We start from the raw sequence: 72,089 nt of genomic DNA, 5'->3' as shown, positions 1-72,089 counted from the left end.
GCCACTTTGCACTGTGTTTATGCAACTGATACTGCTGATATTGGGGTGGTGTCTTTGAAGAGTTACGCCCAGCCTCTGGTTCCTCCCCGGTCAACACCATTATCTCAGTCAGCACTGTTGCCGTTTGACACTGTTTATGGAGTTAGTACTGTTAGCTGCTTGTTGTTGGCTCAGCCACCTCCATGTTGAGACACGTGTCCAGACAACCCATACACTTTGAATTTCCCATAGAGCCTCTTTAAGTAAATGATTATGTCATTTTAACTGGTTCTACAAAGGCACTACTAATGTAGTATTTCTAGGTAATAGCCGACTAGATCTCTCATTGTTATTGGTTGTTAAAAAACAGATTTCCGTAGCTCTGTTTACAAAACCACACAATGTAGTAAACCTGTCAAAAAGTAAGCGATATCACACACACATACAAGCACTCGCACCACATGTGTGAGGTTTTTGCTGCACTGCCTGACACTGACTGCACAGACTTCCAAAACAGAGTTTATAGACAGAAAAAAAATTATGTTCAGACTTAAAATGCGAAGCATGCTAATACACAAACTCTCAGAACAGACAGGTACAAATGTGCAAAATAAAATAAAAAAATGCAAGTACAAAGCCAAATTTTCAAGCTAACCTTTTGAAATTATAAAATACTCCAGTTACTCTGTAATGTGATTCTCTACACTGGACAGAATGTGACACCCATATTGTCAGTAAGGATGAAAGGTTTTTTTTTCTTTTTCTTTTTTTTTTGCAGCTGTACATTATGTTACAACATGCCTCCTACATTTGTAGAAGTTTACTCCTGAATATAAATCCTTAATGCATATTGTGGCATATGAACATCATTTTTAGAAACAAGATTGCTGGATAAAGACCTTCCCTCTCCCAGTTTTCTGCTTTATTCTCATTTGCAAATACATTAGGGCTACCTACTTTATTTCCCCTCCATTATCTCCATCTCTTACCAGCTCTCAGCAGTACAGATGCTTACTGTATATACCTCTCACTGCATTTCAGCCAGCTCTCTTCCCCTCTCAACATCCTGTCATTCTGATCCCTCTTAAACATGTCAGACTGTGGATCTGCTCCCCAGGGAAAGCCACCGCTACCAATCTGAATACTGAGCAAAATGCCTGAAAAACAGGTGATGTGGATGTAGGGAGGAGGTAGCAACACGGTTGGGGAAAGGGGGGTTCGAGAAAAACCAGAGTGAGGCTGGGGCTCAGAGAAACAGACGGGGGGGGACATATAATAACTTTGGAAATAAAGACACAAAAACAGTGAGGGGATGATTGCTGGCAGATGATTGTTTTAAAGGGAATGCCTCTTAACAAGCTCCCAGGTTGCCGTATAAGGGGAACCCAGCTCTGTGCTGATGGGAATGCACCAAGGAGCTCATTAAGAGCCACAGCCCATCCCTGCTAACCTGCCGTCTCCTGCCCTACCCTGCTCCATCCACATCTCAAAATGAAGGACAGGACCTGAGCATTTTGGACAATGCATGCTAATGAACTGTGCGCACGCTGCTGGGGAGTGTTTGGGTTTTTAGTAGGTTGGTGGTGTCTGTCTGTGTGTAATTGCTCACTGTGTAGAAATGCCACACTGTTTGGTTGTTAGCACCAAATGCTTTGAAACTGTGGATGAGCCTCCACCTCAGGTCAGTGATTGTGTTCAGTGTTTATGGTCCTTGTAGTGTGAAGCCGTGCAAGTGACATGGTTACTGTATGGACACTGCTAGAGGAGGGCAAGAGGTCGGTTCAGTTAAGTATTTGCAGTATTACAGTTTTTCTTTTCTACAGTTTTTTAATTATTTTTATGCCTGAATTTATATAATTCAAGTGCAAAGGTGGAAGTATGTTTCTTCTTTTATTGTAGTACCTTACGTCTTATCCCTTTCAAGTAGAACAAAGCTGGAGTGAGAAAGCAGACAATGGTGGATGGTACAGGGAGAGGGACTTTCATTTGCTGGATAGCTATTTGAAAGCCTATTGCAAACTCCTCTGCTGATCAGTAAGATTTTTGTTACTGCCATTACACAGGTTGGACCCCGCTTGCTGTGACCCTGGCGACTGGGTTTGCAGAAATTTGAGCTGCTACAGTTGAGTCTGTCTCCAGAGCATCTGTCCACTCTCCCTCCCCAACTAGTCTCCTAGCAGCAAGGAGAAGCGGACAAAATTTTAATTAATAACTGCAGCTAAATACAAAGAACAGCCGAGTTTTCTTCCTTTTTTTTGCCTGTGCATCGGTGACAACCATAGCCGGAGGCACTATGTTTTCAACCTCACTTGGACTCAAGGATGAATTATTTAAATTATGGGGTTCAAAGGGCTGTTTTTAGCCATATTTCAAGAATTCATACACTAACCATGAAAAAAATATAACTCATGTCTAATAGGATAAAATGATCCAAAAGGTAAATTTCGACCTTTTGGATCATTTTATTCACTATGACATCATCATGATCTCCAAAAACACTTTTCTAGATATTATATAAAGCTATAACTCAGTGACAGAGGGGGAGATGGTAACCATGTTTCACATTTGGTCAGCTATCTGTTCTTCATTTGGATTTCAATCAGGAGAGACTCATTCTGTCTAAAAAGAATATTTATGTTACTTACTAACTTATTTATTTATATTACTTTTGTGCACATAAGTATGAAAAAAGTGCAGTCTTTTGCTGATAAACTCCATTGTGAAGTCATATATTTAAGGAGGGTGGTGAAGCCATAGTTGAACAGAGGAGCCCCCTCATGGAGTGTAGATGCTGGTAGTGATGATCAGATGAAGAGGATCTGGAGGAGTGGGTTTTTGATGAGCTCGTCCTGGGATCTGGATACAGTGACCGGAGGAGAAGGGGATGTGGGGGGACTCGATGAATCTGTCTAAAATGAAAGCTGACAGCAGCAGAGAACAGGAGACCAGATTTGAAGTTTGAGAGTAGATTACATGATTGGCTGAAAGAGATCATGGCAAAATCTGAATGGTTAAATAGAAGAGCGAACGCCCATGATAAGCCGATTGGAGTAAGGAGGGGCAGAGAGATAGAGAATTGTGAATGAATGAAGGATAAAGAAATTCTTCCTGGTTGAACTTTCACTGAGTTGTATTTTCAATATCTGTAATTTTGTCATCTTTATTGTACACCATCATGTTGGTTTATTCTGTACAAATATGTTGCATTTCTACCTGTCCTGGAAAAGGGATCCCTCCTCTGTTGCTCTTCCTGAGGTTTCTCCAATTTTGCCAAAAAATGGAAGATGTTCCTCATCATCTGAGTCGAGAGTCTCAGGATAGAGGATGTTTTTTGTTTCACAGATTTTGAAGCCCCTTAAGGAATTTTCTGATTTGTGATACAGGGATGTATGAATAAAATTGATTTACCTTGACTTTGTTAAAGGAGAAATTCGTCATGTTGCCAAGTGCATAAACAAACAGTGTTGATGGTAAATGCAGTCAGTTGACGCAATGAAATCCTGTATGCTATGTTGATAGATAATTTCAGTTTTTCCTGAGTTTTCTTTCTTGCACAGCCCCTGTTTCAGTGCGTACATGTACAAAGATGAATTGCACCTGATATCCTGATGATCCACCCCCAAATTCTCCCCAAACCTGCCCAGCACATGGGCGTCTCAAACATGATTTTGTTAAAAAAAAAAAAATAAAAGCATCTGAAAGACCTACCAAAAGCTCATACTTTGTTAGCCAAAACAAAGCATTAGGTGATCATCTGCCCTCTTGGACTGCTGGTTGTTTTTTTTTTCCAGTTTATCTTTGCAATCCTGAAGGTCTCCAGTAAGTTTCTAACTGGCCACAGTTAGCTTAACAATGGCAATTATATACTGTACATCAGGACTGGTGTGGATTGCTCCACATGCTGTGTCTCCTTGCTGTCTCTCAGCTGACCCCGAGCTGTGGCTTTCAGTTATATTGAAAGCAGAGCTAAAATAAAATGACAAAAAACAGCCAGCCATGTACTCAGCTAGTCATCAAATATTTGTTCCATAGTCCGACTGTAGTTTCCAGCACATCTCTGTCCAAGTGAGGAACAAAACTTTCATGCATAGTAACACACTTGGGCTCTGAGTCGGCCAGTACACTGTAAAAAATATCATGGTAACATCCTCTGTTTGTATGGAAAATAAATGATGCCATTTTCACTAGTAGACATGCAGCTGGTTTGCAATGCAAGACAACCAAGAGGTTTTATTCTTGGGTGCATGTAGAGCACACCAGCGAGGTACCCAGAGGTGGAGACTAGAAATACTAGACAAAATAGCTTGTGGTTCTTCCAAGCACCACTGACGTCAACGGTTTGCGGAAGTACAGCAAATTTTGAGGGAACACCCAGAAACACAGAGAACACGATGAAAATTATGTTGTTTTATGACACATTATTCCCATTAAAGGGTTTTTTTCCCTGTTAAAGGGTGTCTTTTGTGGAGTTTTTACTTAAAGACTGCAAGAGTCCAAGGACAGAGGGATACTGTATGCTGTATCTGAGGCAAATTGTGATTTGTGATAATAGGCTATATTAATTTTTTTTTTACTTGACTTGAATTGAACCTAAACTTGGATAGATGGAGATAATGATGAAAATGATGAAATTCTCTTTTGAGCTTTGTTGTTCTTATTTTGCTATATGTCTTTTATTGTATAAGTCCATTGAGATGTATGAGTCTTGATAGACTGAATGTAAACTATAACTTGACTGGTTGGCAGAGGCAAGTGTGTGGCAATAATTCTAGTTTCTGCTTTCCTTACTTTTCTACTACTCTTCCCATTGTTCTTTCTGTGATCTTTTTGTTTGCTGTACAGTTCATGGTGTAAAAAAATGTCTTTTCCAGTAAAAGGTCTGTTTCCACTCATTGCTTGCAAACGCATTTAATTGCTTGTGCCATATGATGTTAAAGGCTCAAAGCCTTTGTTGTAATGAGCGAAGCGAAAAATACTGGATCATCTTTAGCTGCATCCTCTTCTATAACTGTGATGTGGGAGTTCTTTTTTCTTTTTCAAGCACAATACATCAGGCACCGAAGGGCTCTTTGAGACAGAAGTTGTTATCACGTGGACCTTTCAGCCAGTACGCTGTCATGCAGAGGTCAGAGCTGCTGGTCTGAAGCTGTTGATTAGTGCTAGCAGCGGATAGTGAAACCAAGTGTTGATTCAAGAACTCAGCCTCCTATTGTTCTCTTATTATTGATGATGGTGTGGTCAGTTATCAGTATAAATGTTGGCTGTGACTATCATGTTGGCTAGTTCACCAAAAGTTAACCTATGACTTTGTTTAAAATTCGATTGAAACAAGTCTTAAAAATTACTTTTTTGTCACTTAAATGCTGGAAACTTTGGAGGTTGATTCTGCTGCTCAAGATGTCTTAATATAATGAACCCTCAGTAGAAAAAAGGTATAATAACTGCAGAAATAGCATGCACATTAGAGGCAAAGTACAACAATATCTTATTTTACAGCTTCCAGGGAAACTGGATGTATAAAATCATGCATATGAAGTAAATAAACTACTAAAATGAAATCATTACAATAATCCATACAAAATAGTCACAGCGCCTTATTCTTCAATCACTTGGGTTGCAACAGTATGCACATGCAAAAAAGGCCACACATATACTCAATGTCTTTATTGTCATTAAATAAAAATAAAGCAATACACTATATATTATACATTATACACTAAATAAAACATACATGTCGTATTACACTCAGTTTCAGCCACTATATCCTCTTAAATCCTACACACTAGACCTTTAACTAGCAGCCAAAAACATGAGAACAGTTTCAAATAAGCAATTTTTAGCTCAGTATTCAGTCCAGCGATCATGTTGGTTTTGAGAACTGCGCTTTTAAAGGGGCAGAGATAAATTTGCTGATAAACCACCTCTATTTTCTAACGTTAAAGTACAGTATGTATTTCTTAATCTCAGCAAAAATGTGGCATCAGTTCAACCCCATTAAAGTGAACTTAAATGCCCTAAGCCATCAGAATTTAAGTTCTACATTTAGATTTTGGGGAAAAGGTTACAAAAAAAAAAACAAAGTTTCTTTCTTCCCTGCCTGAAGAGTAATAATGAGGCACCTAGACCTGCTTCTAGCTGGCAGCCTAGGGGAGGTTCACACTGATCAGCCTGGTGTGAAGGTATTAGCCTTGCTGGTCTGCTTGGACCGCCTCATTAAACACCTCACCTGCTGGTTGTCACCAACCAGAACCCTGGTCTCTCGTCTCGGCCTTCTCTATCTCTGACTGTCTCTGATGACATCGGCTCCCAGGGCACCGTTCACAAGCTCTCAATACCTGAGGAATTGGTGCGTACAGAGGAAGGATATGTTCTACCAAACTACCCTTGTCTTAATGAAAGTTAAGATTTATGCTTCACTCAATTAAAATTAGTTTCTATCATACAGTACAAAGAGTTTTTGCCGTTACTGAATATCGACACCTAGATGTGCAAGGAAACTAATCGTGCCTCTCTCATAGGTGCTGAATTCATTCCTTGCATGCTTCCGGTGAACAAAGATTTTTTTTTAAAAGCCATGCAAGAAAAACGGTTTTCTTCATGAATTCAACATAATATGGGGTGAGTAATGATAACAATAAACACATGGTCAGCTGGAGGGTTAAGTATTCCTTAAAGGGATTTTTTTGTTTCATATAACCTGGTTCTTATTTTTAACTAGCCTGATTTTATCTGTTTTTATTAAGTGAAACGATTATTTTATAATTTTACACATTTATGGAATTATTGAATTTAGACATGTCAGTGCAAGTGTTCACATGTACTATTGTTTGTGTGTGTCTGCGTTGTATGATGCTGCGACTTCTAGTCCAAAACAAATCTCCCTGTGGGACAATAAGTATACCTTACCTTACTCAGCAGGGTAAATGTGGCAGCAGCATTACAGACAGGGCTAGTAGACAAAGTCAGATGTTTTAATCACTTTAAAAAAGAATCTCTTGGTTTGTCAAACTTTGGAAGATAAAAACTAGATAATAAGATAACAACTAACTATAATGTCCTAACTATAATGTCCATCATAATCCCTCATTGCACAAACATTTGTGCAATGAGGGATTATGATGGACATTTATGCGCACTCACTTTCAATTTTTTCTAGAAATGAAATGGTTTAGATAATCTGGCTAAACTGTTGGCTCATCTACACCCCCTGTCAATGTGTTTCCAGAGTATGGTACTATCATAAACAACCGAAGTACAACATCATGATAAACATTATTGCCTTTTCTGCAGAAGTTACCAAAAGGTACATGGGAGGCAACAATTTCTGGAAATTAAAAAATGTGTTATTTTGTGTGATTAAAGGCTTTGCAGTAAATAAGGTGTAGAACGGAGCAAACAATGGCAGCCATGCTCCTGTGCAAGACAAACAAAGTGGGGACTTTCCACCTTTTGCAAAATGGTACAATCTAAGGGGAACAAGAATGAGTGCAATCCTTGGCCCCTCCATATGGCTGCTGTGGGGAGCTGAGTATTTGCTTTAACAGCACGGTGGATCAGGAGTCAAGTGGCTGGATTCATTTGTTGGAGTGCAGAGGGAGTGCTCAGAGTTAGGAGTGCCACAGAGAGAGGAGGGGGAACGAGTGTTAGAGGATAAAGAGAATGGCAAACCGTAGGAGGTGAGAGGTAGATAAGCCTGGAGAGAGAAGAGACAGAAAGAGAGAAGCAGCAACACGGGTAGAGAGAGGACGAGAGAGAGGCTTCAGTTCCCAGCGCTCTCAGACAGGTACTCTTCCCCAGAGACTTCTTATCTACGGGGGGCATCTTTGACTTGATAATCCTGCTCCTCGTCACTTTTACCACCCTGAACTCCCAACACACACGCACAAACACACACCTCCACCTCTGCACTCCTGCCCAGGGCCCAGGGGAGTGAAGCGCTACCTGTCACTGTGCCTATACCTCCAGGCAGCTTGTGGGGCAGGGTGGCGAGGGGTGGGGGGTTGTCACCGTGCCCGACTAAGAAGTCACCTTTCGGGGATATGAATCTTAATAAGATGGGGATGAAGGGAGGGCTAGAGGAGGTGGGAGCAGATGCATGCTGCTGCTGTTACAGTTTGTGTGTGTTTCTCTCTGTATGTGTGTGTGTGTGTGAGAGAGAGAGAGAGAGAGACAGATGGGGAGTTGCGGAGTGCTGACAGGCCGTCTATGCTTCCTGGGTGCCAGATTATTTTTGGTAATTTATAACCATTGTTGCTTAAAGGGGCTTTTATCTTCAGCGGTTACTGATATAACAACACTCCAACAACGGCACTGCAACTGGCTCCACTATAGACGGTTATTTGTGTGTTTTTGCTTTCTCTGCCTTGTGTGGCGGTGTGTTTGTATTTGTTTGGTGTAGGGCACTGAGAGTAGGGGCGCTCTCACTCATAGAAACGTGTCTTTGTGAGAAGGTGTGCAGATAAACAAAGGAGCTGAAAATGTGCTGTTCTGTATGTGAATATAGAGCGTCAAGGCCAAACAACAGAACTGTTTGAGTTTATGAAAAATGACTTGTTTGTGATCACTTTTGCCTGTTTTGAGCAAAGTGCTGGTTAGATGAAGTCGCTCTTGATTGATATTAGGTGCTGTATTCATGCATCAGTTTCACTGACTCCTTCTTCAGCTGCTTGGCTACCAGCTGACTTGTAACTAGTGCAGCAACTAAAGATTATTTCTTATTTGTTTTCTCAATGAATCGATTAGTTGTTTGATCTAAAAAATGTCCAAAATTCCTAAAAAATGTCGACCGGTATTTCCCAGAGTCCAAAACGACGTCCTGAAAAGTCTCTAAAGCTACTCAGTGTACTGATAAACAGAAGTAAACTCTTTGCTATAAATGGTCAATTTCTTAATAGACATGTCTCGGACTGAATTGTAACGTTTGTTTTATGGCACCTCATGATCTGTCCACATTAAGGCTGCTTAATAGTTATATGTAGGCTCTGACTTATTATTGTGTGCAAAATACATTTCAGTCAAAATTTATATATAATAACTAGCTATTAGCAATCATATGATGTATATGCATACATTTCACCTTTTCGGGGACTGTCATGACTCTTGTTGGTTGGTAAAGGCTCGTTTCAGATGGAAACCTCACATCAATACAATTGTTGCTCAGAAATTCTAGATAAATGATCTCATGTTGCAAATTGCAGCTTGAATGTTGTAAAATCTGCTGAATTTGCCCCCAGTGTTTATAATACTTTGCCAAATATATGTCTATATTTGTGTGTTAAGTTGGTCGAAAGAAAAGACATCCTGAAGCACCAGACACTGTTGCGGTCACTGTGCCACTGAGTCACTGTTTTATTTTTGACCAAAGTGCAACATGCATCTAAAACAGTACAAATCAAATAGAGGATGTGCAGACACTGGAGCGTATGGCAGAGTCAGACAGGGAAATATGATTATGTTTGATCAAAGTGGCTTTTAAATTGATCTATTTAAGATGTTTTGTCTACAGCCTCAGCCTGTTAGATGGATTACGTGTATGTTGTCAGGTGAGTTTGAGGTTGTACATCATCTGAGGCATTTGGACACATCAGCGCTGTAAGGTCAAAGAGTGTTTAGGGTCTTTCAACATTAGACACACTCAGCCGTGCCTCCAGGCTAGAATCGATCCGTTCTCAGCTTGTATCCAAGTCTTATCTGTAGTCCACATATCAGTCTTCATTATTCATGGCCACCCTGAGGCTTTTTATATAACCGCTGATGGTATCAGTGGTAAATAAGGTAGATTCAAAAACTTAATCCTGCGACTGACCTTTCTGTCTCCATGTCAGAAGAAAGTGGTTGTGGATCACAGCAGCATTCACAAAACTGACATAAGATGCAAAGATTTTCAAAAGTTGTGCTCATAGCTGGGAGCACAACAGACAACCTTTAGGTTGTTGTGAAAATATTCAGCCCTCCTCTTTATTTTCAAAGGGTGCCAATGCATGGGGCTTCGTCAAAGAGATGCAGGGTTTTCTGGCAAAAAAGTTGAACCAGGCTGAACCTTTGTTGGACCCCAACACAGTCATCTGGCAGGAGGCTGTGGTGGCAAATTAATTACATCAAAGCTTGCATCTCTGGTTATTTTGTATCATAATTGTTGTATTTCCACTATTCACCCAAAGTTTGTTGCAAAAAATAGATTATTGCCTTTGTGGTGATTTTCAGAGTTGTAGAGCCCTGTCTCACAGCATTACAGTCAACAGTGTCAGTGTTTTGTGTTTTCTAAGCGTTCAACCTCATTGTTCCGTTACTTAGACTGGACTTAAGTGAGGATTTCATGTTTCACCTGTACAGGAAACAACACACACTGACCATTGCAGCCCTTTGCATTGTTTTAACACAGAGCTGGGTTTAAAAGCCCCCATAAGAGTCTAACAAAAAAAACAAAAAAATCTGCATCCATATGATAACATTGTGAGAGTAATCCTCAGCCATTAGTTGTTGGTGTTACCATAGAAGAACATCACATGCATGTGTCAAATGCAGGCGTGACGTCACCGGATTCACAGGATCCGCACATAGCCAGTCTGCATGGCAAAAGGGTGGTTGCATTTTCAGAAGATTACACTCTGAGCCCGGTTTCAAAAGTTTGTGTTTTCAGGCCCCTAAAATGCTGTTGTTGTGTGAATGAAAGGCCAAACAGCAACAAAAGCTTAGCATTTAATGCAAGAACTGTTGCCGTGTCAACAGCCCCTAAACCTAACCACACTGTCATTAAAACATTGTTGAGACATGTTAAGTTTCAACATGTCTGCCAGAAATGTAATGTGTTCATGGTTTGCAATAGATAGTTTGCAATGGATCTAGTGGTAAACATGGATGTTTGCACCAGAACTCATCACAATCTTCACCATAGTTGATAGTCAAAAGCACCAATGACACCCTGATGGTGGCACAAGAGGAGAAGTCAGGGGCACACCAAGGCTGTCTATACCAATTTCTCAGTGAAAAAAAAGTTGTTGACATATTTCTATCTGGACCAAAGTGTGGACTGACTTACTAACAGACAGACAGACTTAACCATCCCTACAGCCACCCTGAGCTGAGCAACAAATCTGAATGAGACAATTCTCATTCTTCACATTGGACCAACTTCACAAAGAGTCTTCCACATTGTGACACTGTCAAAATAATTCCAGCCTCATATTATGTCCCGTCCTGTTCTGACAGACAGACATAATCAAATCCAATTATACCACTTCTCCCTTTGCTCCCCATTAGCGCCCGTCTCCCATTCTCCTCTCAAATTCCCTTCCTGCAACAAAACATTTGAATGACAATGGCATCGTCCTAACACCCGCAACAGGCAAACCGTGTGCGCTCTTCTCCTGTGCCTCTCTCACCCTCTCTCCTTTCTACACGTTCTCCTTTCTGAAATCGATGGAAAGGAAAACAGAATGACAGGGATTCATATCACTGCTGTGATACTCCGAGACTACACAGGGAAATGACTATTTCCACACACAAAAGGCTCCATTACTGCCAGGTGACCTCTCGTCATTGTGTTCCTTAACCCACGAGTTAGACAGCCCAGGATTGGCGCTTCAATGTATGTATTAGCGTCTGTGTGTGTGTGTGTGTGTGTGTGTGTGTGTGTGTGTGTGTGTATGACTGAGCAGTGTGATTGTGCATGTTCCAGAGCTCCTCATGCAATGGCAAGGAATCTGTCATTCATTCTGACTTTTTTTCCTCACACTCTTGTAGTTGTCATGTTTGCAATGACTGCTGGGCCTTCTATTTTTAGCATTAAAAATTCCACCATTTGAAAAAATGTCGAAGGCATAACTAATTATATTCTTTCTTTGTCCATCTAGGCATGCTTGCAATTTCTCATAATTATCCTTAATACATGTTTTACCTTATTGAGAAGATAAAAGACTTTATTCTATAGACTTAGGATGGCCAATTGAGTGTTTTCCAGCTCTGCAATTGTGTCCAATTCGACATCATCATTGAAGTGTGTTACCTCCTTCCATTTGATGAGTTGGGAGTGAGAACGTGTTGGATCATACAGAAAGCCAGGTTGTTTTTGTGATCCATAATCAGTTCAGGCATGCGGGGCATTTATCTGTATGGGTGAATTAGAAATGTAACAGTGAGCTTTTGTCTCGCTCACAGTCCATAAATGTGATGCATTCATGTGTTTGTTTATGGGTAGTTATTAGATAGCTAGCTTTATTGTAAACAGCAATTCTAACTGTTACAGTGCTGTTCTTCTTCTGGGGTTTTTTGGTCACCAAAGTGCACTACCACCACTCTCTGGACTGGAGCAGGTCCAGCCATGGTTAGTCATGTGTTTAAAAAAAATCTCGATTTTATCTGGATATGAGACACAAAAAGAAAATTTTAAAAAAGGCCAAAGTATGTAATTAAAGTAGGATGCGGCCTGATCATGTACTGTACCTGAACATCTGTCTCGTGTTGCTGTGGTGCTATAGGAGAGATATGACGCAAAATTATAAATAAAAAGCTAAGCTGTAGATATGTACAGCTTTACTTTAATCCCCAGGACCATTTCCTTCTTTTTCACTTCTGCTACTTCCTCCCCCTTTAGTCCTTCCTCCTTGTTGTTCACACTTTACCATCTTCTTTCCATTCTTACCCCCCACCCCCCTTCTACTTTTCCTCATTTGCTGATTCTCCTGTTTCCACTTGCTGCCTCATCCTCGTCCATCATACTCACACTGTTGTCCTCCTTACTTATCCTCTTTTACCTCCTCCACCTCCACCTACATCTGCTTTTCTCAAAATCCATGCTATAAGGCTGGTTAAAGCTTAAACATGTGTGGACTTCTGCATGCACTTAGTCTCGACTGTAATTTGTTGTCTTCAGTGATACATGTATCTCATTTGTTTGCAAACATGAAGATGATAAACAGGAGCAGCCTTTAAGTGCGCGGTTTTGGAAATGATAAAAAACTTTCTCCTGACATTTGGGGAGGGGAAAAAAGTGGAATAATGATGTGAGGATGATATTTGTGAAAGTAGATGCACTCGGCTCTCGATCAGAGCATGTTCATTCATTTACTATAACGACGCGGCGACCGAGTGACTCTGAGCAGGAGCGTTGCTGCTAAGTGGAACAGAGAAGGGGAGCAGCTGGGCGAAATTCACCTGCCACTTCCAATGTGGATCAGAAATTGCACTCACACCAGCAACCCTGCTCCGACAGTGGTGGGGAAAAAAAATTAGGGGAAACAGGAGGACAGAGTGTGCAGTGGCCATACAAATCACAGACAGTAGATTGAATGGAGGGCAGTGATGGAAATGGGAAATGGTCACATTCTTTGAGACCTGCTGTGTTTGATAGACAAGGTTTCATGGTCCGCTGAAGATGAAGCAATGGGTGTAACACACTGATTTACAGCAGCTGGAAGACGGACAGAAAACAAAAGAGTACTTGGATGGTCTTTGATGGCAAGTTAAGTATTTTATTCTTTATAACTGAGAAACATTAAGTAGTATTTGTTTTTATCATCTGAGGGAGATTATCTGTGTCTCAAATGTTTGACTAAACATTGCATTAATACAAATATAACACTGAAATTCTGTTTATGTACTCAGCGTATCTCGGTGAATATGATACCTAGTGAATTATTGCCCCACAAATAAACATCACATTGCATCACGTCACATCATGTCACTGCACATCACGTTATGTCACCTTACGGTGGTTATGGTTTGGATAAAGAAACATGCTGATGATGTACCTTAAAATAACAGAGAGCTCACTTGGTTTCACACAAAGCAAGAACACCTGTCTCATGGTAAACAGAGAGAGAGAGGGACAATGGCGCAAGGAGGCGCTGAGAAAAGTAATAAACTGCACGCAGCTTTACAGTGAATTAAGATTTTAATCATTTTAAATAATCAAAAAATGCAAAAGTCATGTTCACATATGGGAGGGACAGTGGCAAGTCACACATGACCACAAAATACTGACGTCTAAACGAGCACTCGAGTACTCATACCTGTTCCTAGTACAGAAAGGATCAAATGACTGGAGAAATTTCAAAACTACATGGTACCAGGTTATTTCAATTGATGCCTCAATGGTATGGAGTACCAATACCCAGCCCTAGCCATAACAAATGCCTTTTCTGCCAAAATTATGTTCAGAGACAATGCCTGTGTATAAGTGGTCAGGGATGGTGGGGATTTAAGTGGAGGGCTTTGACATCAGATATAGTTTGTATTCTGAGACCCGTACATGATTAGGTTTTAAATTAATTAAGGTTAAGGTTCTGGAAGGTGGCTTTGATTAGATGATAATACAGTAAACATGTCATGCTTCAAGTCACTGTTGACTTTTTCAAAATTTTCAACCAAGATTGATGAGTGATCTTTCCCTAACCTGAAGGAAGTGCTGCGAGATTTCTAACACAATGAAGAAACTTAAATCCTGCTGTAGTGGCAAGGAGCTGATACTGTGAAATTGAATATGTTGTCAGTGAATGTTTGAAAATTTTACAACTTGGCAGACATGTTAATTAAAATGTATGGTAATATTAAAAAAAAAAACATAGTTCCAGTTACATTAGTTTGTTTCTGTCAAAACCCATTGATTATTAAAAATAAGTAGTATATACTGTATAAATGTAATTTCAGTGGGGTAGGATTGGTTTATTCCCTGATGCACACTAATCTGACTACTTAGTCTTCTACTTTAAAAATGGGAAAGTGATATTCCACAGAAGCACACAAGTGTCACTTTTTGTAGAGTTGATATCTGATGTTAGCTGTTCCTGGTAGTTTTGACAAATGATTCCCAACCTGGGGGTCCTAACCCCTGGGGTTATAGCTTGACAGGGGATCGCGAGGCCTTTTGATTTTAAGGGGTGTAAGAAAACATTTTTACAAAAAATATAAAGAATATATATCTCAGCATTTAATTATTGTCTGTGAAGAAAACTATTTTTTTTTCAAGTTTAGATTATTATTCAAAAACATAACTTAAAAAAAGGACACAGTGAAGACCTGAACACAAGTTATATTCACCGAGCCTTCACACTCTGCTAAGCAGCCTCATCCTGCATTAGAAAAGGGCCCAGATAAAACAACTTAAGAGCTAGAACAATGGCCAGGCATCAGGGAGAAGAAAACACAGAACATGTCAAAAAAAAGAAGCCCGTTGTATGTATAATTGTTAAAAATAAAAATAAAATTTAAAAAATAAATACAGGAAAACTCATCTTTGAGACTCATATTCACAGGAAATAATCTGCTTGAAATTATCCAAATTGCTCATTTTACACAAACGTCCTGCAGTTGCTGCATCAGTTTATTCTGTGATAGAAAAAGGGATCCCTGCGAAAGAGGTTGAGAGCTGCTGGTTTAGTGTACGTTCTCATTACAGGGCTACGATTATTCACCCAGAGCAAATTTTTCTGCCTAGACTGTATACATTCACGTTTGAAGTGAATAGCATATAATGTCAGTGTGAATGGATCTCTGCCCTGAAACGCCTCATATGTGACTAATAACATTACATGAGGGTGTTGGAACAGCAACAAAAACCAACACATTTGCAAGATAGGCGTTTAGGGATAAATAAATGACACATCTTCCCAATGATCACCATAGTATAAAGGTTCATTCTGTGTAATAATTAGCCATGCGCTTCTGTTTTGGACTGCATGTCGTGCAGAATTGGCCTTTTGAGTCATGGGCTATTTGTTTTTGGGATAACGGGCTGTTGTACAAATGGACTCGTAGTCCATGAGCTTTGTTAGCAGCTATTGGTAGCTCTGTGGAGAGAGAAGTGTGGGTGTGGCCGGGACACGAGTCAGGAGCGGTTTCACGCAGGAACACTTAACCTTAGGATGTCCAGGGCCACATTCCAATATCTCTGTTGGTGCCTCACGACAAGGCTGTCACGACATGTAGGAAAGCTGTCCCCTTCGGAAAACATCTGGCAGTTGGGCTCTATTGGCTGGCGAGTGGGGCAACTCACCACAGCAGCCTCATGTAGTTTCCACAGACCGCTTTGACACTGTATGGTGAGTGATCTGCACCTGCTCTGTGAAGTATGGCATGGATAGAAACTGTGTATGTATGGAAAAAACCCACAAGAAGTCCAATATGACTGTTCTCACAATGGTCACATGGCCCCACTGATCAGATTAAGGGCCAAATTAGAAAGTGGCCCGGATCTGACTAGAAAAAAAACCCATGAGGTTAAAAGAAATCTGGATCAGGGCCACATTTGCTTGTAATGTAAACATAGCCGTAGCCTCAATCAGTCCGTCATTTCATTGTCACATGGAAGATATACAAGGTACAAGTCCAGTAAAATGTGGTTCTATAAGCTCCTTTAACTTATTTTTTACATTTCTTTTTGTACGTTAGTTTAAAAACAGACAGACAACAGACAACAAAAAACAGATCTACTAATTCTCAATGTAAGCCACATAAATGTAAAATAATGCTTCCCTTACCTTATTAAAGACGTTCCTCCAAAAGTAAATAGTACAAGAGTACAAGTAAAAGTGCTGACAAAATTTAAGTGCCAAAAATTAAAATAAATAAGTCTGTGAGATAAAAGTTTTTAACAGTTGTATCAACGTATTTGTATGTAAAATGAGTCAGGCTAGACACTACTCTGGCACTTTACTGCCTCTCAGGTTTAAGACTGAATTGCTGAAATAAACAAAAATTCAGTTTACACATCAAACAGTTCAAACTGACTAGACAGATAGCCAGTCATTATGGAGTAGCACCTGGGGTGGCCAATCAGATTTCAGGGCCACTCCCTAGACACGCCCCTGGAACACAGGCAGCACCGCAGTGTAGCGGCTGTTAGCAGTAATCCAAAGAAGGACTTGCTGTGACGGCACATCATATCCCACCAACACACCAGTCCTTATTCACCATAAAACACACTCCTCCTCTCTTACCAGAGTCCTCTGTTCTATCAGGGCGGCAGATAGAAAAGAGAAGAATAGCGCTGTCCAGGATTTAGCCCCCTTCTCTCCAGGTTTCTTGCGTGATTACTTAAACGATTACATCAGCCAAACAATACTTTCAGCAAAAGGTTGCATACTTGAAATTGAACACTGACAGGTTTGTCATAACCACCTCTTTCTTCTGCATTTTGATCATCCACATAATGGCAGATTTACTGCACATCATACTGCAGTTATCAGTATGCATTCCTGAACTATTTTTCCCCGCCTTGTAAAAACCCAGTCCCCAGTGTTCAAGTCGTCTCAGCACTGAAGTTTGCCTCTGCATGCAATGACTCTTTGCCTCGCAGGGAGGCAGCACTGTGTCATTCTCACACTCCTGAGAGCCACAGACAGACTGCAGAAAGCCTGCATTTCAAAGAGTGACAACAGATTGCTAATATACAATATATAGAGTCGCACATAACTGCAAAGCAGCTCATTTAATGCGGGCACTCCTCTCCATCTGTGTCTCACAGAACAGATCCATCAACATGGTGTGCACTTTGGCCAGCAGTCCCCCAAAAACTGGCCTGTGTCAATGCTGGACAAGAAGTATGACGACATGCCACAGGTGAGCTTAAATATCTGACATTTGGAGAAAGAAGCGTTGCAAATTCTGTTTGATCTGCAGACAAATGTCTTTGGGTTCAGGGCCAAAATGTGATGCAAAAAGGATAATTTTGTGAACTGAATACACACTGTGAATATTTGGAAACGACAGACATAGAAATGGATGAAAAAACAATAAGACAGACAAGTTGATAAAGGGGCATTGGGAAAAACAAATAGACAGTTAGCCAGTCAGTCAGTCATTCAGACAGACAGTTATCCAGCAGGGACACACTTCATCATACACAGACAGAAAGTCGAGACGGACATTATGCTTATACAGAAGAGACGTCCAGCAGTCACTCAGTTAGATACGTATGACTGATTGACAGCATTATATAACGCCACGCAGAGAGACACACTAACAATCCAGCAGACAGACACGCTGATCTCTGCACAGATAAGCTCGCGAGACAGGCGAGTGAACACTTTGTGCATCCCAGATCAGTTAATTTTAAAGGTCCACAATCAGGCAGGCAGCAGCTGGGACTGGCCATCAGGGAGAGATGTGGGGCCACGCTGCCCCAATATATCCATGCAACATTAATATTTCAAAATTGTTTTTCTGGGAATTTATAGTGTGGCTAGCTCGGGCCACTGGCCTCCATCACACAGTCACGAAAACGAAGCTGTCAAGGTTCAGGTCTTTGTGTGAGATAATGATTGTTTTACATTTGTTTATTTCACTTCAAGACGTAGCTCATGATGGTGTGTATTTCATAAAGCTTGTGTGGTTGTGTAGGTCATCTGTCTGTCTGTCTGTTGGTTTTTCTCATGCATGAATGCAGATAGAGTTCCAACTAAAATGTGTGTTGTTTAAAGAGCCACAGATCTGAGTAACTTGAATCATTTTCCATGATTAATTGGAATAATGAAGCCAATATCATATACAGACTGAGGTGGTTTAAAATAGCCCTGTTGGCCACCAGCATGGTTAGGCATATATGGTTGAATTTAGGTTGGATGTCAGGCGCCAAAATTCAACGTCAGGACAACCTCTAATGCCAGCGCCAAACTGACATAAAATACTGACAACAGCTGATATTTTGTTAGTTTTAAGTGAGCAGTGTGTAGTGTTTAGTGACACGTAATGATGAGGTTGCAGATTGCAACCAACTGAATACATCTCACTTTCAACAACGTACGGTGGCCCTCAGGTAACATAAAAATGCAAGTTCTCTGGAGCCAGTGTTTCATTATGGGCTACTAAAGAAATGAGCAACATCAACACATTTTCATCACTACTCGTCACTTGGTGCCGCTTTTGTCATCTAGTTATGATGTTGTAGGTATCCTTCTGCGTCAGCTGTTCAAGCTTTAGGATGACGGTACCAAGATGTCAACAAATGTGCAAAGTGGGTCGATGCACCATGCAAATTTGTTTAGACAACATGAGTACATGGCAACCAATGTCGGACTGTTTACAAACGCACAGGATGGTTAAGATTAGACAACAAAGTCACGGATGAGGAGGGAAAAGAGGCACATTGTAAGGTGTAGAAAAAAAACATCACCTAAAGATGGGAAGCAAACACCAGACTCCTGCATGAAAGTCAGTTGATTTTGGGGCCCATCCCACCTGCCCTTAAAGGTGCACTGGTGCTCCTTACATTACGTTTGTACCAGCAGTGTTTCAACCTGATGTCGTCCTTCTGCATTTCATACGCACTCGACAGGTTCCCTCTAGCCGTATTCTGACGCCGCCAGTGAGCGTATCATCTGGATGCACCTTGTGCCATCCGTCCTTCAAAAATTTAAATCTACTGATTTCTTTATTGAATAATGTATGAAATATTAAAAATATCTAAAATTCCCCAGCGCCTGTTTTCAAATTGCTAGCTTTGTCCTGCCATCATTGAAAACTCAAATATATCCAATTTATTATCATATATGACAACGAAAAATAGCATTTGTCAAACTGAAGAAATCATTAGTTATAAAATGTATTGTATCTCCTCTAAAAGTTAAACTGACGGACCATTTGAGCTCTAGTATGAGTCAATTAATGTAATTAATGTTTTGAGAAAGTCTGCATCAAAAAGTCATTTTAAGCCAACCTCTTACCTTTTTTTTTTTTTTTTTTTTTAAACACTACCCTAACTTTTAGGAGTCTGAAACATAATTCTTGTCACCCCCTGTGATTAAGCAGTACATGGGAGAGTGTAGTCACCTCATTATCCAAACACTGACAGGAAGAGATCTCATACATGCAGTTGTGGTCAGTGTGGTTGCGATTAAACGGGAAGTGCTGTGCGCCGTGACGCGCGCGTGGAGAGAGAAACAGAGGTGGAGAGAGAGAGAGATGGGGAGAGAGAGAGAGATCTAAATCAACCACTCAGTATCCCAAAAACACAAGAAGCGCCGGCGATCCTCAATGAAATCCCCTCTTTGCTTCCGCCCTCCAAACTGACTCCGTCTCCGCGCCAAACTTCCAGCAAGCGTCCAGCATGACCGGAGACAAACACCATGGATGCGCCACATGAGGCGGACCAGACAAACTGAAGCCACCGCTCAAAGTTTGCTCATAGAGAGCACCGTTAAACTGACTGAACAAGCGCACAACTTTACGCGTGTTTTCCTGCTTTCCTGATACTTTTTACTCTCCGCCTGCCTCTTGGGATTGCTTGGACTCCGCGGTGTTTGTTTTATATGTTCAGCCGGGGAGACGTGTAGTTTTTTTTCGGGGTGGTCCGCTATAAGGAAGGTGACATGCAGGTTCTCGGGTGGACCATAGTTCTCCTGTGCCAGTGGATCCTACGGAAGGTGAGTTTAATATTATCCTGAGAAGAAAAAACACGAAAACATTATTTTTTTTATTTATCCAAACAGAAATGTTCCTGCTGCGTATGGAGAGAAACAGCTGCCTCATTCTTTCAGAGGGTCAGTTTCCTTGAAATCGCTCTGAAATATTATGTGCAATCTCGTTTTTAATCAGGTAACTTTAAAAAAGAAATAAAAAAAATCAGACGCAGCAACACCTTATTATTTTATAGTTTGCCTTGATTGAGCCGTATTTTCACTGTAATTTTGCCATCTACATAAAATCTTGGATCACTAAAACTTGATTCAAAGTTGTTATATCTGCCGAACAGCTATTTACACCATAAAAAAACCGCACTAGGCGCATTTATTTGGCTTAATTCTCTGTTGTTAGTTTCAATGAACGAGTGCGCGACTTTTGCCCGATCTCCAAACGCGCAGATTAGTGCTGTCAGAGCGTTTTACCCTTTTTACTCCCAGTTAAGCAGCCCGCCCCTTATCTATTTATCTATTTGCGCTCGCAGCAACTTCCTCTAATTTTTCTTCAGAAGTTAAAACACGCCCGTGGCTTGTTTTATTATCTCGGCATCGCCATGGTAAAGAGTTTGCGCGCCTGGTTTGGGCTCTGATGTCGCTGCAGCTGCTGATTATGTGCGGCGTGTAAATGCGCGCGCGCGTGTGTGTGCACGCACGCTCAGATTGGCTGTTTGCGCATTATATGAGAGTGTTTTCCCGATTGCTTTACACTGACACTAATAATGTAGTCATTATATCCAAACATCCGCACATAAGAAAATACAATAGGAGGCGTCTGTCCCAGCAGACACACATCTGCAGTCAGAGTGTGTTTGGCCTCAACCAGAAATGAAACAGAATAAATACATGACTTTTCACCATGATCCTCCTCTTCTTCCTCTTCCTCACCTTTGACTCCTTACTTTCCTCTTTTTCCTCCTCCTCTTCTATTATGGGTCACCCCTCTACACACTTTTACCGGTTTTCATTAAAAACAACTTGCTGTTTCTTTAGATGCAGTTGTAAAAGACAGTTGTTGTTTTGATAGGACTTTTTTTTAAAATAAGATTTAAAAAGCAGCCCTAAAAGTGTAAAACAAGTCTAAACATGACTTGGTTCGAGACCTGTAGAGAGCTGAGGAGGCGGATGGTGGGGAACCGTCATTGCTAACACAATGGCTTGGTGGTCCACGGTAGCTGGTGTTCTCTCTTTTAGCTTGTGATTTAAAAAAAAAAGAATACAAATAAATTAAAAACCACCCTGTTGGCTGGTGGCAGATTGGGGCTAGGTTGTATTGTGACAGGTAATAACACCTACGCTTCTTTTGAAGATTGAATGCAAATCATTTCTGCTGCAAAGTGGAACTGCTGTGTCTCTTCCGCATCAGAGTGCAACTCTGGTTCAAGTATTGGGATCGACTTGGTATTAGATTATATCAGCCATGCTTTTCAGTAATGTGCCATTTGAGATTGCGTTAGATAGTTTTTCTTCCTTTTTCTTCCCGAGGAGTCGGGGGATGAGAGTTTTGTTTGTTTTGTGTGCGGCGTAGATGACAGTGATTCGGCTGACATAATATGACAAGTTACATCCCTGGGAGCACTATTAGCTTAAGGGATTAATAAGTGAAGAGGTAAAGGAGCCAGTGAAGAAGTGAAGGCAGGTGAGAGATTTGGCAAACAGAAAGAAGAGAGGAATCAGTGGAGGGGAAGGAAGAAAAGGTAACATTAACCGTCTCTCTAATTTAATTACATGCTCTCTTTGAACACCTTTAGTGGCGATTTACAGTAACTTAGTGGCCTGTTTAAGTATGTGTTAGTGAGAAAGAGAAGAGGAGGAGAACGGGAAAAAAGTATCCTCTCTAAGTTTATCATCTAAATTTCTAACCACATTCAAAATGTAAAACTTATTTTATAGATTAATTTAAAAAATGTGTTTAAACACACTCGAATAGGAGTGGGCTTTCACATTGTGTGTGTGTGTGTGTGTGTGTGTGTGTGTGTATATGTATAAATTCCTGCATATGATGTCCAATGCTGCAATATTCTAATTTTTTCCACCTCGTGCTTTGAAATGATATCTACAGTAACAGCACTACAAAAGAAGAAAAGATGTGTGAAAAGCTTCTTTGCTGTTTTATGCTCCCAGTAGGAACAATAGCATTAGCCGGCATCTCAACCTGACAAAATCCTCTTATCTCCCCCCATAAAACAACTAGCTATATACCCCCAGGGATATTACAGCAACTGAGTCACTTTAATTTCATTATGCTGTATATCCTACTTCCTTTGCAATCATGTCTGATATATTCTGCATAGCTTTGCATTTCAGTCTCTGCCCCAGTAAAATGTGTATGAGGAATACACCGGAGTGTGTTTCCATGCCTCATGTTCGTGCCCACTTATATTTACACCATTGTCGGGGGAAAAAAATTGAGCCATCAGAAGAGCAGGATCAGATGCTTTTTCCACCACAGATTAAACCAGGTGGTTGGTGGTTCCCCTCCCACTCACTGTCTCTTGGTCCATCCATCTGTCCGTCCGCGGATCATGTAAACTGTCAAACGGCCCAGTTTCAACAAGCAGGAGGCACCACTGGTCTGTAATCTGTGCAAATTATATTCACAAACCGATTAGATATGTAATCTGTTGAAACATGATGACAGAAGCAATCACATTACGGCTATATCTATTGCCTCTGAAATTGTTCCGAGAGATCAAAGCATTCTTTAAAAAATAAAAAAATTAAAAAATGGCACAGATTCATCCAGTGTTTTAATGGATTCTAACATGGTTTGCTTAAGGTTAAGCAACGATCCATTTTTATTTAATTTGTTTTCTCCCCTTTCAACAGCCCCTGTGCCCCATTTTTGACAACCCATTACTTTTAAAAATGAGTTATCACTTGCTCGGTGGCGGTGCAGTGAACAGTTCCACCTCAGGCTTTATATCAGCCTTAAGGAGAAGGGAATTTAATTTAAATGTGCAAAGACGTCGTATATTTTAGACTAATGTGAGATAAAACATCGTTGTGGGCGTGTAGGCTCTGCTCTGTTCAAGCATCTGTCAGGTTGTGGAGCTCATGTAGGACTGTAAACTTTAACATAATTGCATTTTGGGCGATTTAATTAAAACCTTCTTTTTTAAAATCTGAACGCAGAGTTTAGTATAACTGCATTATCCTATTCTGCAGTTTATAGATGATCCAATTGTAATGATGCAGGCAGAAGAATAAATACAATCTGGAGCCAAAATTCAATTGCAAACAACGTGTGCACACTCTGTTTGACTGGCAGCTCGAGTGCACCTGAGGTTCTGAAAAGGGGAGCATTATGTTTGAAATTATTGATAAGGTGATGGTATTATTTTTAAGGCACAAAGAAAGAGAAGCCGAAAACATATTCAGGAGCATTGACAGCTGCTGCTGCTGCTGCTCTCTCTGCTCAACAGGCCTGTTGCGGTTGTTTGGTGCGCTTCCTGTTGGAGCCACCTGTTCATGTTTGACACACGGATGTTAAAGGCGTTCCTGGGTCAGAGATCTGGCCGCTATTCACGCATAGTAAATGCATTTCATCACTGTTTTTTAAAATTAATCTCAGGAGTGATTTCCGAATGAATCTTAGCCGGCAGTGGAAGTATTTAGGTCCTTAATTATAGTAAAATTAGCAATGACACCCTGTAAAAATACTACCTTACAGGTAGAATTCTCAGCCCAAGTGCCAGAATAAAATTTGACACTGTCCATTCCTTCACAAATGAATCTCATCACTAAATTTTGTATTCCCTATCTTGACTGGGGTTTGAACCTCATCTGTGTATAAATTTGCCATTTATTTTTGTTTTGTTACACTGCTGATAACTCTATATCTGAAAGTCGTACATGTCGATTCATTTTTGCCCAAATTGAAAAAGTGAAATTTTCGGTGAGTGCCGTTGTTGCTCTCTGATCTTTGCCACAGCCGTGCACCATTTTTATATTGTCAAAGATTTTTGGTGTTGTGCGCACTGCTGTTTTTCAGCATTCCTGCAGACCACAGATATGTTACATTTGTATGTTTCATTATGACGTAGTTCAGATTACATGTGCGTTAGATGAGTTCCTCATGAGGAGGAGGGGATGGTGGATGCTGTGTGAGATCAAACTGCAGACAGCAGCAAACTGCTCTGTTCAAGACCAACAAAAGTGGGATTTTTTTTCCCAGGTATTTAAAGCCAAAACATGATGTTTTTCTAACCCTTACTAAGTGGTATTTAGTGCCTAAATTTAACCACAGCACTGTCACAACATATAAACATACAATGCTAACATTGACTCTGGCAATTGGGTTAAAACACCTGCATTAACACTATTACTGTAGTAAAAGTGAACAAGTTTTATTAACAAAATGTACATTAAGTGCTGGGCAATAAAGTGTTTGTAATGCAGAAGAATTACCCTGTGAGTGTTACCGGTGGTCATATATTATTGGATTATTATTACAAATGCATACACATGTAAGTAGCATTTTACTGTTGTAGTTGGTCGAGGAAAAGCTAATGAATAGATGCATCAAAAATATATCACATTTTATAAGCAGATTGTTTATTTTGTTTGTAATGTTGTGTTTTAAAAATAATAATAATTCTTAGAAATGCAGTAGAGTATACATTTAGCATCAAGCAACATGAAGTAAATTAATTAATTATTAATTATTAAATCTTTAGCACAGTGTGAAAGTAAATGTAAGAACTATAGTGGGGTTTCTATAGACCAATAAAGTACCCATAACTTTTACAATTTTTATTTTTAAAGGGGGGTATCTGTGTTGTTGGTGGGGAGTGTGAATCTCAAGGCGCTATCAGAAATGTTAAAAAAAACAGAGGTTGCAGACAGATGTGAGGATAATAAAAGAGTGGACTTTAAATGTCCCGCCATTTTAATATACATGTCAGACACATTTACCTCGTCTAAGCCTAGAGCTTCGTCACATTTCAGCTTCTTCATCCAGCTTCTTTCTCGTCCGTCTGGAGCAGAGCAGATGTGTCTGAGGTTTAAATGCAGAGGCAGATCATATTTCTTTGGGCAGACAGGAAATGGCTGGAACCAGGGGCTGCAGTGTTTTTACTGTCACCCACACAAACTGGCTTTGGAGCTAATTTTACAGTTTGGGTCTTATACTTCTTAAAATCAAGACCTAATCAGAATTTAGTCCCAATCTGGGCCAACTGAACCATCAATAATCTCTCTGTGCTACATTTAGGATGTTTTTCTCACCTTACTCACCTTACAGCCTTTCTGTTTATACCAGTACAGTTTTTAGTGTGACTGCATTACACCCTTTTTCATCCATGATGATGAAACAGGTCACTGCCATGATACTTTTTGTGAAAGCAATATAATCGTGTTTATATGTGATTTACACATCATTTACATATGCCAACTTAAATGGGTTTCTTTTTTCATTGTGAGTAAAATACAAATATATTATCTATAGTTTCCATCATCATTTCACAAACAAGTGACAAATGCAACTATGTCTCATGTTTTGGTAATGAAAAGTTGCCCTTGACAAATTAAATCAGTGCCAATTACATCATCTTAGATTATGAAAGTACAACAGTTTTAATTAATTGTGAAATGCACACGGGGGCTTCTCCTGTTTGGTTTATGTCTGAATGACAGAAACAGTGAAAGTCAACAGTGTGAAGAGATTAGGTTTTTGCAACAATTTAGTCATGAGGCAAAAAGGTATGATCCTTAATTTTTGGATTTGTTAAAAAAATGTGTGCATTTTTGTAGCACCACCATCAGGGAAACTATTACCACATTTAGATGGCATAATTTTTGGATTATTCTCGATGTATCTGCTAAATTTTGGTAGCTTTACATCAGTGGTAGAGCTCTTTATGAGTCAAAAAGCAGACATAATAAAAAAAAATTGACCATACTTTGATTGGCAATTTATTTTGAATATAGAGTCAAAATATAATTTCTTGGCGACAGACGGATGCTGCCATTCTCAAACCCAGGCTGTCAGCATTGCTTAAATATATACCTGGTCAGAGTTCAACATTAACCGTGGCCCAATGGCCAAAAGTTGCTCTGTGGCCACTAAGTTTTATCTGGTCCCTCTTGAAAATGAGACTGCATGTCTCATTGAGATTACCCGTCTAAATAAAGGCTACATTTAAAAAAAGAATGTGAGAGAATATACTGTATCTATCGTATTTCTCTGTTACTGTCTTTTATTTAGGTGTCACTGTTAATATAGGCTCTGTTGAATTGCCTTTTCTGTATTTTTTACACAAGTTTACATTTGGGCTGCCAAAAATATACTTGGCCACCAAATTTAGGAGCCTGTGGTCTTTATGAGCCCCTATTCCTGCACCCATTTGGGTTCCATTTTGTTAGGTGGTGTTATTGCATTTATAGTTAGTATGTTCAGAATTCACGTATCAGCTATTGAGCAGTCATTGGCAAAACTTTTTCAGTCTTCAAGTATCAACAAGGCTGTGGTGACCCTGTGGTTTTATTTAAGCATTAAAAAAAAAAAAAACTTGGTTATGGTTAGAAAAAGATCAATGTTTTGGCTCAAAACACCTGGTTTTGGTGGCACGATTCCCACAAGAAACACTTTTATGACTTGTTTAATAAAACAGCCATGTTTGGGGGGCAGAAATGCTGCTATAAACGTCTCAATGTCTCACTGGTAAACAATTCAATTCAGATCAGTTGGGCTGAGAGGGTTTTACAGCATACAGTATCCCTCTGTCTTTGGACCCTCACAGAAACTCCTTCCAGAAAAAACATTTAACCGGGGAAAAAAGGTAGAAACCTCAGGAAGAGCAACTGAGGAAAGATCCCTCTTCCAGGACAGATATGCATACAATAGATGTTATGTGTGCAGAACAGATCAACACAATAAAATTATAGTAATCAATTTGACAAAGTGATACTTAGGAAAGAGAGAGAGGGAGGTGGAGATGCACAGCAATAAGAATAATAATACCAACAATAGTAGTAGAAATATGATTATTAATAAATGTGGTTTGTGATAGTATGTATGTTACATGCATATATTATAATATATGTATGTGACAATAATAATCATATGTGCATAGTAATAAGCATGACTCATAATGATAGCAGTAGTAGTTGACATCAGGCAGGATCACAGCATCAGTGCAACCATGACCAAAACAGTGGTCTGCAGCTTGGCAGCTGTCTTGCATACATGTCACGCCATCCATCACCCCCTTCAACACTCAGGTCATAACCATGTTGTGGTATAACAACAAACATGACCGTTGCTGGCCATAGTCAACATGCTGGTCAGTGTAGGAGGAGCCGTCTAACCTATATCCATAATGCTGATAACCACTAATGCCTATTGAACAGAGTGATAACATTTGAACTGGGTGATTCCTGCCAGTCACCTAAATAATATATGCATCATAAGACCAATAACTGATGATTGGGTGATGATAGTTGTGCTCTGAATCTGTAAATCATTGAGCAGAAGGTGGACCAGGCTCTGTGTATAAACACAGTTAAACTCACCCTCGTTAAATGATCTATTGGCTCCCTCCATCCAGCCTGGTCATACCATCTCTGTTATGCACAGTTGTACAGTGAAATGATTGATGTTATTGCTAATTCCCTGCAGTCTGCTACTTTGTTTTTACATCACCTGCCATTTTCATAGCACTTTACTTATTCTGTGAGGTGTTTGCTCTCTTTTTATCCCAGGTCTTAGCTGTTTTTTTAATCGTTATTTTAAAATAAATAGGACAAAGTTCTTGCAGAAGGAAAGGACAGGCTTTTGTGAATAATCAAGTTAAATTTTATGTTTAATTTTACAAACTAGCCTCCAGCTGTCAAAAGAGTCTTGCTTTGGTTTGGATTGACTTGGTTGTGAATGCCAGATGGTGGGCTTTCACATAACTGCAAATAACGCTGGCAATTGGTTGAAGCTTTTATGTTAGAAAGAAAAACATGGAAATCAGAGAAGCAGAAGCAGACAACTTGAATAAAACGCCTCCTCCTGTCTCGTCTGGGCTCTCATGATGTTCCAGAAAGCTCCATTTAATGTAAAAAGGTAAACAGAACGTCTGTCATACAGTAACAGTTTATGGCATCATGGCAGTGAACAGATACAACAAGATGTGTTTCTATTTCTTACTTGTTGAGTGATCCACTTTGTTGAGTGATTTTCTATCTTCACTGGTTAATAGTCTCTGAATTAGTTTTCTATGTTGTAATCAGTGGAACCAAAAGAGAGGTTGAAAAAAAGGAAAATACTTTAATCATGGTGCCTGCAAAAAAACAAAACAAAACTTGTCACATGCAACTGTGACAGGATGCTGAAAACTGGAACGCTCAAATTGCTGCACAGATTGTGTTTGCATAGTTGAGAGTTGTGTAGTTATTGTAAATATCATTCCAGGTATACAAATAATCAGAATATCACGATGTCAGTGTGCTAGTATTGCGAGTATTTTGCAAAGCTTGGTTGGCAAATAAGTATCTGAATAAACTTGCATTAAAGCAACAAACTGTATTGCATAATGTCGATGCTGTCATATCGGGGTGTGATATAAAGTTTGTATTTTCAGAAGTTGTATCGTATAACTTCTGCTTCAGCTGGTGAATTTAAAGCAAATGTGTAACATCTGGACGTCAAAATCATTCAGTCAGGGAGGGAGGCTGATGTTTCACTTCCCCCCCAAAAATTGGGTTAAGTGTTCTTTTTAATTGACATAGAAGGAAATCTGTCACACCCTCCTCTATGCCGAACAGTATGTTTGATGCAGCTCATTTGACCAATAATGATTAATAGACAGTTGTGGAAGAAATATTTAGATCCTTAACTGTAATATTATGTTTTATTTAGGACAGCTGTTGCTACTCTTCCTGGGGTCGGGCACATATTCTTAACATATACATATACAGTGCATAACATATACAGTACATATCATGTAACAATTAGAAAAGAATTCAACTAAAAAAGCAACAATAATCATTTTAACCAAAAATCCTAAATAATAAAAAGATAATTCTAACAAAAATGATAGAAATCAATCAAAGTACATTTGCTTTGTTATGGTTCACAGGCACGTCAGTCCTTCAAACACATTTTCCTTTGTCCAGAACCTAATAGGTTCCTGTGTTTTGTTGTATTTATTTAGGCAATGCTGTTTCACAAATAGTTTGATTTGCAGTTTACTGGTTCTTTGTGTGATGTGTGAATTCAGTTCATACATGGCTCTACATTACTGTATGTTTGATTGCATCTGTGTTTGATTTGGGCAGTGTAACATTATCTCCAGCAGCCCACCATGCTGTTGAAATATTCCGTAAAAACTTCAGATAAAAGTTTAAGTCCTGCAATCAGACACATCATCTAAACTCAAGTACCTAACCTACAAAAGGATAATCAGCCAGATGCATCAACACATTTGCAGCGTTCTGATGTTGCAGACTTGTGGAAAAGCAATTTTTTACTGCTTTGTGTACTACTTGGTAGTGCAATTTTTACTCAATGGAATTTAATTTGATATGTTCATCATATGTTTTTTTCTGCATATCTGCAAAGTCAAATTAGTGCAGTAAAAAGTACAGTAATTGGCTTTAAAATGGAGTGGAGAAGAAGTATGAAGTAGCACATGGTAATGTAAAGTGCATCAGAGTTGTAGGCCTACTTAAAAAGACAGAAAATGTAGAATTTAAAGGTTCAGTATGCAACATTCAGAGCATTAATGTTGCAGCAAACTATAATTTGATATGTAGAGATATAGTGGATTTATGGCTGTATTAAGCAGAAAATGAAGTCAGGATACCTCTGTGTGCTTTATAATCTGAGCTTCTCTGTTCTTTGCTGTGGTAGGCGATTCGGCAGCATGTGCATGTTAGTGCATGTGCGTCCCAGTGTAAGGACTCACACAGAGACTCACTGGCTAGCTAACCACTGCCAATTTAGATTGCCCTCATACAGCAGTCATGGGCAATTATTGCTGACCGTTGTTTCCACTGTTCACACTGTTAGCACACTTAGGTGCTAGCACCATTAGCTGCTAGCTGCCAGCTTAGCCACCTCCATGTTGAGAACCATGCGCAGACATTTCAGGCTCAGACAACACATAATAAAATCAATATCTGTTTAAATGTACAAGATATTTAGAATATTTTACCGCTTTAACCTGCCATCAAACCGCCCTGTCCTGCTGCATTTTCTCAGCTGTAGAACTTCTGTTTTCCTTTATTATTAACAAAACTAAGAAGGCTGAACTAAAATGTGAAAGAAAGGTGAGAGAGAAAGCAGTTCCAAACAAACACAGTATGGATAGTTGTGTCTCAACAGTCCCTACACAAAGCGAGCTTTAACATAATAACACAAAATATCCCTGACCTGTTGCTGGAAAAAATAGCTCTTGAGCTTCGGTGAAAACACGGCCAGACAGAAAGAAGCAGAGCGCCGGGCTCCACATCAGACCACACCAGGCACTTTCACTGCCAGGATAATCTGGAGAAAAAGGCCTGTGGACAGCTGCTGCCTCAACCCCAAGAGGGTCTCACATCTCTCATGGCCAGAGCCACCGCCCAGCCTCCAACACAGCTCTCTGTGTATCTGCCAGCTCGGGCGGTGGAGGAGGAAGTGGTGATGATGGAGATTGTTGGAGAGTTTTGGTGGGCTGGGAAACAGGAAGTCTGTGAAACTCCATGTTTCTCATTCTTCTAGTTTGTGTATCATTTATGCTTTTCCTCGTAGGTCTTCATACTGACTCAACTTCTGTGTTTCCTCTGTGTGCTCTCTCTCTCCTTCTGTCTCCCCTCTCCACCCAAGCAAAGGGATGGAGGATGAGGGTAGAGCAGGCAAGGCACATATGGAGGTCCGGGTCAAGATAACCACACCTGATCTGTCTTGAACTGAGCTCTACCCGCACCGCAGAACACACACTCACATAGCATTTTAATGCATCCTTGCCTGCCTCAATGGATGGGCTACCATTATTACAATAGTACTGTGTATGACTCACCAAGCCTTATGGAGTGACTGTGGAAAATTGCTCCCTGAGAGGAGTTGTGGGGGGCAAAAAAAAAAAGGGAATGCACGAGGAGACGATAACGCCTGAAAAGGAATCAATTTGAAAATATTACTCATAATCTGTTTGCCGAAAAGATATGTGGTGCAGACGTGCATTCATAGAACGGAGCTGTGATAAAATGAATTATACCCAAGCACAGGCATAAACACACGTATACAACTAGAGGGTAAATTTCAGGAACGCAAGGTACATGTTCATGTTGTCATGACCACAGTGTGATAGACGAAGAGCTTATCTATTACACAGCAATTACAACTGAGGTGGTGCAGCCATGATGGCACAGGGGAGAAAATGAACACTTAGCTGAAGCCGATAAAGGGACATTACAGCTGGGTGTGTCATGGCCCTGTAACACATCCATCACTGCACTGTGTCCTCCTGAACAGAGGAGAAGGGCAGGGGGAGCTCCTTAACGTCATTTGCCGTCTCCCTTTTGTAAATGTTGACTGTAACTGACAGTGAGGCCAAAAGGTTTTTCAGTGTTAAATATTTGAGCTTCTTGATGTTTTTGTGTGGGAGTAACATACAGTTAGGCTGAGTATCTGTACTCTTTTGGTACTGACTCAGATGTACTGAAATAATCTTTGAATGTTTGTTCAGGTATAATCTTGTTGACTGATTGTTTGATCAGATATTTCCTGAGTGAGATATTTTGTCCAATTTCAGACTGTATTTCATTACCTTCGCCAAGGAAATAGTGTTTTCAGTTCAGTTTGTGTGTTTGTCAGCAGGTTTATGGAAAAACTACTGACCCAGTTTAATGAAACTTCGTGGAAGAGTGTAGCATGGACCAGGGAAGAGCCCATTAAATTTTTAAGTGAATCCGAATCATAGGGCATTGCAGGATAGGGCACTTGGCCTTGGCGGAAGTCTCTGATTGCCCCTCTAGGTTATACAAAATTTTTGTCTGCCTGTTTTCTTAAGCGCTGGTAGTGGCAGGGCTCTATGGATGACAGAGTTTGTTGGTCTACCACTTTGTTCAAATCAAAATTTCCCAACCATTAGTGGATGAATTAACCTGACATTTTGTGAAGATATTTATGATCCACAGAGGAAGACACGGTTTATGGTCTACGACCAAATACCTGCAAAAGTAAAGACACCAGTTTTACTATGTGTTTACACCTCCTTTTTTGAACAGTTTTGATTTGTGTCCATATTTCCATCAAGTATTTGGACTTAGTGTTCAATGCAAGGAAATTTTTCTCTCTCTTATTTTGCAATTACATAGTTTGACTATCAACAGTCAAGCAAACAGTCAAGCACCTGAACTGGATCAAGTAGCATGTTAACTATTTCACTCTTATGCTAACTTCCTGTGGCACACAGTGCATACATCTGTCCGAAATCTGCCGCAAAAATTAAAAATTTTAAATGCACTCGAGGCATAGCTTAATATGCTAAGTATGTTTCTTTAAAACTATGTAATTACACGATTTGACTCATGCTAACTTCCTGAGGGACACAGTGTATACAGTTTGTCCAAAATCAAATGCAAAAGTAAACATTTTTCAACATACTCTAAAATTGGGATCCGGAAAAAAGAAAAAAAAAAAAAACAAGAAGGAGAAGTTTTGCACATTGGAAATCACGGAGGTTCCTGAATTAATGGTTTTCCCGTTGACCAACAAACGTACAGAGAGCTATGTGGCAACGAGGTGTTAGCACTAATGCGTAATAATGTTAGCACGTTTTCATGCTTAATTACGAAGGCAAACATAGTAAACCTTTTCACTGCTTGACATCAGCATGTTACTACTGTCATTGTGAGCATGTTAGCATGCTGATGTTAGCATCAAATCACCACTAAGTGCAAATAGCTGCTTGCACCACTGTAACTCTTTAGTCTTGTTAGACAACATTTAATATTTCAGAAGTTTTAAATCTTGTGTGAAATTAAAAAAAAGCTTTGTAGAAAAGCTTGTTTATATCTCTGAAAGCATGGCATCAAAAATAAGTGTTGTTTTGGTACTGAAACTCTGTATGATTTTGGCATCAGTATTGAAAAATTTTAAAGTGGCGAGTTATTGTCAATCATAACACTTATTTTTTGAGAGCCTGTGGTATTTTGTTTGTTTTCTTTAGTTATATATTGGACTATTAGCTTGCCTGGATCTCCACTGGGGTTTTGTTGTTGTTGTCCTCTTTTGCATGACTTAATAAATAAAGCAGCAGGGGGAGATTCTGGGTGTAAAGTGGTCAGCCCTACTTTTGATTGCTCTACTGGTGTTGCTCCACTTTGAGAGGTCCCCAGTCATCTTTGTGATGTGAGCAGTGTGTTAATCTTTCTCTCACTCCCTCTCGCTCTCTTTTTCCTGGCTGCGAGGAGCAGAGTTGAGCTTTGGAAATAAATCACATCAGAATGGATGCTTGGCTCCCGATGATGGGCACCGCGTTTGTTTCATACATGCATGATGAGTAGCTCAGCTCTCGGCGGGGGCCACCAGTTATGGCATCACGCCGCTGCCCATGGTCAGTGTGTTGCCTAGTCTCAGCTCCCCCTGGGAGAAAACGCACGCTGTGCTTCGTACTTTCGCTATTTGATATAGCAGTGTGTATTCTGACGCCTTCACGTGTGTTTACTGGTGCAAGAGACAAGCATGAGAAGTGAACACGGGCTCACACAGAGCGCTGAATGGTTGCAGAAAAACGACAGGGTGTGAATACGTGTGTGTGTGTGTGTGTGTGGCTGTTTATGTGCACAATTTGTAATTATCTTTATGTACACTGTAGATGCATGTGTTTGTTTCTTTTTTTTTTTTTCCTTCATATACACGCGGTGTTTGTGTAAGAGTGTATCGCACATAGTTAAAAGCCTTTAGACAGCCTTGGGTTTTCACAACGTTGTGTGATTAATAGTGACACACCTGCGGGAGACATATAGAATAGGATTTTGTGCATGTAATGAAATATTAAAGTGTAATCCGAGTGACACCAAATATCATAACTCACGGTGCAGATGCTCAGGGTCAGCTCAGTGTGAGGACCCCGCCACAGATGGGACTGTGGAGGAGGGATTAGTTTTTATCATTTTTTAATATCTCCAGCGTGGCTTGTAATGCATTAATTCAGACATGCATTGAATTTATTGGAGAACTGAGGCAGGGTGAGAGAGAGAGAAAAAAAAGAGACTAAGGTAGCTCAGCCAGAATGGTGACCCCTCTGGTAAGTCTTGGTATGCACTGAACCTCCGCATCTTAATAAATAAAAGATCCTGCGGAAATCCGCAAATCAAATCTCTGAGATTTGATTTCTTTTTCTTTTTTTTTTTTAAAGATATGTAATAATGGAGTCTTGTTTGCATTCGTGTTTGTCCTTTCAGGATTTCAGGAGGTACAGGGGATGCATTATTGAGATGAAAGTAAGACAATATGCTTGCTGTTTTTGGATTTGTTTTCCCGCAGACTGTCCAAACTTTCTTTTTATATACTGTTTCCTGGAGCTTAATGGAGAGTGGTCAGGAGATTTCAGGGGAGAAGCGAGCACTCCGCACAACCATTTGGTCACAGATCCCTCGCGCGTCTCTCAGTCTGTTTCCCTGTCTTTCTCTCTCACTGTCTTTCATCTCACACCTCTCTCACCTGCCACCTGCCTATCAAAACCTTCACAATCGAGCCTCTATCTTTTTCACTCCGTCGCCCCATTTCTCCTCTTGCATGCTCTTTCCAAATCCTCCACTCCCCTGCTCCATTCCCCTCCGCCTTCACACTGGTCATGCCCGGTCCGCGACTGCTTTTGTGTCTGATTAAAATGTAGCCCTGGAAGAAATAAAATATGTGAGAAGAATATCATAGTTTCAGCTTCTAGCTCCTGATAGCTTGAGCTGGTAGAGACGAGATATTTTTTTTATTTTTTTATTTATTTTTTTTTTCCCTCTCCTGGTGGTTTCTGGCTCCAGTCACCATGTTTCTCTCTGGGTGTTTCTGGATCAAGACATGGCAGTTCTCACTGCTGAATTATAAAAAATCTCTGCTTGGTTTTTAGTTAATTAGCCTGAGCAATGAAGAAACAGGGGGGGGGGGGTGGGGAGATTGATGGCAAGAGGGAAGGAGTGGTGTGTGCGGAGCCGGCAAGGGTAGACTTTTCCTCCTTTAAGTTGGTCCAAGTTGGCCCAAAGGAGGTTGCTGGGGAGGGAGTCTAGGTCAGGGCTAAGGAAGGAGACGAGTGCAGGGGAAACTGAACTTGAGGCTGTGCGGGCAAAAGGGGAACATCAGAAAATCGTCTCATATCTTAACTACCCTCACATTGGAAAATTTCACTGCATTAGTCCTCATGCAGAGCTTAACTGTCAGCATGTGTTAGTAGATCTTGACATGCGTGGTTCTGATGTTATTACAAATTCTGAATAAGGGATTTATAAAGTGAAGGGTTGCAGCTTTCAGTGAGGAAATTACTAATATGTGAGTAGCCTTGAAGAAACAACCCACAGAGTTTGTTCACTCGCTGGATTCTGACGTGGCTTGCTCTGTGTGTGTGTGTGTCTGTGTGTGTGCCCGTGTGTGTATGTTTGGGTTAGAGGCAACATTATCTGAATCCAAAATTCACCTTAAACAATGGACTGATCATTTTACAGGCTGAGTGGAGGAACATGTCATTGACTAAAGAACTAAAAGCCAAGGCTGCTTTGATCTAATGTCAAGTAAGTCAGACTATTTGAACATAACATCACATACTTAGGTCACTCGTGATGTTTTTCTAAACCTTATAAAGTTGTTTTGTCGCCTTAACTTGACTATGTGTGTTACGAGTTTCACCCAGGAGATGGCTGTGCATTACATACAGACGCTAAACTGTGCATCTCAGGGGAAGTAACTACCAGCTGCCAGCCAAATGCTGGTAAAATATGCAAGTGGCAGCTAGATTTGCTTTACTCACCTTCCACCAAAAACATCCAATGATAATCTGCTGGTAGATTTTAGAATCCAACAGTCACAGTGGCAAAAGAGTTAACTTCCAACCCTGGTGGGTCTCATAGTGAGGCCAAAGAGTGCCTTTGGGGGTTGTTATTATGACCTTGATGACCTGGGATGAAAACCTGTCAAGGGACCAGATTAGAAAACGTTCATATGCATTGTTTTGGAAGGCATTGACATTAGATCCATTTGTTGCTGTTGGTGGTTTTTTTGGTGCCGGGATTTTTTGGTTTTAGCTGGATACATTTTTGGTAAAATACAGGCAGTGCAGTCACTGCATCGTGTTGCGGTGCCTTCTGTAGTTTAAATTGGTGCTGAGTTCAGACTCTGCATACAGCTCTACTTATCACCATGATATTAACCACTTCTCTCTGATTAGTCCAGACTCAACTCGCAGGCGATGTTTTCAAAATCATTAAGTCATAGCAAAAACGGTGCTTGTGAGATGTAGCTCAAAATAATTTTCCTCTTCTTTTTAAAACCGTAATTACCACTGGATAGCTAACAACAACTCAACACTTTAGTAGATGAAACCTCAGATTGTGACACAAATTCAGACCTTGGCGTTAATTAAAGAGAGCTGGAACTGCAGTTCTCTTCACTCTCATTCTGAGTCACAGCTTGATCACTCACGCTCATATTTATAAAAAAAAAATAAATAAAAATAAATGTTATACTTAGTGTGTTCTGGTCAGAAAACCACAGATGGAGCCAGTTTCCTGACACCCCAGTTCACTTCGCTCACCAGATGTCACCCTCCCCTCGGCAGACACTTGGACCAGACCCCAACCTGCATGTAGCGACATGACCAGTCAGTGACAGTGACATAATGTGGCACCTAGAGAAACAGACAGAGAATGAGGGCTGGGAAGTGACAGACAGAGGGAGAAACTGACACATATGCTGCACCAGCGAGAGGCTGGACGTCGCTCTGCAGCCGGCTGTGCTCCTGTATGTCCAGCTGAGGAGAGAGTGAACAATGTAATGCAGCGGAAACAACGAGGGCATCTGCAGAATCAGTGTAACCCTGATGGACCAACGCAAGCAATGCTGATCAGACTCTTCTCACTCTCCTTATGATCTAAGGCAAAGAATTTGCCAACAGTATAACCTGAAACTGTCAGTGTATGTCTGCTGTAGTGAAATATGCTGCATGAGTGACTGCGTGAAGTTCAACTAACTACAGTTTAGGGATGAAAAGACAGCGATCGCTTGAATGATTCAAGTTAATTTGCGAGCTCCGTGATGCATTCAACTCATCCTGTACACACTACAGGACTTTAGGAGTCTTCATTTCTTTCATTCTCTTTTTTGTGACAAACTTTTCAGCTATAAACCAATGTCATATTTTCTATGTTTACTGAATTTTAGGACCAACTGAAATTACAGGATACAGATCTGCTCTGTAAATTACGCAAATACCCGAAAGGGCACAATTTATATTTCATATTTTTGGTTTCATGACGGTGTGCTCAGTCTCTTCAGACTGTTGCCACCATGTCTACAAAGACAGACATGACTTGCATTTCTTTGTTTGTTTACATTGTCTCTCCATTCTCCTGCTGGATCAGCTGTCAGTCAAACACAGACACTGGCCCGCCCACTCAGAGGTCTGATGACTTAAGGAGCATTTCTGATGTTCTCCTTCTCTTCTGAGGATCTCCAAATACCTTTTTTTTTCAAATCCTATTTTTATTCTTTGTTCTTTCCTCATATCCTCATTAGTTTCCACAACTTGGCTACGAGTTTTTCTGGGGTCCTTATATTTCTTTTCCTGATAAATCCACAACATGGAGTGCCCTTGTAGCTCACAGCGCATATTACCTATGTGGAGTCCTGATCACAGCAGCTCTGGTTTAAATGCAGTCTGGGACCTTTGCTGCACTTGGTTAGGTTTTTTTTTTTTTTTAAATCATGGTTTGACTTGTTACTTACGCAATGTAACATCATATGGCATACGTCACTGACTTTTGGTGTTAACAAACAGTGGTCTCCTGGATAGATGTCTGAGTCTGTATGACCCATACACCCTCCCACCCACCAGCCCTATGGAGACTTTTTCGCTCTTTACTGGAGTTGTGTGGAGCATCAGAGATGCAAAAATGGAGCATCATATTAAAGGGTGCCTCAGTGCAACGTGTATTCTGTTAATTTCTATCCAATCAATACATTATGGCATTCTTACACACTAAACAAACTAAACATTACACCTGCTAAATACCAGCAAGTTAACTTTGTCATTGTGAGCATGTCGCCTGGCTAGAGTTGGCATTTAGCTCACAGCTGAGCCAAAGTACAACCTCACCACCTTCACCACCTCCTCCTCTATTCTTCAGTTTGATCCAAATTCCTCTTGTTTTCCAGGTATTCATTTCCTTTATATTTTTCTCTGTCACTGTTTGTGGTCGGATGTTTTCTTGTAGTTGAGATAAGGAGGCCAGCGTGATCTCATGTCTTGCTACATCAGACAGCGGAGTATTGAGGGGCCAGCACTGTGTCCTGATGGCCTGCTGAGCCACATAAATCAAACACATGCGCACACAAGGACAGAAAGAAAGAGATTAAAAAGATATCGGTGAAAGATTGACTACCCTGTTGCCTTGTAAAATAGAACCGCCAAAAGGTTAAAAAAAAAAAAAAAAAAAGATACATACTAGTGTGTATACGTACCTGTGCAAGAGCCTAGTATCAAAAATCCTTGTGTAGACCTTGAATGAGTAAACGCTCGCTTTGAGAGCGACACACCCTCAGAATTTATGGCCTAGTTTAGTATCTGAACATCATTCTTGAGACAGACTTGGGAACTTAACCTTAGAGTAATATCAAAAATGATGCATCCACAAATTTTGCTCCTGCATTATTGTTTGGCTCAAGGTTTATCACATCTTAAATGTAATAAAAATCTCATCAGGCAAAGCAATTTGTATTGAACAGGATGTTGCATTATTTGGAGATTGCCACATCCACTAAATGGAGATTAAAATGAGATTTACAAATAAATATAGCCGATAAATGTTTTTTGTAATTTTTTCGATGTTTAATCCACGAGGTCAGTGATTCCCACAAGTCCCCTGTGTCGCCCATATCAATTGTAATTCACATTCCTCCCCCCACAATTTTTTCATATTTATATCAGACACACTACCGGCTCCAGTTATTGTTCTTTTACAGGACATAGATTACAAAAGGCTTTCAGATTTAATGTCTCGTCTTAAATATTGCATTTCTGACAATTTCTAAGGTCTATGGTTTTTTACCCCTCCCACCAGCCAAACTGCTGCACCAAACACCTCTGGTGCCTTTATGCACATTGCCTCAACACTGATTTCTATTTTGGTGTGAATTGATTTTCATCTGTGATAACAAATGTTCTTTGTTGAGATATCAACCCACCCTCCCATTTTCATTTACCATGTCTGATGTAGCAAAGATTAGATTCTGTTGCCAAATGGTTTAGTTAATGATTTCATTCTTGTTCTTCATTGAGATATCAAACCCCGGCGTCTCCTTTTCACTGTAGAAAAGAAGATTACAATCTGTTGACAAATAATTTCGGACTTGTTTTGCAGCTCAGACTGAATGTCATGTTGGATAAAGACGTGCCAATCCTTTTAGTCACACAGGTTTTCTATATGAACATGCAGCAGTGGATTTGCACGACACTATCGCTTGACATCTATGTTTTCTCCTTTCTTGTTTCACACACAGAAAAAATCTCGAAAATAATTTGGCAAGCAGATAATTGGACATAACTGAATGGAATACAATGTTTGCCAAATATGTAATACAAGCTTTTCATTGAGCTGATGAAGGGGTTGTTTGATGCTTAGCAAAAAAAAAACTAGAATGCCTGTGTCAATATTTGCAAACATTAAAATCATTAGCAACTGTAGGTACACAACCTATTATTAAGTGTTTAAATCTGTAATGCAAACAGATTAAATCAGTTTGAGGGATTGTGCTACTAAAACTTATTTTGTACGGTGGCGACAGGGCAAACGTGCTACGACAGCAAAAAACATTTCCATAGGAGAAATGTGTCGCAGCTTTAGAAATGATGCCAATTCAAAAACACATACCAACTGTGCTGCAGAAAGACAAAACAAAAACATTAAAAGCAAACATGCTGCAAATACAGAAACAATGTAAAGTCAAAAAGACACACACCCAAGAGCAAATGCTGCGTATCTAGTCAACTTTACGGAAGTTCTCCAGGCCTTTAGATTGGGCACCGAATGTAAAAACCAAATAAAAAATCAATTTTCGTTTCCAGGTCGTCAAATATCAACTCTTTGTTACTTGGATGTCACTTAGTTCTGTTATGTTCCACAAAAGCTTTAGTTTGTTTTTTTTTTTTAAGCAAAACATATTTTTTTTCTAATCCAAACCAAGTACTTTTGTTGCCTAAACCTAACTTGGGCAAGTTTCACAACATTAAGCATATGTTCCAATGTGTTTGAGCTGTGTGTCATGTAGATGTGCTAAAGGGTGCTGTTTGCATCAATATGATAAAGCATCAGTGTTTTACAAGCTGGGAATAAGAACAACTTTAGCCCTCTTTACTCTACTTTTCTTCCTACCTCAAAAAACAAACACTCTCGTCTGGTCAAAAATCAGGCTGTTCCACTCAGCGTTCCTGGAGAATATGACCTGATATGCAGCGTTTTTCTGATGCATTCGCTTTTCGGTAATTGTGTGTTTCTCACTTTGCATTGCTCCGGTATTTGAAATGTGTTTGTGTGTGTCTGTTAATGTATTTGTTTTGGTATTCTGCTGCACATTTTTATATTTGCAGCACATTTCTGTGCTTGTATTTGTGTTGGATTTATGTATGTGTGTTTAAATTGCCATTGTTGGTGAAGCTGCAGCATGTTTCTCCTAATTTTTGGCCATTGCAGTGCATTTTCCTTTGAAAGCCACCATAATATTGTGAGATTTTTTTTAAAGCAACAAAAAAAATATGATATATATATATATATATATTTAATATTCATATTTCTGATTCTTGGCAAAACCCATTATATTTAGGCTTTGCATGTATCCAGTGTAGTTACTGTTAAAATCCATTGCTGCTTTCTGTAAACTCTCTTTGATACTTTTGAACTTTTTCAATCAGTTTTTTATTTATTTAATTTTTTATAACAAGCTCACCATTTATTTTAATGAAAGGAGACGTGAGAGAAAATGTTCTGTGAGTTTGTGTAAAATTAGCTTGTCCTCACGAGTGGTTTCACTAATGTTATGCAGTGACTGGCTCAGCTGACAGTTTTATCTGTGATGTGTTTCATTAATTTAAATTCAGTCATCTGCTTTTTTCATTAGTTTTGTTAAAGTTATGTGCCTTCTGAGGGAGTCATATCTCAATAATAGCATATTCAGATAAATGTTGGATGGTGTGTATGTGTTCATATGAAAAAATTAATGCAAAATAGTCACCAAAACACAGTATATAAAATGTTTATTGGTAGAGAATGTCTACTTGTTGTCTGTGTGTGTCATGGTCTAAAATGCTAAAAAGCTGAGAGCAGTGTGGCACAAGAGGCTATAATTTACTTTTACAACTTAAGTGTTGCCATACACAAGTGAGGAACACATAACCAATAAAGATAACAGTTTTCTCGGCCCAGCAGTACAGCTTTAGCACTAATTGAGGGTTCTTTATCAGTGCGTTTACTGTCTTATTTTGTAGCTTTAAAGGAGGTTAACCAAATCAGGGACTCCAAACTAAGCTTTGTGTTTTACAAATGGAGTGTGATAACATTTGAATGACTGCATCAGTTTCTTCTTAACGTGAAAGAAAAAGGTCGAGGGGGTGCCGCGGTAGAGGTCACTGTCAGGAAAACAAACAACAACAAAAACATCCACAGTGCATTTTATTTTGCAGAATTCTCCAAACTCTGTTCTAGATTGATCAGTGCAGCTTGTACACACAGTACAGCCTGAGTTTGCTACCCTCTTGTTGTAAATTGACTTTGTGTGGATTTGTTTTAATTCTGGCATTCAGCTCAATTTCAGTTTAGTTTTCAATCACGGCTAATTGGGATTGTCCAGGGGGCCTGAGAACAGATTTACCGAGACCACTAACAACTGTGTAAATAAAGAGTGGGCTGCTGGCTGTATTGACTTGAGGGTGTATTGGCAAAGCTAACAGAGTGTGTTAAGATTGTTGTGTTTGTGGGTTAATTTGCCCCTTGAGACGGAGCCAACTGTAATGAGACGATCTGAAAAGTGCTCCCGTCCTTTCTCGTCACTCTCGAGGCCTCTGGAAAAGGGCGAGAGTTTAGAGGTGTAAGAGGAAAGTCACTGTCGACACTGCGGAGGAGACGTGATGACTCTTTCAAGACAACAGACAGTTTTGAATTAATGCAGTATGTTTGGGGTTAAAGATGGAGGGCAAACAATGTGTTCTTTTCTTATCACACATCTGTAACTGACTTGTCTAAAGAAGTAGTGTACAATTCTGATTTATTTGTACTTCACTTGAGTATTTTAATTTGAATCTTCTTTATATTTTTACTCCACATTTAAGAGGGAAACATTGCACTAAAATTTTTCTGACAATTTACTCTTTAAAATGCTGACTCAGATTTAGAAATCCATAATCAATATTTACGACATGATGCATCTTTATATAAACTTATATAAAGATGCATCATGTCGTAAATATATATATATATTTTATATATATATATATATATATATATATATAAACTTCACCAAGGCCAGCTACAATTTTAAAATGTTTTGCAAATGTTAATGCATCAATAATAATCATACAGTATCAAAACATATCATATCAGTCCCATGAACAACGATGTTCTGCAGAGCCTGTTAGTCCCGAAACTAGATAGTTTATTATTTTATGCACATAAGTCGGTTATCTTTTGGGAACAAGTTAATAACTTGTGCGCATATACAAAAAAACAAACATTTTGTTCACTAGTCTATGCTTCCATACATGTTAAAGTAAATAACCACTGTAATTTAATTCAATTTTTAGGGTATGGGTTATGTCGACTCTTCATCTCGTTTTTTATCTTTTGCCCAGCAGCTAGTTTTTTGTCATCTGAATGAACATACTTTTGCTAACTTTTTGGATAGTTTGTGTGCTGAAAATTTAAAAAAAAAAAAAAAAAAAAAAAAAAAAAAAGAAGAAGAATACCCGAATATTAGAGTTTTACTTCTGGCGTTTGCATTTACGCTTCAAAAATCAGAAATGTGCTGTTCATCTGTGAAGATTATCTTGCTTAACAAAACAAGTAAGTATAATAAGTATTTGTTTGCCTCTGAGTATATTTTCTGTAAAAATTCAAAACCCTACGGAAAAATCCCATGGGTTTTTTATCGAGGTAACCGGGGCGACACTAACTTGGCCTACAAAAAAAGTCATCCCTACAGCACTCTAATGAGTAAACGTAATCAGCAAAATTGAAAACATAGAATACCAAATGCAGGCAGATTATATGGTTTTGAATGCAGGATATTTACTTGAAATGGCCTATTGTTAGAGTATTATTGCTGCTTTTACTAAGGTAAAGCATCTGAATACCTCTGTAACTGATTGTAATGCTGTAGATTTTCACCTTTTAAAGGGTCAGTTCAGCGCTATCACAAAAAAAGGGATTTTTCCAAGAAATATATTTTTCCAGCACCATGGTGGTATCAAGCCATGCATGTAGTTTTTGTTTAATTTTTAATACTGTTTGTGTTTACCAAAGAAATTGTAATTAGAGCAGTGTTTCTGGAAAGAAACTCCCACGTGACATTGGCTCTATTATGTTGGTTAGGTAGGCAGCAGAAATCTTATAACCCTGGTAAATAAAAACAATAAAGTGTATCGTATCGAAAATAAAACCCAAAGTATTTGTATGGTTAAATCCCATCAGGAGCAAGTAGGAAAATGTGTCCTTTGTGATGTGAGTGAACTGATCAAAACTGAAATATCATATTTTATGTTTCATTTCTAGATTGTAGTTATTAATTTAAAAAAAAGATGAGTTGTTGAAATGCTGGTTTGCAGATTTTTGCTCTTTGCGTGATGGAAAATGCGGGGCAGAGGTGTTTTCAGCATGTGAATATTTCTCTTGGTGCAGTAAGGGCAGAAATCATATTGCTAGAAGTTAGTGTTTGCTTTGCTGAGAGCTTCAGAGTGCAAGATGCATAATGTCATTACTGATTCAGTCAGCAGAGGGGGTTGTCAGGAAGGATGGAGGAGGAGAAGGAAGAAGGTGCAAAAAAAAAAAAAATCCTCTGCTAAAATTAAAAAATGCCACAAAATGAAATAAAGATGAGTGCTCCACTGAGCCACAGACTGAATATAAAAGACAATCCTGTGAAATATACATGGCTGGTAGGAGAGTTGAGCAGAATGCTAAGCCCCAAACTCTACCTGTAATCCACAATACCGGCCCCTGATCCCGGGCCCCATCCCAGAACATTTAGGGATCAAGCCAACCACTGCGGTTTGTCCAAAGGAGCGGTTTCCTGCTCACCTAGGCAACAAGAGACAGGAAGATATAGAAGGAAAGAGACCATCTCCCATATTTAATAAGATTTGGTGTTATTTTTCCCCATCTGTAATGCCTTTATTATTGCAGATTTGCTTAGCGGTGAAAGGTATTGATTGTGAGCCAGAGCCCCAACTGGGACTGAAGAGAAGGAAACAGAGATGGAGGGTGTAGGCTGTTAGCAGCAGGTGAGCTGTATGTGTTTAAAAAAACATGTTATTTCCCCGACATGTAAGGTGTTATTTCCCAGCATACTTTACTCAGATGAGCAGGATGCATAAATTTATTTGAATAAAATCAAAGCAGTTGCACTTCAGTCCTTGACAAACTACCTAAGGGACATTATATTTAACCAGACTTGGCATGTAGAGACAATCTAACACTAACGATAGGTGTGTGTGGTTCTGTACTGTACATGTAATATCGTCTACAAGAGGCAGTCAGCGAAAAACAACGAAAAAGTGATTTTTGTGTTTTAGTTGATTGGAGTATTAAAGACAAGAGATATTGGACACGTGTTCTGTGATGATTTGGCAGTGTAGCATTGCTGCTCATTTAATCCCACATGTACTACAGAAGGATATTTAATTGTTTTAGTCTTCCCGTGACCAAAATAATGAATCTCAGAGGGGGAAAAAGCAAGAAAGGAAAGAAATACAGAGATGATGAGTGAGTGATTGTGTTCATGCTCCTATTCTTAGCCGTGCAGTGGAGAAGCAGGACTAATGATGCTTCCTGACCTTAATGCCTAGCACTCAAGGTCAGCCCTCCACTGATGCATTATGGGCAAGGTGTCCTGGACCGCTGAGGAGCGCTGCCGGATTGAGCTTGCTGTTGTTGTTGTTGTTTTCTGTGACTTTGCCCCAGAATTTATCACTGTTCTTCCTGAAAGAATAACAGATACAATCACAGAACAAGCAATTTATTCAGCTGTGCAGCTCCGAGGGGGGAGACTACTAGCGCTTGTTCTGCGAGTTACTCACTCGATTTTTCACAGTTTCTTCAGGTTGTACACAGATAATTTCACGCAAATGGAAAAATAATGCAAAGGAGAGACAAAAGGATGCAGGATTTTCAAAGAGACAGAATGAGTTTAGATTAAGCTACCTGGATAACTTTATCTTTAGGTTTTTTATACATGATAGCATAACGATTACTTTTTGTGCAAATCTGGCAGCGGATTTATTTTTTACGCTCTCAACTGAACCAATTTACACTGATGGGGAAATCATGTTTGGGATGGTCGTGGTCAACAGTTACTCCATCTGACAGTTGAGTGTCATCAACGTGAATGAGGACATTATTCCATATCTGTAGAAAATCTCTGCATACCTGAACGTGTGACAGGTGCGGTGATACCTGATGAAGGTCTGCTAGACCAAAGCGTTGTTTTTTCACTCAAAAAATGTGTCAGCAGAAAGCGGGACAGTATGTGGGAGTTTCTCTCATTGACATAAACCATATGAAAGCACTAAACTGAAATTAGTAATGACAAAAATATTTTTAAAAATATCCTTACTGTTTCTGTTAGACCTTCCAACAACTGCTGTATGAGCTGCTATTTAACAGAGATCAAGTGTGGAGTGGTGGTTCATGACTGACCCCATGTAGGCAGACCGTGCAGTCATTAGGGGCCCTGTCTTGCAACCAGTGTAATGCAGCGCAACTACCCTTGCTAGTTTCAGACCGACGCAGTTGTCATTGTTGGCCACATTGTGGAGCAAATGTACTTGTGCCCATCTTTGCGCCCATGGGTGTATAGGTCTTAAAATGAGGTGTGATCAGGCACATTGTTGGCATATTACTGTTTTCAGACTGCAAAAAGACATTGCACCACTAACCAACAGAAACTTGGTCAAGACTCAGACCGGTGCAGTACATTCCCTCTTTCCAAGGAGTATATCAGTTATAAAGTAAGATTTACTTAAATGGCCAGGTTCACAACATGCATCCATTCTGCTTGCTCCACACACCAGGAGGCATGGTTGGGTTGCTGATGGTTGAAATAATACATAGGCTACTTAATGAGAAAAATATTAATGACATTGTCTGAAATGTGAAGAGAGCAGAGCAGAGCAGAGGTTTTTTTTCCGACTCCCAGTTAAGAGACACACTGTGTGCAGTTGCACTCGAGGAGCAGCATAACTTCACTGATTTTTAATCAAAGTTTAGTTGTTTCTTCTGTCAAGTTTATAACTACAGTTTTAATTTTGCTGCTTAAATATCCCACTGTGTTTGCTGACGTAACATCACTGCTCTTGCTGTGTTACTCTCAGCAGACATTAGCTCACTTCTCCAGTATGTAGAATTTGTCACGTAAATAACAGAGTGCCAGTTATAGCCCGACTAGCTTTTAAAGAGAATAGCAGAAGACACTGATTAGCTGAATTCATGTTATTAAGTCACCAAACACAGCCCTCTTGCCCCTTGTGCTTCACTCTGTGCTGAGACTATGCACTGTTTAACAAGCAAAAGTGGAGTTAGAAGCCCAAAATGCACCATGTGCCATGCAGTTTAGTACATGCACTATAGATTGTTTAAACAGGGCCATAGGTATCCCTGGTTGGTCCTTTATGGGCACACTGACAAATCGATTGAGATTTTTTTTAAGTAAAATTGATTTCAAGGAGGAGTAACTTGTAACTTTTAGATTCCCCCTTTTTTCACAAAAGTTTGTTGTTGGTGCCGCTGATAACACAACAAAACAGAGAAGACATCAAGCCGTCTGTTGGAACTGGACTAAATTTCATTTCAAGTTTATTTTTTCAAACCTTTATTTTAATAGTATTCCCTTGATGCCTGCATTTTTAACATTCAAAGAATTTCCTGGACTGATTTGATGACAAAAGTGCATATTCATTACAGTTTTACACACAGATTTACAAGTTAGCTACTTCTGCCTACAACCTTGATTTGTCTCTCGTCTGATTGCAAAACCTTGGAAATGAGGAAATGATGCCTACGTTTCTTAATTGAAAAATTACAAACGGGTTGTGTTCGCACATCATTCTTCAAGTGGAGAGGAGAAAGACGAAAAGGAAAAAAGTATTACCGTTATTATCTATAACAACAGACAAAGCAAAAGTGAAGAGGAGTAAGAATGAGAAGTGACTGCAGAGGAAGATGCAACCAGGAGGACGGCTAAATGTTGACTAGAGGGAGGGAGAGTCAGACTGACTCACTTGCTTGGATCATTAATTTGTGTTCTAATTAGCAGGAATGCCACAGTTGGAATGTGACGCCTGCGTAAGGACGCAGAGCGGACGTGTGTGTGTGTGTGTGTGTGTGTGTGTGTGTGTGTGTGTGTGTGTGTGTGTGTGTGTGTGTGTGTGTGTGTGTGTGTGTGTGTGTGTGACCTGCCCTGGCTGCAAGTCTCCTGGCTTGTTAGAAATGACAGATTGGCGCTCTCCTGCACCCCCCACCCACCAGGCCCACCCCACTCCCCTACCCAACCCACCCATCTGCTCTGGAAGCACGCCAGATCCTTAGACCCGTCTTGTATTTACAGCGTGTGGGCGTTTGTGTGTGCGTGTGTCAGTCAGTTCAGTTTTGTCACCGTAGGTCTGGTTGGACCAGTGGGGGAGCTTGAGAAAATTCTAGTCATGCTTTTGTTGCATTCATCATTTTTTGCTCCTGTGAATGTCAAGGCCGAGCTGGTTTTGTTGATATAAGCTGTTCTGCCTTTTAAGCACATATTGTCCAAACCGAGGCTGCACTACAGAGAACATTATGTCACTGACATCTTTCAGTAAATCAAGTTTGTTTGCTTAAAGTGCACATTATTAGTCCTTGGACTCAAACTTAGAAGAGAATAATTGCCAGCCAAATGAAACTATGAGTCAGTCTTTCACAGATGATGTTAACTCGCTATTACCAAAGTGTTTTGTGGGTTTAATTGCTGGTACTCTACATTTCCTTTACCTCCGCATTTATGTTAAAACACAATAGCACCTAAAAACTTCGGGATGTATAGGTAATTATATTGTAAGAAAAATGGTGCAGAGGGGGGCAATAAACAAACAAACAAAAACAATGCCCAGAAAGAGAGCAGCTGTATCTTTTTGATAAATTGTGTTTGTGATTAGCTTGCTTTGCTTGATTGACATATTGTTTAATTAAATAGAGCTGATCACTGACAAAATATCTGCTCCTATAAAAAGATGATGATGATTTCTTACAACTCATACACAGACACTCACTCATTCTGTGAACATTTAACATAATTCTGTATTAATTTTAGCTCCATGTCAATTTAAAAAAGTGATGTTTCTCAGATGATGCTCATCTACCTAAACAATGCAGCACCCTTTATTTTAACTGCTGATTAATTTGGCATATTTACTATAAAAATGTTGTCTGCTTGATGCGCAGGTTGTTTTGTTTATGTTTTTCGCCATTTCATCACTACTAAAAATGCACCTGTGGCAGGTATCTCACTATCACTATCCTCATTCATATTTCAGGATGCTACAAATTAAATTCAGCTATAAAATAATCCTGAAAAGCTGGAAATCAGGACTGAAGTACAGAGAGTTGTTGCTATAGAGATGATACACTGTCTCATCTAGTTGAGCTGGTGTGAAGCGGCAGGTTTTTACAATGTTTCAGACCGCCACATTACAAGTAGTTCCATGTTTCAACTCATCTCGTCACGATTATTTCAGTCTGAACTGGGGTTTTTTTTTTTGGTTTTTTTTTTACATGATATGAAAGAAGGACGGTAAGTCAGTAACACATCGTCAGCCTAGGAAACATAAGCAAATCCTCCATGCAGACATTGTTGAAATGAACCTGGACTTGAAGGGATTCATAGTTTATGAACGGTTCACAAGGGTGTATGCTTATGTCGTAAACTACATAGTTGATGGTTATATCCAAGAACAAAGTTGGAGGCAGCAGTGTGGGTCAGCTCTCCCACTTTTTCCTGTCAGGTCGCATTGATTATGCCTTTGAAACCTAGATCGACATGAGCTTTCTGGTGTTGCGTTCAATTGCTCTCACAAGCATTTAAACCTTTGAAACTAGTGCAGTTGGTTTGCTGATGTAGAAAAAAACTTGTACTCTTAGTCCACCTTCATTCTTGATAAGTTAGCTGATTTTCTATGAATATATAGGTTTAATGGAAACATCAGATCCGAGAAAGTCTTGGTGCAGCACGAACATGGACAGAGATATACCGACAACTTAAAGAAACTTAAGAAGCTTTCAGCCTTATACAGCACATTTCACACATCATGCAGCTGTGTCTGTGTCTAATCGCAGGAAATTAGTGACAAGAAAGAGAAAGAGAGAATGAGAGAAAATTAATAAAAAGAAATTTTTAAAAATTCAAAAATTTAAAAATTTTTAGTGCTTCTTTCAAGGTCTTTGTTTTTGACTTTTCTTTTTTCCCCTGCACATTTTCAGGTAAATTTCCTGCAATTTTAACTCAATTCTTGCCAAAGATATCAGACTGAATTGCTCAGGTTTCAAAGGGTTAATGTTGTTTATGGATAACAATTTAGCCTTGCTGAGTTTGTCTCAGTGTGGTATTCTCTGAATTTTTTTAACCTTCTCCAGGTTGACAATCTAAGTGCTTATATGTAATAACTTTATTATTTGTGATGTTTAAGTCACTGTTGCTATACCTATGAAATGGTGCCCAGGTGGCATCATTGATAATGTACACACGTGACTGAAAAAAAATGTTTCCCACCCACTAACTGTCATCAGACTTGTGTGAAAGTGCTGGAATTGACTTCATAGGTCACTATTCATTTCCTGTGTTTTCTCGCTCATTGTGGATACGCTGCTTCAGCCAAGCTTTTCATCAGCTGTCCCCTGATTTTTAAAGACCCAGACGGTGCAGTGAGCCTTTGCCTCCCCAGGGCCTGAAAACATTCATTTAGATAGTGCCAATATCCAATCTTCCAATACGTTTCTTCTGGACATATCTTTAAGGAAAAAAAACGAGGTAGAGAAATGTATCAGTGTTGATATCCTTTGGTCAGTGACATCACATTTATAAAGGCTGTGTGTGCGTGGACTCTGGTGTGTGCTTCAGTGTGTGTGTGTTTACTGAAGCTATTCCAGTAAAGCATCTAGCCCGGGGACAGAGGAGAGCTGCCCCACACAGTAATTGAACCACAGATCCTGCTGGACTATTAGTCACAAGTCTTGGTCTGTCCAGAGCCTTTTATCGCTGTTGAATCAACACAAGCAGTGTGAATGAGAGAAGGTCAGTAATACAAATGTAGCTATCATAGCAGTGCCACAATTTTACTTTCTATACAAATCTGCTGCTACAAGTTCTCTGCAGAAAAAAAAACTGTTTAATCTTTTAGAAGTCATACCGAGGCAGGATTGGCTGATGTTGCAATGAGATGATAACATTTGTCAGCTATATGAGATTTTACCTTTTTGTGTATACTGAGTCCCCAGATCGACATCTTGGTTCATCTTAAACCTACCTTGCTTGCTGTTATCCTCTGTAATAACGGGTCATTATTAAAATTACAGGTATCGGTAAAGCAGTCGAGGTGATCTGGTTAATCTCTTGGTTTTTTTACTGTGTTCCTAGATCTCTGGACCAGCCAGGATAGTGTCACATCCAATATCTGCTTACTATAGATATATATCGGTATGGTATATGCCAGCTGATAAGTAAGAAAGAAAATGTAGTTTTGAAATGTCAAAGATGCGATTGAGGTAACTTAGAGCAGTGTGTCGACTTCATCGTTTGTCCAACAGAGAGCCATGACGGCTGTGAAATGTCTTGTTCAGTACATTTCTTGAGCACAATTCTATTAAAATCCATTTAAAAGGATTCTTATGGATCAAGGGTCAAGGGTGTTTTTGTGTTAAAGAAAAAAAAATAAAAGCAGGGTGAGGCTTTTTGGCACAACCCCAGCTACGTCCAAGGATGCCATGGAGAAGGGAAATAAATCAAAAAAAGTTGAAACTCATGCAACAGTATCAGTCACCTGGTCTTACAATACTGGACCCAGTAAAGACCTTGGTCTTGCTATAAAGTTCTTTTAAATACTTTGTGTTGCTAAAGTTTCGTTATTCTCAGCAGTGAGTATGATGTTAGTGGGACGGAAATCTGATATGAACTGAAATATGACTGAAATGATTAGTCAATTTATCGATTAGCTGATAAATAATCAGCAATCAATTAATAATTAGATTTGCAGCTCTGATTACTTTCGGATTTGGACTGTTTATTGTTATATAACTATTTCCAGATATTTTATAGACTAAAAGTAGGGCTGGGTGTTGTGGCAAAAAATGATAGAGATATTTTTTTCCAAATATCTTGATATTGTAATAATATTATAAACTTGAGTATTCACAAAATATTTACACAGTGAAATTTTTGAAAAATAATCAGTAATGTGAAAATAATGACCAAGTGGTCAAGCAATTTTATAAAATTACGCCTCTGTATCGTAACACAGCCTTTTAAAAGACAACACTTATATTACATTTACCAAAATCTAAGACCATACTTAGTCACATATCACAATTTCATTATAATACGGATTTATTACCTAGTCCTAACCGAACGACTAATCTCAAAAATAATCTGCAGATTAATCAGTAATTTGAAAGTTCTTAAAAACCATAAAAAACAATAATCATGGTTGCAGCCGTATTTGCATCACTGTCAATTAATTTTTAATTAACTGATTTCAACATTTGAAGAAATTTGAGACACAGAAAATATAACACGTGTATGATGCATGAGACTGTCTGCGGTCAAGGATGATGTTTGGGGGAGTGTTTATGTGCATGTCTGAGAGTTGACAGTGACCAAGTGATCAGCCGCCGGGCAGCACCCTGCAGGTGAGATGACCCGAGCTAAAACAAAGCGGCTGTCCTATCAGGTGGAGAGGGAGAGACAGAGGAACACTGCTGTCCTCTGTAATGTTTCGGCCTGATGGAAAGACAGCAGGCAGGCGGACGGGCGAGCAGCCCGGAGAGATATTGGCCCACTTACACCAGTGGATGGCATGACACAAATAACCGCAGTGGACACGATTGCCAGTGGAAAGAAAATCCTTTGTTTCTCATTTCTGTTCATATCTACTCTGATATTGGGTCTCGGAGTGTGAAACCAGGCCGAATGATGGAAGGACACCGTCTCTGGAGGAGGGCGAGGGAAGAGGAAAGAGAGAGATGGAGGGAGTGTGTGTGAATGAATGAATACTTTGGACAGTTCTGGATGAGCAGAGACGCTGACGGCTTCTCTCATTCTCTCTTTTCGTCCGTTCTGGCTTCGGCCTCTCTCTCAAAATATCATTACTGCTCCATTCGACTCCTCCTCGTCTCCAGAGAGGATTTTTCTATGAAGTCCAGTACACACTAAGCAGTTGTTGGATTGATTAGGTTTCTATACGCCCGCCCCCCATCTTGCGGCTCGTCCTGAGGAACAGAATGAGAGCAGGGCCGCTGGTCAGCACTCTGCTTTTCTGCGTCCAGATGGTGGATGTGAAAGATCCCAGTTAGGGGTCCCAATGCTGTGTCCTTGAAGCCGGGTGATTTATACACTGGCAAAGGCATCCAAAAGGCAGCAGAGGAGAAAACTTGCTATACATTGTGCACTACAATGTGTATGTGTTGTCTTATCTTCATCTATCTTATCTTTTGTGCTATTTTCGGCTCTTTTTAATCAACTTACAGAATTAAAGTGTAGCCAATCCTGTGCTCTCTATGCAAATACCACAGGAACCTTGTCGCTTCAGTAGCAGGTGTGTGTGTTTTCGCATGTGTGCATAACCTTGAAGTGAAAGGGGAACGCCGCCGAGTCCTGTTGCCAGTATCTCTGAGGGGTTTTATTCATTGGCACCTCCCACTGTTTTCTCTCCAATTAACTCTGCCATCAGCCCCGGTGAAGATAGTGTGCCGCGAACCGAAGAGCCTCGTATCCCCTCGCAGGTTTGAGCTTTGCCCTTACGCAGCCCCACTCGGCTTACGCCCCAAACGCACAGAGTGAATCCTTTCGCAGCAGGGAAGCGGTAGATGCGGAAACACTTAGTCTTTTTATCTGTGTCTCATCATCCCATTACATCCAAAATTGGAAGGTGAGACTGGGAGGCCTGGCCTCTGGTAGCAGGATGAAAGGAAAGTGGGAAAGGAAGGACCAGCGGAGGGATGGAATTAAGGAAGGAGGTATCAGGAGCTCATTGGTGAAAGGTGGATGGATGCAGGAAAAAAAGTGAGGGAAAAATGGAAAGATGAGGAAGAAAGAAATCATGAGGAAAAACAGAGGAGTTGTAACTCTTGTCATGTCATAGTCATGTGGGGCTTGAATGAGGAAGAAATGAAAAGACACAGGAAAGAGGGAATAAAGCCAAGAAGGATATAAAGGTAAAAAAGTGAGGATGGAAGGAAAGTAGAGGGGTGAGGTGTGAGAGAATTTAAGGGACAATCAGAAAATCCTGTTCTGGTTATGGATGGATGAAAGGATGGAGAACTGTGGGAGGAGGTAAAGAGGAGGGAGGATGGGTAGATGAGAATATGGATGAAGAGAAAAATAATCAAGAGGTGAATTAAGGAGATGGATGGAAGAAATTAAGGAAAGAGTTATAACTTTGGTGTAGTCATGGATGGGTTGGTAAATGAATGGAAGGCCGAAAGAGATAAAGACAGAAAGTGTAGACAAATCGGGGAAGTTTGTCGGCTGAATTAAAGCAAAAATTCTCAATAGTTTCTCATTTGGGGGTGAGCCAAATCTGTGCAGCCAAGGATGGAGATGTGGGAGGATGCAAGGAAGGAGGAAATAAAGTAGGTAAGTTTGGAGATATGATAAAAATTAAGGACAAAACAAGGAATAGGGGATTAAAGTATTGAGGAGGAAATAAAGAAAAGATGGAGACAAGAGAACGAAAGGGGGATGGATTAGGAAAGGAAGCATCAAGATCTAGTCACAAATGTTAAAGTCATGGATGTTTGAACAGATGAAGACATGGAAGGATGCAAGTGAGGAAATTAATGAAGGAGGAGGAAATTAAAAAAGAAAGGGAAAAATTTAGGTATTGAATACAGATCAGAGATGGTATAAAGGAAGGCCAGAAGGATTAAAAGTATAAGGAAGCACAAGTTTTAATGCTATCAGTGGATGGAGGAATGAAGGAATAAGGCAAGTCAGGAGGAATAAAGACGGGGGTGAAGCAAGGACTGAGGGATGTAGGATAGATGAGAGATGGGAAATTTGGAAAGGAAACAAGAAATTAAGTTTCAGGATGTGGTCAATATTACAGTAATTGTATGAGTGAGCTGTTGGAGATGGAGAGAAGGAAAAGTGTAGGAAATAGAGGAGGGTGTGCAAGATTGTTGAAGAAAGAGGTTAAGAACTTGTCCTCATGTTAAAGTCATGGATAGTTGGATGAACTACATGGCGGGACGCAACAAAAAGGGAGAAATTTAAGAGAGATCAGAGATGGAATAAAGGAAGGGTGGAGGGATGAATGGAAGAATGGAAAAATCAGTTTAGTAAGGGGGAATAAAGGAAGGGATGAAGCAAGGACAGAGGGATCTAGGATAGATGAGAGAAATTTGGGAAAAGAGAAGCAATTAAGTTTCAGGATGTGTTTAAAATCAGAGTAATTTCGTGAGTGAGTTGTTGGACGGAAATAAATGGATAGAGAGATAGGCGATGAAAGAGGGAATTTGTCACAATGTTAAAGTCAGGGATGGTTAGATAAATAAGAAGGATGCAGGAAAGAGGAAATTAAGGAAGAAAGGGAAGAGTGGAAGAAGTGAAGACTGATCAGAGATTGATTCAAGGAAGGATGTAGGAATTGAGGTGTGAAGGAAGACAAAAACAAAGGCAGATTAAAATGAAATGAAATCGGTTGTAGGCAGTGGGACTGCAGGTGGCTGTAAAAGAAAAAAAAAAAAAGGGAAGCGGATGGAAGGAAAAAGAGCAGGTCTTTATTATGGTGAGTAACTTTGACACGCTCGCGTTGCGCCCAGCGCCAGTCCATCCGTCATCCAGCTCTCCTACTGATGAGCACTGGAAACAAATCTGAGGAAGCCGGGCTTTATTTTGCCGCCTGGGTGACTTGTCGGAGTCGTCACAGGCCCATGTGTCCCTGTATCCCTCCCTAACAGACGTCTCCCAGGCTCAGTTTCTCCCGCTGGGAATCTCTGCCTCTCTTCTCCCTCCTTCTTTCCATCTCGTCTATTCATTATGCAGATAGTTCGTTTTCTTTGCCAGTCCCCTGTGTTTATTTGATTCTTTATTTATCTCAAATGTTTCTGCTGTTTATATGTTTGCGGAGTGAGTGTGTGTGTATATGCACTTGATAAGTTGCGAAACACAGAGGGCATCAATCACTGTCACTTAGCTGCTCAACACGTCGCTCATGCTGCCAGCGCCCGAGTACCCTGCACCTCCTCCGAACCCGCTCAGTCTAACCTTGATGAATTTCTAACTCGTTCCGAATCTATGCGGCATCTACATAAATCTATGAGAGAGAGAGCGTGAGGGAAGAGGAGTGAGTGCAGGGTTGTGGGTGATGAGGACAAGCGCTTTTGTGCTTTTGCAATCTAAGTCAAATATATGTTTACACGTTTACAAATGAGAAATCCAGTAGCGCAACGTCAGTTTTCATATTCCCCCGCGCCCATGGCAGCCAGCCGGGCTGCGGCTCCCTCCGGTAGCAGACTTCTGCAACAGTTATTTAGATGAATGATTAAAGTTAAGGCACAGCCAGCTAGAGTCTCACCACTCTTATTTAAGGAAGAATGGGATGGCTGTCATCTTTTGATGCATTGCCTGCCATACAGCATGCAAACTAGACACCCTCAATCCAACCGGTGCCTCCTCTCGCCCCCCTCATCTTCGACGGGTCCCCAAAGAGTCGCCGTAGGTGATTGATCAGGTGCCATGGCATCACTGGAGACATGCAAGAAGTCTGCCCACCCAGCCAGCCGGGCAAAAACACTCCGGCATGCTGATCTGATGTGATCAGTAAGATAGGAGGAACAAGGGAGGACTCCTGCACGTAGTTGATCTATGGCCACCGAAGTCAGGCTCTTGAGAGTAAAATCTTCTAATGACTTTACAGATAAAGCATACTGCGGTTTCTATTCACTCCCTCCCTTGTCTACCTTCAGCATGCGGCAGAGAGAGATGTAAGAGAAGCCGTGAGACTTACGCTTTGTTTTCACACTTCTGTTTGGCGACTTTTTAAAAAAAAAAACTGTAGGGTAGCGATGACAAAACACTTAAAATAGTACCGGTGCCTGAACAGTGCCTTAACTGACACTTTTTCCCCAAAATAAAGCACAAAACCTGGTCAATGATGTGAAAAAAAACTTATTCCATCAGCAAATCTGAACCAAAATTGAACAATATACTACCTCTTAACAGTTTAAAATATACTTAAATATGTAAACACGATCAAAAATTAACACTCACCAAGCACCAAATTTTGTTTGGCAAATAAATCTCAGAAGGCTGTTTGCCACACTGGCAGGTGACTTTTTGTACCAAAATTGTAGCATAATATGAAAATAAGTATGCTGAGGGTCTCTACGGCGTTAATTATGTAATTTATGGTTGCACTGCTTCTGTCCTCTGCTGTCTGTCTTTGTCAGAGACGAGGTTGACACCACAGTAACAGGGATGTAAATTCAGTTATCTATACTTGAATGGCCATAGACGTTAATATCGAGAGAGCATTTTAATTATTACATGCTAAAATCGTAACAATATCCTCTTCATCTCTACACAGGCATTTTTTTTTTTAAATTCCATTTAAAAATCAAATCAAGTTGTTATCAGACTCTGTAATATTGTTGTTTAATAGGCCCCGAAGTGCCTCCGTGATCATTTTCAAGTTTTTTTTACCACAGCATGTTTAAATAATTAAATACTAAAGTCATACCAAAAATGCATACATTTTGGCCAGTAAAAATATGCATGTTCAAAATAAACCAAACTATTATCTAGCCACCGGTCTGCTCCAATAAAAAGTAGCAAGGTTTAAATTTAGGCAAGGAAAATACCCCCACAACTTGTAATTTTATTTTCTATTTTATACATTTGAGTTATTTTTAGTTTGTTATATTAGATAAATGTTTTAATTTCTTTGTGTAATCATTAATACTGATGACATTGTGATATTCTACTTGTTCCAAATAATGACCAGTGGAGTTATAAAAGCAAAATGAGCGACCATATCTTCACTGATACACATCATCGCACTCTAACACATTCTGTGCAGTATCGACTTTGCTAGATAGAAGATAGACAGTCAACATTTACAGGTATCAGTGTCTGTGACACCCCAGCATCCCTTTGATGACATACAGCACACCTGCCCCTCACGACACATAGGCCTATTCCGAACGTCACACAGAAAATTGGTATTGGTTTTGATAATTACAGAGCTTTAGTGCAAGAAAATAACATCCAGTCAGACTGAAATTACAGCAGTTGCTCTTGTTGGCAGCAAATTTTTGCAAAGCCTAAATGCTCAAATACATTTCCTCTTTGGATTTTTGCTGGGTTTGTGAAATAAAAGCTGGGTAACATGCTGCATCTTTAACTGCCTGGAAAATGCGTGGTGGGGTGCTAGGTGTGTCTGCTCTTCAAGAGCAAGGAGGCAGGTTGTGTCTGAGGTTACTTCGTGACCGTAACCAGCATCATATCATAACCTTCTGACCAGAAATCCTGACCGCAGAGCTGATCTTTTTCCAGGCATGGTTTTGTAAGTGTGTTTTAGGCTGAAAACATTGTCCTGTGGACAGATTTAAAGCCCTGGGTAGCCCCGCACTAAAATGATCAACTTCTTTTCCATATTTACCAGAGTGATATTTATGAAAGAATAGAGAGATTTCTACTGGCTGTAATTGTTTCATCCTCTTCACATGGCATGCTGTGAACGCTGCTGCATTTCAAAACCTGATCTCTTTATCGCAGGGTGCAACTGTCGCACCCTGAAAGATAGGCACTCAGGAGCATTTTTGTGTTTTGACGGTGTCGCGGTCACATTAAGCATGCATTATGCTCTTCTACGTAGGAAACAATGGATTTTGGGGCTGAAAATGTGGCATGTGTACAGGCTGTTCCATGTCCTTTACCCAAAAAAATGAAGAGAGGAGGACATCTGGACACTTTGACAGAAGTCTGGGCTATTTATTTATATATTATTATTATCATTAACGTTTGTTATTAACTGGCCCATGGCATTTTGCAAAAGTGGCCTCTGGGCAAAGCAAGTTGAGTATTCCTTTTTTCATGCAGTTTTTTGTGCTACATGTATAATTTTTTGGGTATTTTGGATGAGTTTTTTGTCTGATTTGGTGCAGTAATGTCGCTCCACTGCAGATCTCATTGCATCATGGTACCTGGTTGTTTTGCACAATATCTATCCTTCGGTGAGGGCAACATGGCCAGTACCAGTCAGATTTTATGTTTGTGATATTAACATAGTCTGCTGTACCTTGCCACAAGCATCTCTGTGTGTCTTAGGGATGACAATCCCGCCACAAGGTGTCAGCTGCTGTTTTGCTGTTATGATTATTCCTCATATTGTCTAATATTAACCTTAACTATATAATAACACTGTGGCCTGACTAATCTCCTTAAAGGGTTGTTGCTACATTTTAATTTCATAATTTCTTGGACTGAAGCAGTCTGAAGATTTTGGCCAGGCTGTTGAATTTGGCTTCGTGTTTGCACTGATTTGGCAGCGGCAGTATTGTTGAATGAAAGCTCCCACTCACAACCGATGCCCAGTGTGTTGTAAGCACTGTATGCTTATTTGGCAGTGATTCCTACTCACTGGGTGATTGTTCAGTCCCCTGAGTTAATAATAATAATCCCGCATAGCTTCATAATCCCACCTTGTTGTACAAAAGGCAGTGTTAACAAGAGCAGTATGGTGTGTTAAGGACAGTTAATCTATGTGAGTGTATAATATTACTTTATTCCTTTGTGCTATAGTGGCAGTATTTACTTTGTCACACCTCCCGTTTTTGGTTGTGGCTGCTTCTTTTAAATTAGAGATTCATTATGCTGTGATCCTCGTGTACACTGTGGGTTACAGCTGAGTGTGACAGTTGGCAGGAGTTTGGATTGTAATGCAAATTGAGCGTAAAATGTAACAGCGTTGATCTTAATGTGTAATAGTGAAAGGGTTTGTTAGACTGTGGCAATGTGTTTCCTAATTCAGACTGTGATTGCAACATATCACAGCTGGCAGCATTTTGTGACCTGACGAGATACCAAGAGAAAGAGGGGCGTGTTTTAAGGAATATCTTGAGTTAGAAAAGAGGACTGATACTCCATATACGGCTACAGTCAGTAGCCAGTTGTCTTAGCCCGGAATTAGGACCGGAAGCAGTTAGCCCATTTTTTGTTGCCACAATGAGGTTGCCAGGTAACCAGCGGAGACTTTAGGAAGTTACTGCTTCTGGCCAAACACGTTTGTGCAATGCTGTTGGTGTTATGATTTTATCAAGATATGCTTTTAATAATGTACCTATATTCTCATATTTTTGACTGTGTTTATTTGATCATTTCTGTGTTTTATTCAAATTCTTTGTAAAACATTTCGGCCATCATTTTTTGTTGTTTTTAAAGGTTTCTAAACATTAACTTGACTTAACATAAACCCCCGTAAATTTACAACTTGCTGTTTTTATATGCTCCTCTATTTTTGTTTGGATTAAACAAATGTGTAACTGTTGTTGTTTTTGTTCTTATAGACTTTTGGTTAGGTGGTAGATTTGCTTTGTAAAGGTAAATGGAGTAGATGAACCCTGTATGGCAGTGATATACTGTCTCCCAACATTTCTGACTTCAAGTCACCTCTCTGCCTTCACTGGATCTCTGTTGCAGACTTTCTTTCATCTCGCTGTTTCTCGTGGCTTAATAACTAGTGATGCTGATAGGCATTAAAGAAGTTCAGCTGTCTTGCACAAACAATATTTTCCAAAAGAGAGTCTGAATTTAAGATGCTAATTGATGAAATATGAAACTCTGTAAATAAAAAACATGCAGCAAAACATAAAATGTTTCCAAGTGCCAAAGCAATGCAACAAAAATGAAAAATTGCCTTGAGGGTTTGTTTTTCCACACATGCTGAATTTCCTACAGCCCATCATGTGTTACCTTACACACCACAAACAGGGATTTCTGCAATATTTTGCAATATTGTCAGTATATAACACTTAAGCTAGCACACAATACCTTTATAGATCCTCTTACGTAGACATCAGATGGCTGTACTGTCTTCTTTCTTTCTTTCTTTCTTTCTTTCTTTCTCTCTTTTTCGCTTTCTCGCTTTCTGCCTTTCTGAAATAGTTACAAAATGTTGGCCTATACAGAAGGTACAGATTCCTCTATATGAAACTTTTGCTCATGATCAACCACAAATACTTTTTAGATTTTGCCTACTACATGGGAAAAAGACTTCATCCCTTCTTTAACTAAAAATTATTTCGGAGCTGAGCTGGTCTTCTCGAAACAATATTACTGATATTACTTCTCAAGAAACCTCTGATTATTTTCTATGGGGTGAAGTGATTCTCATTTCTGTCTTATTGCACTCATAATCTCACTGTGTGTCGTATATATATTGTCTTTTTACCTTTTCTCTCTTTCTTTGCACTTTCCCCTCACATTGTCTTACAGACCTCTCTGCTTTCTCTACACTCGTTCTCTTATTCGTTTTCTTCTTCTCCCTTACTGTGTTATCTGTCTCGGCTCCATTTCCTTGCTCCCTGATACTCCCTGACTCAGTAGCTTTCATTTTCATGATAATCCAGCGACACCACTGGACTGCGAAATCGCTTTTACTGCCTTTTCTTTTTCTTCTTTTCCCTCCCTTCCTCTCTCTCTCTCTCTCTCTCTCTCTCTCTCTCTCTCTCTCTCTCCATTTTCCCCCTACTGGTTTATCTTTTTTCCTCCTGGCTTTATTTTGCTTTTTGTAATTAAATGTCATTTTCAGTTCTCCCATATTTTTGGGGGGAACAAGGAAGAAAAGTTTCTTTTTTTATAATATGATCATTGTCAAAACAGAGTGGAGTCACTGCTGAGCCACGGTGCCTCACTGCCGGCACTGAAATATGTTCAAGTCAGCTTCTCTGTCTTATTTGCCTCACAAATTAGTTCTATTATTACAGCAGCAATGAACACTTTGGAACACTTTCATAAATTTATAAAATATCCTAACCAAATGGACATGGGTTCAACTTCTAAAGTGTCTGTTGACAACTTAGACATCCCATTCAGCTCCATGGAGTGGTGGCCGAGACATTCTTTTTTTAAGTCACGTCTGATAAAATTTCCAGGGGGATCCTGCTATGTTCAGAAGGCAAATCTGATTTGTAATCCCTGGTATGAGACCTGTAGGTCTGCCTTGAGGTGCTACAGGGAGGCACCTTTGATGCTACAACACCTGTAAATGCCCAAAGCACCTCAGCTGGCCTCTTTCAGAACAATGACAACCTGTTCCTCTGGATATTTTGAGTCCTTACCCCTCAGCCCAGAGATGAATTTGGACACCATGCAATGTTCTGGTGGCTTCAACATCTAAATGTGTTTTCTTGATTTGACTAATGGTTGTGGGTGTCCTGCTGCCTGATTTGTCTTGTTCTGCTGTTCCAGACCTATCTGTCTGATGCCAGCATAAGGCTTTCAGATCTTCATGTCTGCTTTTGGGTTCCCACTCTGTCTACCAGAGACTGCCGTCCACACCTATCCACTATTCAGTAGGATTTTGTTGACACTTAGCAGCAGGGTTGGGTGATGTGACTGTGTATACCCTGGAGCAGTACAAGCCAGGATTTTAACTCACATTCCTTAATTTGTAGCAAGCTGCCACAATTACAACAACAATCTGACACCACACATTGTTTTTCTAACACTATTGAAATATACTGTGTGGTTATTCATTGCACCACACTCTCGTGCGTCCGGCATACTGTTGTCACCGACTGAGCAGTACAATTTAAATAAAATGTAACCGTTGATTGCGCTGGGTCTAAAAGTTTGCATTCACTCATTCTGCACTCTGCTTCTCCTCTTCAGTCTGATCAGCTCTGATCGGATCACATGACCAGTTATTAGCACTGTGACTCAAACCCTCATGATGTCCATCCTCTGTCATCAGCTACCGCCACACATAGATTTCAGTTCTGTTGGAAACACTAAAATGTGTCCATTCAGGGCAGGCTATGCATGGATGTATAAATATAACTGTATACAGCATAACTGGGACCATGCCTCTGAGGGCAAACGAAGCCAGCGCACAAGTGCCAAAAACTGCAGTTCCTCTAATGGCCACATGAGGCTGGCTCTAAAACAGGGTAAATCTCCATGGACCCCCATGTTGAAGTGCCAAAGTTTACAGCAGAAATAAACATGTTTACAGCCTGGTACAAAAAACTTTTTTGTCTCTGTTGCTAATTTCAGCATTTGTGACAACTGTGTGAGGGGCATTTTTTTTTAATGAGTCACCTGTTTACATTTTATTGAGGGCCACGATTATGCATATTTATTGGCAGGACAGCTTTAAGTGACGGGATATCTCTAAGGCGTCAATAGCAAGCCTTCAAAATGGCAGTCCACAAACAAATGGGTGAAGACATGGTAGCTATGTCCATTATTTATGCATGGTTGTGATGGCCAAACAAATGTATCCACTGATTTCAGACATCTCTCACACAGTGTAAGTCTATGGAAAAAGTCTTTTTAGACCCAGTGGCATCACTGATGGATCCAGAAGTTGTGTTTACACAGTTTGGCAGTTATGTCAAATTGGCTTCAAAGTCCAGCGCATTTTTCTGGCAGCCTGAGGCCGTAGCAAATCTGGGCTGGATGTCACATGATCATGCGACTCCAGCTGCCTTTGCCGGGTAACATGTTTTTGGCAGACATGGAAGAGGAGAGTAAAGTTGCAAATACAGAAACCTGTAACACTTGAAATTATTCTTCTCAGGATCTTTAAAGCTTTCATTTTATTTTTCAATTCAGTTTTACGATTTTTAGTCTTTTGTTTTTAACTCAAGTGTTGTGTCATACGGGGTAGGTGTTTGTTGTTTTTGGTGGTGTTGGTGGTGGAAGTTCCCAAAAAAAGAGAAAAAAAATTAAACATGATTCAGTACGACAGGGACACTCAACTTGCTTTGCCCGAGGGCCACTTTTGCAAAGTGACAGCAGGCCAGGGGCCGAATAATAAACAAACATTAATAATGAATACATAAATAATTAGCCTGGACCCTTGTCAGGGAGTCTGGGGGATCCTCTTCTGGCACTGTTTTTTGACAAACAATCTCGTTTTTGATGCTTTTTATGTACAGGAGCACCTTATTTACATTCAAAATACAAAAAAAAGTATTTTCATTGTGAATTTGAAAATGGACAGGGTGCCACCCAGCACCCTATCCGTGTTAGTTGAATCCTCAGGTCTGTGGCCATTGTTTCTCCCAGCTTTCTTCTACGAATTTATACTGTTCAGCTTCTGGATCAAAGCCCGCACAGGGACTATGGAGCATGTGCAGAGCACCTAGGCCAGTTCAGGCCTATACATGAAAAAGCATTATCTATTTGTGTCTGACCTTGAGAAATTTGACTTGGTTCAATTTCAGTCAGACTTACATGTTTACGAGTATTTTAAAAGTCAAGTGTTTGTCTGACTTAAACAATAATCAAACTTTTTCTGACATCCTGTAAATATGCTGACTGTTAATGTTAATATTATTCTGTTAAAATGGCATTACATTTGGTAAATAGTGCGTTATGACTTGTTTTGGAGTCAAAACTCAAAAGTTTAGGAACTTGACTCTTGTTTGACTTGTCTTGACTTGAGACTCATCAGTCTTGACTGAGGGGCAAAGACTTAAGACTTACTGGTGACCTGCAAGACAGTGACTTGGTCCCACCTCAGGGTAAACCTGGAAAAAAATGTGAAAGTGATTTTTGTTTTTTACCACAACAAGGAGTAAAGAAGTAGAAACAGAGAGTCAAAAAAACTATCAGTAGCTGGCATCAGAGCTTGTGGTTTGTAGTGCAGTGGGAGTGGAACTGTACATTTGACTCTTCTCTGTGACAGCAGATCAATGCAGCCTAGAGCACAGATAGAAATGAATTGATTGTCACCAATAAAACTCCAATTAAACAAAGAAACAAGCCTTGGAGAGAGCTCTGAGACAAGCAACTCTCATTCTCTCATCAGTCCTCCGGGGGGGAAGGATGAGAGGGCGGGAGGCAAGAGATGGAGTTGGTTGGATTTGTGCAGGGGAGCCAGCCAGCGAGGTCCATTTCCTCTGAATACTATCAAGGAGGTGTGGAAGTTATGGATGAAGGTGAGAGAGAGCCGATGGAGGATCAGATAGCCGATATACAGAGAAAGAACGGGAGAGCAGAGGTGCTGCCATTGATCCAAAGCTTCCTTAATGATGAAAAGAGATCTTAATTGTGGTGGCATGTGATATATCAGGTTTCAGCAGTCAATTCTGGCGCTCATCTGACCTTCTCTTATTAAATAAGTTGGTGCGAAGCTCTTTACCACACAGTCTATCCTTCACTTTCTCTCCTAAACCCTTCTCTATCTGCCAGAATGTGCGTCTTCTCTGTCTGTCACTCACCCTGAGCTACACTCATAATCTCCTCATTGAACAATCCCTACATTTCATTCCTGCGTGTACTTCCAGGTAGGTTATAGGCCTCCCATCTAAGCAGCAACTTAAGATGCTTTTTTGCCCATATGAACCTCCAAATGAAGTTATGGATGATTAATGTTACCCATTCCTAGAAAATGTACAAGATCCCCTTACTCTCCCCTCCCCTCATCTCACTTCTCCGCTAATAACATTTTCTTCACTATCTCCCTCTATCTCCCATGCTCTGTAATCTGATTGTTCTTTCTATGATTGTGCTGTTATTGAGTTGCCTGTATCATACATATGTATAAGTCCACCACGATGCTTATTCCATCATCTGCTGTGATTTCTTCCAGCATCCTACCAAACAGGAATCTCATCACTAAATGGGGCAAACACTAATGTCATGTTGACATGAGTAAAGATTAAATATCGGGGGAAGTTCACAGGTTGGGAGCTGCAAATTGACATAAGAGGGAACCTATAACATCCCCCTTAATCAAGTTTCTCAGACCTTTACATTGAGTATTTTCTTGTTTTCTTGTCTTGCACATTCCTGAGATTAAAAGAGTTTTTTTTACTTGATAGTTAGTTGGTACACCACTTTGTTCCAAACTGATATATCTAAACAGCTGTTAGATGGATTTTGATTCAGTTTTGTCCAGATATTCACGGTCCCCGCAGGATGAATCCAGATGACTTTCATGATCCTCTGATGACTGGTGCTACCACAAGGCTCACTTTTGTGGCTTTGAGTGAAATGTCTACAACTATTGGATGGATTGCCATGAAATTTAGTGCAAACCATAGACTTTATATAAATATGGACGGCATGACAGCTCCCCCAAAGTGAAGCCTTCCTCCTTATATATAAAGATGAATATAGTATGTATTTATACTTATTCCTACTGCTTTTTAAATATAGATCCAGATATGGATCCAGAATATAGATTAGATTTTTTTTAATAGAATTTATTAATTGAGTTCATTTTATATGATATCATCTATTTCAATCGTTATTTTGGTTTGTTTTCATAATTTTTCTTTTGTTTATTGTAAAAAAAAATATCAAGCATATCAAATGAAGCCAAAATATTTCGATCGCCATGTGGTGGCTGAGATATAGGTCGTAAACCCCGCCCCCTTTATGTTATCTCATGAGACATGGACCAAACAAAAAAAAAATCTAAGCAGGCTTTTGATGTTTTTTGTATGTTCAAGTATTTGTTTTATTTGAGCCTTTCTGTAATTTTTGTTTTCATGCAGTTGATGCTGTATGTTGTACTTAAAGTTTTTTATTCTTGATTTTAACATATATGTCTCACCAAAATCAGATACAGGATCAGTGTCAAATATACACAGACGCCTGATAATAAACCTCTAGATTTTTTTTTAATATTTTAACAGACTATTAAACATAGTGAACAAACATAAATACAGCAGAGGTGACTTATTATTAATCCAGCTCTTCCCAGAATTACAGCAGATTTAGATTATTACTATGTAAACAAAAGTACGTGCGTGTTTCGGTATTCCTTATCATATGATCATGGTTTTCATTTTCTTAACGTGTGACTGATGAATTACAATTGGTACTCAAATTTCTTTCAGCTGTAACCTACAAGCCTCTCTAGTTTAGTTTCTTAGTGTGTAAATACAGTGTATCTGCTGTGTGCCTGTTTGTGTGTGTGTGTGTGTGTGTGTGTGTGTGTGTGTGTGTGTGTGTGTGCGTGCGTGCGCGTGTGTGTGTGTGGGTTCGGGACCTCTTCATCACCCCAGTAACATCCCTCTGGCTATTGCTCTAAAACTTACTTCTCACTCATTGTAACCTAACTGAACAGAAGCTGAGGAGGAAGAAAAGCGTAAAGCTGTATTTTTCAAACCGTCAATCTCTCGCTGGTTGCGGCAGCCTGATGTGACCTTATAGCAAACATCCGCTGTTTTGCAAAAAGTCTATAGCTTATGGATTTCACGTCAGGAGAAAATATCTGATATTTCTTCTAACAAATCCTCACCCTTTAAATGGATTTACTGTCCAGCACAAAAAAATATTTCATATTTATGCTAATAAAAAGCCCATCTATTCGTTGCTTTCTGTTGGCATTTTATTACTTTTCGTGCCACAGAAGAAGAGGCCCTTTCTCCATACTCATCTTTTTTCACTCAATCGATGTTTGTTAAAGTTGCTGACTGTGTACTGCGCCCCCCCCTCCACCCCTCCTCAGAAAGACCTGACCCCAGACCCCATCATAAAATCATTTCTTAGCGTCATACAGTTGACCCTGAAGGTTAGGTTGAGGTTCCTAGCGTGATGTTGCCACTGAAGATGGTTAAGGATTATGATGATGGTGCTAGTTCGAGCTCTGTGCCATCAGCAAGAGAAATGATTAGGACTGCACCAGCAGAGTGTTAGCCTGACAGATGGCAACACATGGAGCTAGCTGACAGCACTGCTGACAGCGCATTCACAGGAAGTCCCCATCTTGCATGCACTGTATACACTGTTTGTTGCTGCATGTATTCTGGTGTTTTTTCCGCCATCAACTGTATTCCTACCTGTCAACGTTGGCTCACATCACTGATTCACCAGCTTAAAAATTGCAAGACCACTGCACAGGCTTCCTGTCATGGTACCAAAGGGAGTCGAGGTGTGTTAAAAATCTTCAGCAGGTCATTATCCCAGTCACTGGTCATTTATCAACACCTGTCTTTTTTGGTAATTCATTCCTCCAGTGGTCAATAAACTTTCAGTTATTTTCCCCTCAATCAATCTACTTAGAAATCAGCTCTGCGGGCATGTTAATGAATGGCCAACAGACATAGATACATTAATTGAATGACTGAATACATTAGGAGGTGTATTGAGCGCTGCACTGTTGCCTCTGCGAATAGCAATATGGAGTTATTATTAGGTTCAATGATTGATGAAAGATGAGGAGCGCTTTGGCACAAACCTGTCGGTTCCACTGCCCTGGATAGGAATGAAGGGAGAGGGAAACTGTCCGTGCATGAGAAGACACAAAGATCTGATCCTGTGCTTGTTTTGAGATGCCATTTTCATTTTTTGCTTTGGTTTGTTTATCCAGCAGAACAGTTTAAAACTCTATCCAAATGCATCCTCAGGGGAAGCACATGTAACCCCTCCGAATAGCTGTAAAATTTGCGCTGTCACTTCATGACAGCTACGAGCTTGAAGTTTGCATGCGTGCTCGAGTGTGTGTGTGTGTGTGTGTGTGTGTGTGTGTGTGTGTGTGTGTGTGCTGTGTTTTAAAGTGTGTACATACATGCATATGGATGGGAGCTTGGCAGTGATGTGATTGATGAGACATGAAAGAGAGCAGGGGGGAAGATTTCCAGTCAATCAGCCCAGTGAATAACCACCTAGGCTGTGGATTAAAGGCAGAAAGCTGTCTGAACTAACAAAGGCTCACATCCATTACCTTACATGCAGAGTTGTTTTTCTCTCCAGAGCAACACTGACAACAAAATTAAAGTGTGTTAACAAAAATAGATGGTTTTGTTTTCTTGAATTTGAAGAGATGAAACGTTGCAACATCTAACAACTTGAATGCTCGCGGAAATAAAAATCATGTGAGGTAAAAAGATCTCTGCAGAAGAGTGACCTATACAGCACTTACCATTATGATAATGTGTGTAAAATGAAATTGGACATAATGGAATTTTTCTCTGTATATTAGATTTTGTCCAGACTGTTTCAAGATTGAATCCAATGTAAATTTCTGAATAATTAACATCTCTGATCTTTTCAGCGTGGCTTAGAGGTAAAGAGGCCAAACAAGATCCAGTTGAAGGTTGCTGGTTCAACTTTCAGTATATTCAGTGCATTTAGGCAACAGAAAGGGGGCTCGTTTTACGTCTGCTGTATGGTGCTCACTATTTTATGTTTCGTGCCTTTGACAGAGGTGTAGAACTGCTCAAAGCCGCCTCAAGTCGCTCCGCTCAAATCACACACCGTTGTTTCAGTTTCCTTTTGAAAGTACTTTGTAAACTCCATTGTCGAGTCAGCAATGGCCAGTCTTTGAGGGAAAAAAGTGTATGTGTAATACATAAATCCAGTCTATGTCAGGCATGCTTCGGGGTCGTGGTCAGCAGATGATAGGGCAATGCTTTAAATTTTTTCAAAATCCGCTCTGCACTGCATCCAGAATCTTTCTGCTCACACTCAAACTCCAGAGTTATTACACTTCTGTTTTTCTTTTTTTTCAATTCTCTTTAGTTTCAGTCACTTTCCAGAGTGGATTTCCTTGTTTAAGTTTAGTTTTTATTTGTTTTAGTATTAGGTTTAGTTCATTCTTTTTCATTGGGGGCATTTGTCAAGGGCAAGATTTAAGAAGTTTAAAATAGGTATCACAATACAAACATGGTTACTTGTAAAGATCTCAATCTCTCTCTTGATGTGAAGACAAATTTGAACAAACTGACAGACTAAAACTAAAAAAAAGTAAAAATTATAATGTTAGTTCATTTAGTAAGAACACAATATCATTACAGTTAACTTTCATTTTTTCTTCTAAATTTTACTTTTTACTTTAATTTCTGTTAACTAAAGTTTTTTTTTTTAGTTTTTGTTAGGTTAGTTTAGTTCATTTTTAGTTAACTGTTATAATCTTGCTTGACTCATAGGCTCTAAACCCAACTGGGCCAAATTCCCGGCAGATCGGTTGTTTTTTGTCGTTTTACCAAGTGATCAATTTCCCAAACAATCAGCAATTTGTTTTTTGGACACTCAGATGTATTTCTGGCGTGTCAGAAACAGCTTGGGCACTTCTGCTCTTTTGATTTCCCACAGGGCTGTTGTCAAAAAAGATCTCTAAAATGTAGCAAGATCATTTTAATATTAATGGGGATGTATTTTACAAGCTGTTGCTCACTGTAGTCTTGATAAAAACATAGACATGCTAAGTTTTGTTTCATGATGCTTTTGACATTCTCTTATATATAATAATATGTGAAAATTCAAATTAAATAGCCATTGTCCTTTTGTAACGAAACATTTTCTCCTTTCTGTTTTTTTTCCTCCAGGTCCAAGGGTTGGAGAAGCAGGTGGAGTTCTCAGACCTGCGCCCAGTGGGGTCGGTGATGAAGACTCTTCCATACGGCATGGGTGGAGGTGCAGTGGGAGGAACGACAGGGGGAGTGGTTAAGCCACCATACCAAACACGTATCTTCTCCACCTCCATCGACCAGACACCCATGAAATCCAAGCCGCCCACCTACAGTTTCTTCAACCCGTACGACACAGCCCGAAACCAGTCCCTGCTCCTGGACCAGACAGGATACCGCTCTAAGCGCAAGCCCTCGCTAAAAACAGCCATGAAGACCAAGAAGATCTTCGGCTGGGGAGACTTCTACTTCAACGTCAAGACCATGAAGTTCAGCCTGTTGGTGACGGGGAAGATCGTGGACCACATCAACGGGACGTTCACCGTTTACTTCCGCCACAACTCGTCCAGCCTGGGAAATGTCTCGGTCAGTATTGTGCCGCCGACCAAAGTGGTGGAGTTTGAGGTACTCCAGCAACAGCAGCTGCACCCTCACACCCAGCAGGACATCCAGATCCAAGAGACCCAGCAGTCCACCATCGACCCCAAAGAGACAAAGACCTTTAACTGTCGGGTAGAGTACGAGAAAACCAACAGATCCAAGAAGCCCAAACCCTGCCTGTACGATCCTTCTCAGACCTGCTTCACAGAGCACACCCAGTCCCACGCCGCCTGGCTGTGCGCCAAACCCTTCAAGGTGATCTGCATCTTCATCTCTTTCTTCAGCATCGACTACAAGCTGGTTCAAAAAGTGTGTCCGGACTACAACTTCCAAAGTGAGCACCCTTACTTTGGATAAAGAAAGTGAGGCTGAACTGCAAAGAGGAAAAAAAAAAAAGAGACAATGTTAATGACCATGATGATGATTATAATGATGGGAATCATAGTCATATTGATTACGATGAAGAAGCAGGGGACAGTTTTTTTGCCTCTAAACTGCTGTGAATTGTGGATTTAAATCAAGTATAATCAGAGTTATGGATGGTTAGGATATGGCTGATTTCTCTGACTTATTTTCCAACTTTGTATTCGTTAACTTCTGTTTTTATTTGCTTTTTTCTGTAAATAATGTACTCAACCTCAGCACACTTATTGTTTTTAGATATTTGTTTCTCAGTGTTATTACTTTTTGCAGTTGGAGAATTCGGTTGAAAACAGCTGGAGTCAGTATTATGCCCTCGGAGTACAAAGGGAGCCTCTGAGGCGGCTGTGCTGTGCCATCACTGTATGGCAGACGTAATGTTATGGTAGACTGACTGTTAATCATCCTCTCAGCTCTACGTTTCTAACCCTGGATATAAGAGAGTTATATGTATGAGAAATGCTATGCTGGATATGCATACAATATACTGTATGAAAAAGCACATTAAAATCTCTTTAAACTGTCTTTCACTGGGTGAATGTTTTCGTTCGGAGCACAAGCTGTGCAGCATGTTATCTAACTCAGCGAGGACACTATTACAAATTAAGTTATATTTCACTCTGATTGGGAATTCATGCCCAAGCTTTCTGTGAAGATATGTCATTTTAATTTTCTGAAACATATTGAAGGGAAGGATTGAATTCTAACTTG

General features: G+C 40.0%; 1 protein-coding gene across 2 annotated transcripts; it reads left to right on the top strand.

Moving 5' to 3' along the window:
• The first annotated feature begins 17,488 nt into the window (after positions 1 to 17,488).
• LOC121951326 (neurexophilin-4) lies at positions 17,489 to 71,805 on the top strand. 2 transcript variants are annotated; one of them, XM_042497616.1, is made up of 2 exons: positions 17,489 to 17,535; positions 70,497 to 71,805. In XM_042497616.1, the coding sequence occupies exons 1-2, from the start codon at positions 17,503 to 17,505 to the stop codon at positions 71,313 to 71,315; spliced, it is 852 nt and encodes a 283-aa protein (XP_042353550.1). In that variant the 5' UTR covers positions 17,489 to 17,502; the 3' UTR covers positions 71,316 to 71,805. The 2 variants fall into 2 exon arrangements, with proteins under 2 accessions (XP_042353550.1, XP_042353543.1); XM_042497609.1 differs by lacking the exon at positions 17,489 to 17,535 and adding an exon at positions 20,283 to 20,336.
• The last annotated feature ends 284 nt before the right edge of the window (positions 71,806 to 72,089 follow it).

The sequence above is a fragment of the Plectropomus leopardus genome, chromosome 2 (assembly GCF_008729295.1).
Source record: "Plectropomus leopardus isolate mb chromosome 2, YSFRI_Pleo_2.0, whole genome shotgun sequence".
NCBI classification, from domain to species: domain Eukaryota; kingdom Metazoa; phylum Chordata; class Actinopteri; order Perciformes; family Serranidae; genus Plectropomus; species Plectropomus leopardus.
Note: the sequence above shows the minus strand (reverse complement) of the source record. Positions and strands in the feature narration are given on the sequence as shown.

What these genes read in the sequence shown, in the direction of transcription:
- LOC121951326 (XM_042497609.1), top strand. Translation starts at nt 20,283, where the DNA reads ATGCAGGTTCTCGGGTGGACCATAGTTCTCCTGTGCCAGTGGATCCTA. An exon ending in GCCAGTGGATCCTACGGAAG is followed by an intron (nt 20,337 to 70,496) that starts GTGAGTTTAATA and finishes TTTTTCCTCCAG; the next exon opens with GTCCAAGGGTTGGAGAAGCA.